The sequence below is a fragment of the Cajanus cajan genome, chromosome 3 (genome assembly GCF_000230855.2).
Source record: "Cajanus cajan strain Asha chromosome 3, NIPB_CcT2T_4, whole genome shotgun sequence".
Classification (NCBI taxonomy): Eukaryota; Viridiplantae; Streptophyta; class Magnoliopsida; order Fabales; family Fabaceae; genus Cajanus; species Cajanus cajan.
Genome location: NC_138519.1, coordinates 61687604 through 61759692, shown reverse-complemented (window position 1 = coordinate 61759692; position 72089 = coordinate 61687604). Strand labels below are relative to the sequence as shown.

Sequence of the window (72089 nt, the reverse complement as noted above, 5' to 3'; positions counted from 1 at the left end):
ATAACTTTTTAATATGCATAAAATCAATTTCTTTTGTTTATAATAGAAAACAGGGGATTATTTAAATAAGGAATTGGTGGTCAGTAAAATAGTGAATGATTTTTTTTTGTTCGTAGCTGGAGTATCCAGCGCCAATAGCAATGACTAATCTTTTCGTTACGTTGGAGGCACCTCAAAGAGTGAAATAGCTGACCCTAAGATTTAACGCGGCTGCATATACAAGGTAGGATTCGAACCCCTGACCTGACTTAAGCGTGGATCAATCCCTATCACTGAACCACACGCTTGAGGTTAATTAAGTTCTAGATTTGACTACTGTGATTGAAAAAAATTAATTATGAAAAGAGATTATTAAAGATAATCAATCAAGTTCATATACATTTTATTTTCTCCAATTTTTATTATAAGATATTTCTAATCAAATCACATGGATCACTACATATATTATTTTCTTCCATTCTTATTATAAGATATATTTCTAATCAAATCACATGGACCACTACATATAAAAAGTTATGTTAGTTAATTTTATTGGATTTATAAAACAAAATCATGATTTATCAATTTTATCCTTTTTTTACTTATCATTAAATTTTCATGACAGATATGAATATCTTACTCTATATAAAGACTTATGCACCAATACCAATAAAAAATGATAAATGATAATTGGATAATCTAAAATATGAGAGAGAAAAGTACATGCTTTCACAATCTTTAATATAGACAAAAAAAATAAAAATAAAATAAAATTAATGTTGTATAGAAATTGTAAAGTGCCTCATAAAAGGACCAACAAGGGTTAAAAGGGTTTAATTATACTTCTAATCTCTCTATAAGAAGAAATCTGCATTTTTAGTCACTTAATTTTCAATTCCATAATTTTAGTCCCTCAATTTTATAAAATTCACCATTTTTGTCCCTTCCTTGAAACTTTGTCCATTGATCATTAAAATGTAACATTGGTTTTGACTTGATATTGGTTGATGACATAATAATTATTATTTAATAATATTTAGCATAAATTATGCATCTACTTCTTGATTTTATCCCATTTTCATTTTAATGTGTTCCATACATTTTATTTTGTTTGATGTTTTAGGAAACATTTGGTAGAATATAAATTTTTTGATGTCCGAGAATCATGGTTCCTAGAAATCATAAATTTTGTGAATCATGATTCTAGGAATGATTAAATTTTTCTGATTAGTCACAACTGTTTTTGTGAATATTTATAAGTGTTAATAGGAAATCAAATATTTTTCTTGGATTAACAAGGCAAATTAAGTTAAAATTATATTTTTACTATAGTAAAATATTCTTTTTAACTCAAGAATGTCAGATTCTCACCAACCCCATAGGAATAATTTGGTGGAAAACCTGTATAAAAAGCATTCTTGAGAAACCATGTTCCTAAGGAATGTTATTTTTTAGATGATAAACCAAATGTGAGAAACTAACATTTCTAATTTAGATTCTTGAGAAAGTAAAAACATTTTGTGTACCAAATGCTCTCTTAAGTCTTAGAGTGTGTTTGGATGGAGAATTTAAATAGAGTAATCATTTGTTTGAAGAATTTCAAATTTTTTGAGGTGAAATACTTTGTTTGGATAGAGAATTTACAAAGAATTTAAAATTGAAGCATTTGTGAAATTCCTTGAGATAGTATAATTTCAAATTCTCTCAAAAAAGTAAGAATTTGAAATTTCTCATTTTTTTTCTTATTTCAGTTATATATTTTATCTTTTCTCTCATCTCTTCATGTTTTTAATTATTGAATATTCAAAAATATTTTTAATAATTAAATATTGTCTAATATTAATTTTAAAAATTATTAAATACTTAAAAATTGACTAATATTTATTTTTATAAAATTTAATTTAAAAATCTCAACATATAAATATATTTTTAAAATCAATTTTAACATGGTAGAATTAAATTATCATATCCAAATTAACAATTTAAAACTTGAATTGACTTATTCTAACAAAATATTTTAAGAATGATAGAATTAAAATCAAAGTAATTCAAATACCAAGAATTTCAAATTCTTTGAATTTGTAAAATTCTTCATCCAAACACACCATTAAGGTTTTGGCCCTAAACATAAGAAATACAATTAATATGTTTGATTTCATAAAATAAATTATGTAACCTTTTTATTGGTAACTATGGGTTGATATGAAATATCTACCGTCAATGTATTTTCTTTCCAATATAGTCTATTTTAGGCTAAAAACCTATTTTGGTCCCTTATAATAATTGTTTGTTTCAATTTAGTCCCACTTTTATTTTTGGTCTCAATTTGGTCCCTAATAAATTAATTGGTTGCAATGTCGGACTTCCGTCCAAATTATTTAGACGGAGTTAACTGTTGACCACGTGGATGCTACGTGGATGCCACGTGAAAGCTACGTAGATGCCACGTAGATGTCAAATTTTTGTCATGCATTTGGAACTAGAACGACCCGTTCTGGTTCCAGAATGTCACACATTCCGTTAATGATTATATCCATAAATTTTAGATCATGATAACAATACTTATTCATATATTTGTAATATTAAAAATTTTATATATAATTTTTTAAAGTATAAATATATATTATAGTTATTTTTTACAAGTTTTTATATCTACAATTTTGATTAAGGATGAAAATAAACTAAGTTAGATTATGTTATATTATAATTTAACAGATTTAAACCTAATTTTTGTTAAAAATACATGTTATAAATATTATATATTTATCTGTCATAGATATTTTTTAAAATATTTGGTTACATAACAATCTTAAAAACCTACTTAATAATAATTTAACACTAATAAAAACATATAAATAAATATGTTAAATCTTATAAAAATTTAATTTAATTTATTTATTATATAAAAATGTTTTTAATATGTGATGTAAATTTTTACAAGGCTTAAATATATTTTTAGTCCCTCAAATTTAGGGTAAATCTATTTTTGGTCCCTCAAATTTAAAATTGTTGTTTTTAGTCCTTGTAATTTCAAAAAATCTTAATTTAGTCCTATATTCAAATTTTGTTAAGAAATTTATCAAACATTATTGCATAAAATCTACCTATTGGTGTCCCTATTAGTAAAAATATCACATTAAATCCGATTGATATTTCATAACTGTCTTAATTAGTCACTTTCAAATATGTTATTGATGACTTAAGGGACTAAAACAAGATTTTTAAAAATTACAGGGACTAAAAACAACAGTTTTAAATTTGAGGAACCAAAAACAAATTTATCTTAAATTTGAGGAACTAAAAACATATTTAAGCCTTTTTAGAATTTTAATTTTTTTTATCAACATAAATAATAAATAGAAAGTATAAAAGTTTGCAAATATCAGATAAATGAATAACTCCTCGAAATTTATATTTTATACATACGATAATTTAAAATATATATATATATATATATATATTTATATATATATATATATATATTAGAATATAATTTTTATTTTTTAAAATATATTATTTTTTAGATAAAAAAAAATGTGTATGTGTAAATGATTTGCTTTCGATTTTTGAACCACACTGTGCACTATGTTGGTTGGCGTTTTGGAACGACCCATTCTGAATTCAGAATGGCCCGTCCTGAATCCAGAACGTCCCGTTTTGGAAGCCAGAACGGCCCGTTCTAGTATCAGAATGGCCCATTTTGTTGCACGTGTTGGTGTTAAAATAATGCATATGGAATGGGTCGTTCCAGATGCAAAATTTACACACCATGAGTGCAACCGGAACGGCCCGTTCCGGTTTCAGAATGAGACGTTCTGGTTCCAGATGCATGACAAAATTTGACGTCTACGTGGCATGTACGTAACTTCCACGTGGCATCTACGTAACTTCCACGTGGCATCCACGTGGCTAACAATTAACTTCGTCAAAATAATTTAGACGGAAGTCCGACATTGCAACTAATTAATTTATTAGGGACCAAATTGAGACCAAAAATAAAAATGAGACTAAATTAAAATAAATAATTATTATAAGGGACTAAAATAAGTTTTTAGCCTCTATTTTATATTTAAGATCTCGATTCAAACTCTGAACAACTTATTTAAGAGATACAAGTTGTTATCACTTGTGTCAACTAATGTTAATAATAAATTATGTAACTTGCCAATATATTCTCAAACCTTTTGGATCCTCACCAATAATATAACAATAAATTAATATAGTTAAAGGTATAATAAAAAAATGTAACGTTACATTAATAGTATAAAATGACAATAAAATTGAAACATGTAAGAATTGTTAAAACGTCAAACAAAATAGAACGAAGAGAGTATCACTTTTTCGAGGAAAAAATAAAATTAAAAGTGAAATTTAGTTAAATATTTCTAAATATCAACTATCATATTATTTATTTAGTGTAATAAATGTTGTAATTTTAATAATTAAAGGATAAAATTTAATATAAAAATTAAAATTAAAAATTTTATAAAATTGAAAGACTAAAATTACAAAATTAAAAATTAAGAGACAAAGTTACATGTTGCATATTTTAGGGAGGAAAAACAATGTAATTTAACCTTTAAAAAAATAACTGGTCTTTGTGCCTTTACGATTTAAAAAGTATTTTACGTTGACGTGGATTTAAAATATATACAATATTATATTGAGATAAAAATATAAGAAAATAATAAATTATATTAAAAATTTTAATGTATATTTCAAGTTTTAGGAAAAACGGAAAAGAAAATACAAGTAGATGGTATAATAGATATGTAAAAAATGTATAAAAAATAAAAAATAAAAATATAATCATAAAGATATAATATACTCGATCTATGTTTATAATTTATTTTTTCTAAACGACAATCGAAGTAGTGTTTTCAGTAATTCTATCATTATGACATTAGTATCTTTAGTTCGATATATTTAGTAATTCAAGAAGTCAATATTAGGGTGAGAGACCGTATAATAATGTCTTCTACTTTGGAAAGGTGATTTTACGTTCTTGGATATACTAATTTTTATTTAATGGCTAGCGTTTTTGTTTTCTTTTTTTATTTTATTTTTTCTTTTGCTCTCCTTCTAGTTGTATCCTATCCATCTTCCTTATTCTAACTTTCCCACTAATGCAAAGATGGTATTTTACATTGGTTATATTTTAATTTTCACATCGGTTACATTTTAACCAATATACAACGACCTTGTGGTAGACATTGATAGAGATGTAGAGGACTTGGGAGTGGTTGTAGAAGAGAGGGAGTTCGTGAAAGAGGAAGGAGAAGAAGTGACTCATGGTGTTCTAGATCTCCTTGTCTCCTTCACTAATCTCGACTTGAGCTTCTCACGGACTTCATTTCAAATGTTGAGAGCATTTATTCTTCCTCACAAGAGCATGTGAATGCACTACAAGGGCGAGCAAAGACATAGCGAAATTAAAGACACTAAAAGGTGTTGAACCCCTATAGAACCTCCTTGCAATTAAAAAGGAAAAAAGCCCTTCCCCTACTACACACTACTCTTCCCTTGCGCCCTCCTGTAGTAAAACATTCAAAGCCTCTTTAATTTTACACTTGTATTTGAAAATTGAAAACATATTACATCAGTTCTATTTTGAATCGATATAGAATGAGTTTTTTTACATGAATTATTTTAAAACTGATGTGAAAAACTCGTTTCAAATTACAAAAGAGTACTAGTGTGTCAAAGATATTTTATGATGGATATTTTAGACATTATATATTGATAGGAATGCATCATAGATTCTCACAACATTAAATGTCTGCACATTCTTTGATGGGTCAACACCCGACATAGAAAATTCACATTCTATGTCGGATGGTCAATGTCCGTCATAATAAGGGTTTGAAGGAATGAATATTAATACATTGTCACTCATATTCTATGATGGGTGTGACCATACCCATCATAAAATGTGAACCTTCTATGGTAGGTGTGACCATATCCGTTATAGAAAGCTCACATTCTATGACTAGTATGGTCACACATACCATAAAAGGTTCATATTCTATGATAGATATGGTCACACTTGTCATATAACATGTAATTTTTTTAATATGTTGTTTGATTTTAGAATTGTTTCAAACCTACACAATAGAAATACGTTCTAGATAGTTTAAATTAACATATTGTTGTCCAGTTCAATACAAACCTATATAATATACAATATCTATCATTTAAATTGAAACAATGTATAAATTAAACTTCATAAAACTAAAACTGTGAGACCCCATATCCGTTCTTTTTTTTTTCTCTTCCTCACTATCACTCTCATACTCTTTTCTCCTTCCCTCATTCACTCTCAAATTTCTTTGTTTTCTCTTTGCCTTTGGTCTTTCTCTGGAACCATTAGGTGGTGGAGCTGAGGAGTTGTGTTGGAAGCTAGCAGGGGCGCGGGTTTTCTTTCTTCTCCGTTGATTTTCTCCGTCCATCCTCAATCTTCTTCTCCATTCTCCGCGATCCCGAAGCTCGGAATTCTTCACCGAGGTAAGGGAAGCTAGTTACCTTGCTGTTTTTGGTTGAGAATGTGTCCTAGAAACTCAATTGCTGTTTGTTGGTGGTTGATCTTTGGCTGAGATTTAAGAAAAAACTAGTTTTCGGGGTTTTTCGGGGTTGGGTGAAAATTTGGTGATCTTTCCTTGTTTGTGGTTGCATGTTGAAAAAGCTGGTATTTTCGGGTTGTATGATGAAAATATGATGTTTTGGACCGATTGCATGTGCCTGGGGTGTTGATTTTTGCGGGTTTTGGGTGATTTTCAGAATTGGACTTTATAGTCTTCATGAAAGTTGTAGCCTTAGATTTTAGCTTTCCAATGGCGCTGGAATCACCCAAAAAGGAGTTTTAGAACTCCAGATATGGCTGTTTTAGTGAAGAGGGGTCAAGCTGCTAGCATTACTTATAGTTGTTGCGGTTTTTAGAATTTTTAACAAGGTAGATGAAGGATATAGGACTTGGTAACTTCATGAGAGTTGTAGGAAATCTTCTTATCTTTCATATGAGATAAGGATGAGTATGGTAGGAGTAGTATAACTCCTGATGCGCTGTTTTCTGTGAAGGTTGCCATTTCACTTTTAGTGATTTGGTTAAGTTGAAAGTTGTTTTAGGTGCTTAGGTGTATTAGTGTTGTTTGGGTGAGTAAGTTGACAAGATAGATGAGTTGTAAACAAGATGGTTGGGCCGTATTATGTGTTGAACATGTTGTGCATTGTGAAGTTGTTGATCATGCTATCTTAAGCTGATAATGATTAGTGTTATTGAGCTGAATGATGATATTGATGTGCTGCGCTGAGCGCGACCGTTGTCGCGCTGGGCGTGAGACTCCTTGGGAGTCTCTGCCTCGAGGGCGCTGGGCGCAATTTGGTTTGCGCTGGGCGCGAGACCAAGGGAGGTCTCTGCCTTGCCTGCGCTGGGCGCGGGTTGGGGCACACCGAGCGTGTGAGACTCCTTGGAGTCTCTGCTTGGCCTGCGCTGGGCACAATTGGGTATTGCGCCAGGCGCGAGAGAGCTTTGGACTCTCTGGCTAAGTCTCGCCGGGCGCAGGCACGCTTGCGTCGGGCGTGCTGGCCCTGGAGCCCTCTAGTTGTGCCACGTCGGGCGCGACCATGAGTGCGCCGGGCGCGTATGAGGATGTGAAGTTATATGCTGAATTTGATGATAATATTGTTTTATGCTGAACTAAGCCGAAATTGATGAATATGATGTGATGACTAGTTAAAATTGTTGTTTGATGATGTTGAGCTGTGTTAGGTGTATATTGCTGTAAGATGCTTAGATGTGCTGTAAAATGATAGGCTGTGCTATTAAGCTGAGTTGTGTTGGGTGATGCTAATGCTGAACTTTATTGTTTGAGTCGAGCTGAATCATATGCTGATAGTTGTTGAATTATGCTGTAATTGCTGAGCTGAGATGTAATTGATAAATATGTTGTGCTGACTAGATGTAAATGCTGAAAAATGATGTTAAGCTGTAATGGATGTATATCGCTGTGCTGAGCTGGGCTGTTATTTATGATTTAAATGCTGATATATAATATGGTTGTGCTCTAGAATGATGAGCTGAGTTGTGAGTAGTAAGATGTGTTGAATACTACTAGCTGTGCTGTGAGCTGTTTTGCTGTGCTGTTTATTGCTGAGCTGTATGCTGTGTTAGCCACTATTGTGGTGCTGTTATAGCCGCTATGTCGGTGCTGTTAGCCATTATTGTGGTGCTGTTATAGCCGCTATGTCGGTGCTGTTAGCCATTATTATGGTGCTGTTATAGCCGCTGAGCGGTGCTGATATTGCTGAATTGCTGTGGTGTATTATAAGCTGTGCGGGTGTGTTGATAACTGTAGAATGTCTTCTATTCATATATTTTATATATGCATGTTGTTTCTTTTCACTAGCTTACCCTTGTTGTTTCCATGTGGTTTGGACTGCGATGATCATACTACGTATGGGAGCAGAGCAGGGATAGGTTGGTGGCTTACGGCAGGTCTGCAGCTGGCAGATAGAGCTTGATTCTTGTGGATGATTTGGTGTTTTAGCTACTAGGTGTAGTAGCGATTGATGTATTTTGTACATTTGAATCTAGTCAGACTTGGGCCATGTATATATGTATATTCTAGACACTATATATATACACTTGTTCCTTTCTGTTCGGTTTTCAGGTGTACTGTGTAGTGTGTAGTGACCAGCCAGGTCATTACAAAAACAATGTACAAAAAAGAAATCAATCCTCAATTGTCTGAAGAAAAGAAGATCCTCATCTTTTGAGGATATCTTCCATGTCTTCATGGGCAAAAGTATGTGGATTTTTGAATACCTATATAATTAACTCAAAATAACGATAATTTAAACAATAGTCGATCATTATGTTGTTGTATAATCATTTAAAGTAATTAATTTGATTTTTAAATGTATTACCTTTCTTCAGGAGTCCTTTATGTCTTCATCACGTAATAGTCACACTCATAATTACCAATTTCATATGGGCACTATAATATTAAACATAAATAAATCATAATTAGAATATATTTTAATTGAACTCGAACTACTATTTGGTTGACAGATGTCTTACATTTGGGAAAATATATTGAAACTTTTTCCTAGCTATCGGAGGAAGCTCCACAAGATCAAACTTGCTTCCAAAGACCTACAAAAATAAATGATAAATTAGAAATAGTTAAAGAATAAAATTATTATTTGTTTTATGAAATTAAAAAGAAAAGAACTGACAAACTTTGAAAGTAGATACTTACAAGTCAATCAAGTGTTGAATAGGCAAGTCAATAGTTTTCTTGTATAATAAACACAAGAGAACTATAAGAAATTACCTCAAAATAATAACTAGTAGCTACCAATGTGGACTGCATTTTTTAACATTGTTAGAAGCTGCTAAGTTACTATAAACTTATAATAAAGTATAATACAAGTAATTACCCATTTAAATAAGGTGCTAAGTACACCTTTTTACCTTATAACCTAAACTAGTCAACCAAATAATATTTCACCTTAGTATCTTTATTCCCAACACACTTGATGACAATCATGTCAATGAAACCATAATGAAAGGCATTTTGCATGGCCACAACCACACGATGGAGATACCTATAATTGTGAAAATAAAACATAATATAGGGAGTATGTAATTGAATATATTAAATTAAGAACAATTACAAATAATACTCACCTAATCCATAACTGCATCGTTGATATGGAAAGGAGGTTAACACTAGAAACTATGACTAAGGCATCATGTTGACATATAAAGAAAGGGATAAATGTGTCCCTGCCAAAAGCCTAAAAGGCATGTCTATCTATACTTCATGCCTCCTAAGATCAGTTGATGCCAATGCCAATTGATGGATGAAAGAAAGCTCACAAGGTATTACACATGTAGTAGTAACAACTTTCCCCTTTCCACAAGCAATCTAAACATTGTATAATACACCACATTAAGATGGTAAAACAAAATTAATTAAGGACATCATTAGAATGTAGTAATTTGAAACAATGATTACCTATGGCACATAGGCCCTAGTTAGTCTACTTGGCCATAGGATAAAGGTACCTAGGGTCTATCCCAATGTTTGAACTGTTGTTGTGGGCATAGGGACTCGAGCATTGTACTCTTTAATGTCGACAACCTCCACCCATAGCTTATCATCTGCAATCAGCAGATGGTGGATGGTTGACCCCAACATGTGCACCTTGCCTATGGCCACCAACTTCTCTAATGTGCCATCAATGTATAATTGCACATTCGATTGTGCCATTCAAGTACATCCTCCTTCGATGCATCAGGGGAAACACAACTTCCCTTCTAGATGAAAAAAGAAGGAGGAGGAAGAGGAAGAGGACAATGAGAATGAGAAGATTGTTGCGTTGTGGGACCCATAGACGCAAACTCTACCTTTAGGTTTGTAAAAAATTGTGTTTTCATGTCTTAAAACATGTCTTGTCGAACCTCATCTTTAAGGCATGCCCAATCATCATCACTAAGTTGTGATCTACTGACATGCCTAGCTATAGGAGCCCCAAAGGCATGGTAGATGCCACTACTTCATCCAATTGTATGCACACGACTTGTTAAAGACATGCTTAGTTATAAGTGCAATCATCAATATGTCTTGATGCCCCTCCTCAACATAGGTCCCCTAACTAACCTTCTATTCCAAATCACTTTACGACATAATAGTTTTATTTAAATAATTTTTTTTAGTAATTGATGATGAGTAATCCATCCAAAATATGAAAAAGAGAATACTTAAAATCCCCTTACTACTTCCCGAGTGGCGTCATTTGTGTACTCCCCTGATTTACTGTGTTGAGTTGCTTTCCACTTGGCATGTTGATTGAGCCGACTCTGTTGGCTAGCCCTTGCTCCATCACCCAAAAAACTAGTAGCCTCCTTTATCATGTCTTCCTCAACTTCTCATACCCCCTACGAGACAATATATGGATGTAGACATTAAAAGCCTGTAGCTCCTATGCCCGCCTTCTCTTTTTTGTGTTTTATACATAATAAAAACATAAAATTCATTAGTGATAACAAAACATATAAGTAAATAAATAATTTATATAACTATTGAGTTGACTTAATCACCAAATAATCTGGTGAGAGTCGATACTCGCAAAACATATCCTAGCTCTCCTAATTAATATATTGATAATCATGACAAGGATTTTTTTTTTATCTTTGTTGTCATAAAAATGTACTTATTACTAATTTGACTCTTAAAACCCCTCTAACTTTGGCTAGCATAACCAACATATTTTTTCCTCAACTACTCAACATTGGGAATGTCATAAGCAAGCTACATATATAACAATTTTGTAGGTAAATGTGCAATATATAATTAAACATCATTTTATATACAAAAGTAATGTTTTATACTGTGATATTCTATCATATGTAGTTCTTCGCGCTCTCGGATACATGGTCACAACTTTTATAAGTAATGAAAGCCTTGCTTCTCCCAATCCAGGCTGCAAAACTATGAAATTGCTACTTATATGGCTCATATGTAAGCCTTGTCTCCATATGAATGTTAATGAGCTTCAGCTTGCCTTTATTTTGGCTAGTAGTAAAGTCTTTCTAATGGAAAACCCTTTGGAGAAACTAGATTGATGTAGTTCCTCCTCCAAGTTCCTTTAACAGATTTTTTCCTTCTTAGTCTCCTCCTAGCTTTCCAAAAGCTTCCAAAGGTGTTAGAAGCCTTCTTCAAACTCACATGAAAGGGTAAAAGTTCCCCTTGGTTGACGCAACACTTAAGGAGTGATAAGTCACTCTAAATCTCACCACACTCATGAAAAGATAAGAAAATGGAACAAGTTTCAAGGAGAGAAACATGCTTTGAGAGAGAGAATTAGGAAAATTGCATCTAATTCATTAAACTCCAAAGTAACTTCAGCCAATACAAGGAAATCTTATATATAGGAGTTTGGTTGGCTTATGGTGCAAGATAGACTAACCATGGTTAGCTATATTGTACTTAAGCTAACTATCCCTAGTTAACTTTCTACAAGTCTAGTTAGTTGTCTAGAAGCTTATGGAGCAAGCTAAGCTAATCCTAGTTTAAGTATAACCTAGGTTAGTTTAAGTTAACTCCAACTACCTAACCTAATTACTACAACTACTAAACTAATGATTACTTTGACTAGTTTGTTGAGATGTCACTATTAAGGCCATGTGACTTATTTAACAAGCTTGGATGGCTAGTTCATTAAGCTTGGACGTCCAAACCACTTGCTTAGGCAAGTGTATGTCCAACCTTAATGGGCTATAAAAATGTTTGGGCCATCCAAGCCCAAATAAGTCTATGACCTAGGCTAGTTACACCTCTCATAAACTTCTAATTACACCTTTAAAGAAAAATACAAGGACAAAAATTCGTATACTATTAGACCCAAAATACATGGTCAAAAATATACTATACAATCGCTACTAAGAAGAGAAAAAAATATAAAACAATCAATAGGGAGTCCTTAAGGTAGGATAGGACTCCAAATGTAGGGTACCCTACAAAATAAGGGTAAATGCCCTACAATTTTTCAAACCATCTTTATCATCCTTCACCCTTCTTGGTTCTTTTTCTTCCAAAGGGATCCTTAGGAAGTAGTTCCATCATCCCCTCCCTTTTCAAAAGGACTTATCCTCAAATCAAGTGGTTCTTCAACATAAAAAACATCAACTACAAGAAAAACATGAGGCAAATCATTAGAGATGATATATTCATATAAAATGTGTGGAAAGTCCACCCCATGAGGAATTCCTTCTATAGTCCTAACAAGGGTCCCTAGACTAGGAAGGATAGACTCTATAAGAATAAGGATAGGATCCTCACTACTATGTAGTCTATATGTAAAACTAAATCCTAAAAATGTGAAGCTACCAAAACTATAACAAACTAAGGAAGTACTCCTATATACTAAGGTATCTTATCTAAGGTACCCTATGTAGTAACCTAGGCGCCTACAAGAAAACATAGTGAGCATAAAAAGGAAACTATCTAGAAAACCTTTGATAATATTATTTGTTAGATACAAAATGGAAAAGGGTCTAATGAAGAGTCTAGAAGACTCATATAATCTAATTTTGTCTTGAAGGAAAGTAGTCAAGTTAAGTTCAAAGAAGTTTGAACTTCCCTTAAGATCAAAAATAGAAAATAAGACACCATAAGATGTATCTAATAAATAATATAAATCAAAAGTTGGGTGCTTTATTAGAACAACTAGAGTAGAAAGAGTCCTAAACAGACAATGGTTGTCTACTTTGGGCACCACCAAAGTAGTAGCATAAGAAGTAGAACTAGGTGAAGTCTACTTCTTCACTAGACCTTGAGATCCTTTATTTTCAAAAATATTTTAGTTTTGGATCTTAAGCTCTAAATCTGTGGCGGTAATAGAAGAAGAGTTAAAATCATTGTGAAGAGGAAAAGTCTTTTTGCAATCATTTTTAATAGAAAAGTGATTTTTCTTTATCACAATATTTTTAGAAGAGACACTATCCTCCTTACCTTTCTCTAAGAGTAGTGTATTTTTTTTGTCATTATGAGTTGATCCTCTAAAACTTGTGAAGGTGATAAAGGGTTCAACACATGTTTCTTTCCCACGTGAGTGAGACTTATCTTGTTAGTATAAGGTCATCATGAATAGCCTTCCTATCATATTGTCAAGGTCTTCCAAGTAAAACATGACTTGTCTCCATGGACATGATATCACATAAAACTTTGTCTTTATACTTCCCAATGGAGAAAGAGAAGTTTACTCGTTCCTTGACCTCTAATTGTCCATCCTCATTTAACCATTGTAATTTATAAGCTTTAGGATGGGAAATAAGAGTCAAGTTAAGCTTGTTAACCAACTTCTTGAGCTACAAAAGTTGTTACATGAAGCACTGTCTACAATGAGAGAGAACAAGTTTTTTCCAAAATTTTGCATCTAGAATGAAATAAGTTCCCTCTTTGGGATTGGTATTGCTCATGGGGTTGGTTAGTAAGTAACCTTCTAGCAACTAACAAGTCTCTTTTACATGGAGAGATATCTTCATTAAGGTCTATGACTATTTCTTCTTCACTAGAGGATGAAGAAGAGGGTGAAGTACTATCACTACTATAAATGTCATTGCCCCTTAAAATCATTGTTTTCTTAGTAGGGCATTGGGAGGCTATGTGTCATCTCCCTAGACATTTAAAACATTTGATACTACTTGTCTTTAACTCCATTGTAAATTTCTCCTTCGATTTTTCTTTTTCTTTTTCTTTTTCTACTGACCTTTCTACCTTAGATTGACAGGAGTACCCCTCTTTCTTGAAGTCTTTTCTAGGGTATGAAGTGTTAGATTCTTTCCTAAGACTAGACTTTCTCCTTAATTGATTTTTTACCCTTGCACAAAGTTGAACTAGTTCATTAAGGTCTCTATAGGGTAGTAGTTCAACTTTATCCTTAATTTCAAGATTATGGCCACTTTGGAACCTAACAATGGTGGTTCTTTCTTCTTCCCTAATCCCAACTTTTAACATGAGCATCTCCATTTGTTGCTACATTCCTACACACTTTGATTTCTTTGTTGGAGTCTTTGGAGCTTGTCCATTAAATCTCTCTCATAATAAGGAGGAATATGCCTTCTCCTTAAGGTACTCCTAAGTTCATTCCAATATTTAATGGAGGGCTCTCTCATAATTTGTTTTTCTCTCACCAAGGAAATCAACCAATGCATGGAACTTCCTTGAAATGCTATGGTGGCTAAAGGTACTTTTTTTCTTCACTCACATTGTAGCAAGTGAAGATTTGAAGACACGAGAGCTCATTCGCTTGAATATTGCGTGTGAAAGATTTGAGAGGTGCAAGATCTCACTTGCTCGATAATCACGTGTAAGAGTGTGAAGATGTGAGAGCTCATTCTCTTGGACATTGCGTGTAAGATTATAAATATGTAAGAGCTTTTTCGCTCGGATATCATGTGTGAAAATTTTGAGAGGTGTGAGAGATCCCTTGCTTAGTAATCGCGTGTAAGATTTGAGAGGCACGAGGGCTCGCTTGCTCGATAATCGCATGTAAGAGTGTGAAGACATGAGAGCTCGTTCGCTCAGACATTGTGTGCAAGATATTTGAGGATTGTTGGAAAATATGTATTTGTATTTGTCGGAACCTGAAAAATTGCGATCTTACCCACAAATGGTTTGGACTTCCATTTTGAAAATCTCATCGGTTAGGGAATGCTCAAAGACTAAACTAATACCTAACCAATGATTTTTGAAAAATGTTTGAAGGAGGGGCCACCGATATTTTACTCAAAATATCGGAAAAAGAAAAGATTTTGAAATTACAATAAAGGCCTTCATAGCCAGAATTGGATTCGGGAGTCAGTTACGTGTAGGTGTTAAGCACCCTACAATGCCCTAAATCGGTACCCTATGATGATATTAGCATAATAATAAGTAATATTTTAAATATCTTATCCCATTTTATTATTTAATATTATTTACATGACGAAAAATACCTATTATCTACATGATTATTTATTAGCGTATAAGAATTATAAATAAAATAAATAAAATAATAAATAAAAAAATAAAATAATAAATGAAATAATAAATAAAACAATAAATAAAATGAATAAATAAAATGAATAAATAAAAGAGAAGAATTTAGAACCTTTGAAGTAAGCCTTTTATAAGGGTTTATCTGATGAATCCAATGACTTTGAGTTTCCTGGCTTTTTACTTGACGATGAGGCATATTTCTTCACCAAGCTTCCGTCTTTGTTGGGCGATTGACTTTTCTTGCCAACAAATAGAAAATCTGTGACATATGAATATAAGGTTGATTCCCAACATATCTACACCACTATAGGTAAAGAGGTCAGCGTTCTTAAGTAGCACTTTGATGATGCCCTGGTGTATGTCATGGGGCAATTTTTTTCCGATCTTGGTCAACTAGTCGGGCTTAGGGTCGTCTTAGAGGTCTTATAACTCATTAGTTGGTGTTAGGTAACTATCTTTGTATCCAGATCAAGGATCGAGGATCAAGGTTGAAGCCTATAATAAGCGATGGGATGTTTGGTTCAACCACTTAGTCAACATTAACAATGATGATCTCCTTTCCACCTATGATTTTGAGGCTGTCAACAAAATATTGCCTTGTTGTGCATTGGTCAGCTTGAATTCTGGTTATAGTGTCATGCTTTGTTGGAAATTTCACAGCAAGGTGAAGTATGGAGATTACAGTGCCCAAGGCATTGTGGGTGGGTCGCCATATAATAGCATTATATAGAGTAGCAATATCGATTAGTAAATATTTGACATTTTACTGACCTAGCATGCTCGTCTTCCCTAAATTTAGTCAGGAGTTCCATATATCCCCATGTGGTGATAGTGTGACTAGTGAATCCTAGAAATGATTTGTGTTATAGATCAATGATACTTTGTGGTAATTGCATCTAGAGGAAAGTTTTCCAGTACAAAATGTCAATCGAGCTTCCTTGGTCCATCAGAGTTTTCTACACTTCCTAGTTGGCAACTTGGACTAAGATGACTACATGTTCATCGTGGTACGGATCATTCCCTGAAAATTTGTAGTCAATGAAAGTAATAAGGGGTAGTGATTTGGGCATTTTAACGTGTGTGATGGCCATACTACCAAGAGCCCTAAGGTGTTTTCTTTTGTGATGAGTTGGAGGGGCCACTGCCAACCAATCCATTGGTGATAGTGTATATGGAGGTTACATTACCTTTCATTACTTGGCCTTGGGTGGAGGTCATGTGTGGATGAAGGATAGTTTCACTTCGGTCTCATAATGGATGTCAAATGTTCTTACCAGAGTTTTGTAAGTTCTCCCATGGCAGCACCTATAAAGACACTCTAATATATCTTCTTGTTAGGTGAAGAATTAGGTTAGGGTTGCATGATACCTAGTGCCTCGTATATATGTTGGATATTGTTGCATGATACCTAGTGCCTCATATATATGTTTGATATTGTTGCATGATATCTCAAATATATCTTCTTGTGATTGCGTTGCGTAGGGACATTGTCATTAATTAACAGAGATATTGTTCTAGATAAGTAAAGATTATATTAAGTAATCACTATATATGTTCCAGAATACAATATTAAGAGAGATATCCATGCTGAGATTCTTACTAGTCATTAGGGATTAACCGTTTAGGATTTTATTGTGTTACGGCAGGTAGGAGACTTGTCATGAACGAGTTGTTGTAGATTGGCTTAACTACGACGGGTAGCACAAATTAAAATATTTATATATGTATATTTGAAAATTTCAAGATGGAGGGTCGTCCCACCCTCATCCTCCCTAAATCCTATCCCTTGTATTACGAAAATTTATGGACAAATGTGGTCGCAATTGCGATCACGACACAACTATAAAAGCTTTGGCCATATGTATGAAATTCCAATCTACCTATATACTCTATATTTGTGGTATCATTGGTCAATGTGTGATTTCCAACACATTTCTTATATTAAGAATTGAATATTTTAAATATAAAATTTATAGAATTGAACATCTCTAAATGGTTTGACAACTATCTCACAATAGGTAGTCTGATAAATCTAATAAAAATTAATAATTGTTAAAATAAACTCTAATATTATCTTAAAGAGTAGGTTATAAAAAAATTTAATTTTATAAAATTAACTTATATATAAAATAAAAATTACTCTTTATTTATATACTATATTTACTATATGATGCAGGTTTTTTTTTTTACTCATAAGGTAGTTTAGCTGCTTGGCACGTACCTTGATTAAACGACCCATTTAATTCAGATTCATGTCAACTGTACAATTGGGTTACCATATCAAAAGGATTGAAATGGGTGCAGAAATATGGAAAGGAACTTCATATATATTTTCATTATTAATGAATGAAAGTTTGTGCATTTGAACATGCTTGTCAAGGAAGAAGGAAACAGTGGTGGTGGAGAGGAGGTTAGTGCAGAAGAAACAAAGAAAACAAAGTAGCTAATAGGACATGACATCCAGAACGAATTGTCATGTCTTCATAATTTGGAACTATGAGCACCACAACTTTAGTCTTCTGGCCGACCACAGAGACAGTAATTGATTGACCCATTGATCGGGATTATGTACTAGTGGTGGGACTGCAGCATTGTGGATTAGAGTTCGAAATTATTGCTTAATATACACTTGTAACTCAGCAATTCTAAAAGTTACCTTTCCTCAGATTCTTGTGGGTTCGAATGGAGGTTCTGTAATGTATTTGCCATTAAACTCAAGCCAGTCATATTAGAATTTGAATATACCAGTTGGATTTATTTTATAAAATTTAAATTTAAATCTAACCTATTATTTATTAGTTTTTTTAGGTATAATTTAATCTTTTTGAAAGTTTGATTAATTCTATTAATCTATTTAAAAACTTATTTTATATTAATAATATTAAATAAATTGATAAATTTAATTTTGAATAAGTCAATAAATTTATTTTTAAATATACGTATGAGTCTTATTTTTTAATTTTTATGACAAAAAATAATTTACTTTATTATTATTGAAATTTAAAACTTAAAATAAAAATAAAAATAAAAATAAAAATAAATATAAGAGGATAACTCAACACACTCATGTCCACTCATATATATGAAAGAAGATAATCTTATTTCAAATGAAAAAAACTTTCTAAAACTATTTTCTATATTTCATTGAAAATATTTTAAATAAACAACCATAAAAATGTACGAAAAGAAAAGGTGAAAATGTGACCGCTAAATTTTTTATTTTTTGAGAACAAAGAATATAAAATATTTAGTTAAGTTAGTAAAAATGTCAAAAATATTAATAATTTAATTTTATGTATTACAAATTTATTTATTTAATTATATTATTTATAATAACATATGTATTATTTTTTTATTATAATATATAAATAAATAGACTAACTTTCAAATTAACAGACTTTTTTTTTATAAATTTAAAAATAACCTTTTAAAATAAATGAGTTTTTTTAAGCTTATTTTGTTAAATAGGAAAATACATACTAGATCATAAATTTAGGTTTAAGACATATCTTATTCCTATTTCTAGTTGCTATCATGCATGTGAATATTTTGTTTAACCAAAGAGGTAAAGTTTAGTGTAGATTAAACTCTATTCAACACCTATACAGAAAAAGAAAGTGAAACATAAATATAAGTAATGATAAAAAGTGATAAACAAAATATTAATAGAAAATTTGATATTTATCTTAAAGATTAAAGAGAATTTAATTCATTATATCTTAAGGCAAAGGAGGAATGCTGCATAAAGACATACGCTACTATGCATTAATTTAGATATGGGTTGAGATTTCTCCTACTTTTAATTGATTATTGGATAACAGTCATTACAATGTTTAATTTATTTTATAAGAAAGTAATAAAAAAATTATAATAAAAGGGACAATTAAATTATCTACCGTATCTAAAATTCTAAAATTGTCAAATATCATAATCAATATTATTTAATTTAATTATTTCCGTAACTACAGATACCATGTATTTTTGGATTAAAAAGATATCATACATTTTATTCTAATAATGACATGTTTGATATTATAAATATATATATATATATATATATATATATATATATATATATAGATATATATATTACCGTATCTAATACAGTGAAATAATTAAATTTTCCACTGATTCGTGCCCATTTAGATATTTACATAGTTGAACAAAAATGATACGTCAGGGTTTCAGGAAATGAAAAGTGAAAAAATGATAAGGCAGATACTTGGTTTAGTCTGGAAATACATCTCCAAAAAATATCCTAACAACTCAAAAGACAAACAAAATATATTTAGTTCTACATAATATGCAAATACCATATATTGAAAAATAAATGATATACCATGTAATAAAATTAACTTGTATCTATAATTAACCATAACTTGTATCTACAATTAACCATGCCCTGCATAAAAATAAACGAAAAAATGAATATGTCAAGGCAAAATCCATGTACTAAAAAATAAATAATATAACGTATGCATGATATACCATGAACTAGAGTCAATTTGTATCTACAGTCCACCATAACTTGCACCTATAATCTACCATGCCCTGAATAGAAGGAAATTAAAAAAATTGAAGATATTAAAGCAAAATCCTCTTTCAAAGAATGAAAAGACATCAAATATCACCTTCAATATGATCACTATATTCATCACTATCATCTTCATCATCTTCGTCATTACTTTCATTGTTATGTTGAGTTGACAATGGTAAATGTGAACAAGAACCAACAAATCCTAAGGTGTTGCATTAGAGCTGCTAATGCGAACAGAAAATAAAATATATTTTAAAATATATTATTGAATATTTATATATAATAATAACAATTAAAAGAAAATAAAATACAACAAGAGTAAATAAATTAGAAGCAGGACTATAATTTGGAAGTTAAGGAGGGAAACATACCTCTAATATATAATTAAAAGCATCTAAACATCCAAACTATCACAAGGCACTTCATGATACTGCATTATAAACTTAGATAATTAGAACATTATCTTTGAGTACTACATAAACAAAATAAAAGTGACCTAGTACTAAAAAGGTTAATGACATAAGAAAGAAAAAAAGTAAACACTCCTTTTAATTACTAAATTTGAAAGATGTTATTATATTAATTTTTAAAATTTACAAGATCCAGCACACGAAGGGCAGTGTTTTAACAAGAACATTTATTGCCATATCTTTTTTAAAAAATTACTTATATCTAGAAGTATAAAGAAAAGAAAAATGAATTAATATAATTTAACAACTTAAAATGAATAAGTATTCGATATTTTTGTTATTAAAATTGTGAATAAAATGATTAAATAAACTTTATCTTACGTAAATTGAAGAAAATTAAGTAGATATGTGATTTATAGCAGTAGTTTGCTGTCACCACTGCCTAGTTTTCTTTCCTATCCATTTAACATTTATTTTATAATGAAATTGAGCTCTTTTCATCTTAGAGTGTCCCACTGAAATAAAAATAATTAATGTATTTTTTTTAATTAATGATATAAGTGAGATATATAGTTACAAGGAATTATGAGTTTGGTCATAAATCATTCATCCAGTAGGTAAGGAATACATAAGTACTTTGTTAATATCTATCGGTGTATATCAAGGTGAATGGATGAAGGTAAACAACAAGAAAAAAACAAAAATTAATATATAGTTAATTGTAAATGTGTTTGTGGGTGGTATGTAGTATGTAAGAGTATATTGCTTGCTTATAATTTATTTTGACAAATTCTAGCTTCTACTGCTCAATACCCGGTTCCCTCTTTTAGGCTTTCTAGAAATACATTCAATTAAAATACAACAGAAAAAAAATCATGTTATAGCAAACAACTCAACTCACAAGACTATGCTCAATATTTAATGTAAAAATATAATTGTTAGCATCAAAGGAACAAAATGATTTACGTAAGCAACTAATAATCCAAGAGAGAAGCAAAGACAAAGAACAATAGAGACACCAATGAGCATCCAATATGCATAGAGAAATTCATGTGCCTTATTCTAAACAAATCATAGAAACAGAATTTCTAGAATCATTGCTGAGACAATCCTAAACTTCTTGCACCAAGGCCAGAATCCAGTAAAACCACCTATTATAACCACCAACTTCTGAGTGGGATCAAACGAAAACATGGCATCAATCACAGAGGAAGAGACATAGTTATACAAATACAAGATAAAGCTGTTAATGCATTTCCATGTATAAAATTAAAATAGTAATGAGAATTTTAGTAGGTTTTGCTATTTGATCATGAATGAATGTGCAACAATGGTGAACACATATCTTCTATGATTTGGCTTGCATTTGTGTAAACAGCAGAATTAAGCACTTTTCACCAAGAGCCTTATCGCATGAAAACTTAAAGCCTATTTTGACAAGCTTCTTGCATGAAAACTCAAAACATGAACCTCAATTTTCACTGTCAAAATGTGCATAAACAGTAAAAAATCGAAAAGTTTTTATTAAAAATATTATATCTAAAAATATTTAATAATATAATTAAAATAATATATATATATATATAAATAAATGATTGGATAAATCCTTTTATAATTTCATATATTAGCTTGACAGTTAGAATTATAATATATTTCATCAGATTTTTATTTTTTTATATAACTATAAGGTATAACTAGCTTCTTCCCATCATATATCATTTAAAATAAAGTGATGAACTACTGTACAATCAAGTTTTGGTATTTGTATTTTGTAGATGTATATTCTCAACATATATTTTTTTTAAAGTAAAATTCTTGTATTAGTAATAAGCTGGCAAGATTGCTATAACTGTTAATTTGTCTCACTCTCACACATGTTTTTCCCACAACAATCTATGATGTGCATTTGCAGTGGCATCCCAATTACAGAAAAATATACTTGGGATCAGACTTCTCGATCGGAATGCATAACGAAAACATATATAAACACATTGAAATTGAAAAGTAGTAGCATATATATGTAGAGGGTTCGAAATATTGCTTTTGCATAATGTGTTCTCCCTGCCCCAGCAATTTTAGAGTTTGAAGGTTTGGAGTATGCATTTTAATTTGCTATAGTAGGATAAGATTCTTCTCCCATGTTCTGTAGTCTACAGAGTAATTTTCTGTTCCAAAAACTAGAGCATTTTCTCTTAAAATCAAACAAGTATGTGTAGTGGCAGTTTCAACTTAGATCAAAATTAAACAGGTTGAGAACATGGAAGAAAGCAAGGAAATCATATCCAACCAACATCTTACCTCCAGCCAACATCTGCTTCTACATTTTTCAGATTCCAAGCATTGTCTTCTATCTTATTGAGTTGGTATTTCAAATCTACATTCAAAAGCACACAAAAAATGAAGTGTTGTGCGGTGAGAAAAATTAGGAAAAGGAGAGAAAACGAAAATCCTAACAGAAGTGTTATGGTGTTGTGCGGTGCTCTTGTGGAAAAATAGTGTTACCGGCGATGTTGCAGAGGTGATGTAGTCAATGCAATGCAAGTAGAGGTGCGGTGCGAGAAAAGGAAAAGGAGAGAAAACGAAAATCCTAACAGATGTATGCGGTGCGAGAAAAGGAGAGAAGTGTTGTGGATGTGGCACGATGATATTTTAGAGGTGATGAAGAATAGTTGAGAGAAGTGTTATGGTATTGTGCGGTGCTTTTGTGGAAAAATAGTGTTACCGACAATGTTGTGGAGGTGATGTAGTCAATGCAATGCAAGTAGTATGGTGGTGGCAAGGAGACGACAACGTGTGTAAACGGAGGATTCAAAAAAAATTTTAAAAATTTGCAGGAAATATTTTTTACAAAAAAAAAAAATTACCTGGGAATTTAAATTTAAAACAAATTTTGCAGGAAAATAAAAAAATTCTTACAAATTTTTTTAGAAATTTTTATTTACAACAAAAAATTTATATAATTAATATGTTGCAGTAAAATCTGCAAGAATTTTCTGCGAATTTAAAATTACAAAAATATTTGCAATAATTTATTAGAGATTCACATTTGTAAGAATTTTTGTAATAATTTCCTACAAATATTTTTTTGCATGAAAATCCTTAGGTAAATATATATTTTTAGTAGTGTGATTCGTGCCCATTTAGATATTGACACGTGCAGTGAAATAATTAAATTTTCCACTGATTCACGTCCATTTAGAAATTGATACGTGACAGATACAATCGGATTCCCATTGAAAAGCACATTCTTTTAACAAAATAAAATTTTGTTTTAATTAAATGACTTTTATTGATTATATTTTGATTATGTAATGTTGTTAGCTTTTGCTTTATTTATAAGCACTATATTTAACTGATTTAAAGGGATTTCAACTAAAAATCCAAATAATTATCAAGATGAAGAGATTCCAGTAGTTAAGAAGTGTTTCAAAAGATTCCTGTTATAAAAAAGAAAAGAAGAGAATTTTGTAAGAATTCATGAATTTTCAGATTTATTTGGGTTTAGGATTGGTGGACTTTAGATTCTCATGTTTGATACTTCAATCTTGGATATGGCAACTATACTTCAAATCTAGTGTAGATTTGTTTTTAATTATACTGTTAGAGGAATTGTGTCTTTATTCCTTTTCTAATTCCATAATAATAAAAACAAGATAAAGCTAACAAGAGAGTCTTTTGTTGTGTAAGCTAATAAAAATATAAAAAAGAAGAAATTAAATTCTTTTTATGTGGATGTAAATGGAACTGTAAAGGCACATGATGTGAAGGAAACATTTTGTATAAGATGTGAAGGAAATATTATATGATTGTCATGGCTTTTAAATCAAAAGTATTTAGGTAGAAAATATATATTATTTAATGTTAGTTTGCCAAGTGTGAACATGATGAACTTTGACAATGTGTCCTGTTTTACTGTATAAATAACTTTGATTTATATATATATTTTATGTTTTTATATATATTTACATTTTTATTTTTACTTTTATCTCATGAATTATAATTTTTTGTTTATTATTATCATTTTTTTTTAGTCTCTACCCTTATTTCACATCCCATACAGGCATGAGAAAATCATTTTTGTCTTATAAAAGACAGAAATGACTAAAACGGAGGAATATTTGTGCACGTGTACTCATATGTACACTCATGTGTGTTCAATTATGTATGATCTACCTGGTTGAAACATTAAATTTAATTGGAAAAGTTGATATTTATGGCTTCCACTAAATTTCTAGCCACATTTTTTTTTAACATAATGTTTATGCAAGTACACGAAGCGAAAGGGTTAAAATAAAATAATTAACTCCACTACTGAAATTTACTTATGGATGGAAAAGCATATTTAACAATGAGGTGACAGCAACAGTATAAGACAGCATAGGATATATTATATAACCTTATCATTTCAAAATTAATTTAATCACAATTTGTAAGTAAAATAGAAGTAAATTGAAGTTTGGTGTATGTTCCTTTTTTCACTAATATATTCAAGCTAGGTTTCCGTTTATATATATACTTATGAAGGGTGAGAGTTTATTGGTGCTGAACTTGACAAGATAAAACACACTTATATATCTTAATTAAAGTCAACAAAAGGCAAAAGACCACAAGTGCAAACTTTCTAGAGGGGATTACCAAACTTGACATGTTATCACCAAAAAGCGACATTTTACTTTGAATAAAGTGGCCAAAGTGCTTGGGTGGGATATGCTTAAAGTGACCAATGAGAGCTTCAATTTTAAGTGCTTTAACTCCAACAGGAAGACTTGACTTATATGTAAGATCTAGATGTTGACTTAACCAGCTGATTATCAGCATCTTCTCATGATTTTTTTTAATATTTTATAAAATATTAAATGAAGATAAATAAATTTAGTATTTTATAAAAAAATATATTTAATGTTTTATAACGAATTAAGGGTTATAAATGAAAAAAGTAAACAAATTTAACATTTTAGAAACACAAATGTTTATATTTTCATAAAGATTATAAGTATCTTTTGTAAGACACATTTTACTCCAAATGAATAGAATCATACTTAACTCAATTGTATGTTCAAGAGGGATTCAAATCACTTATCTCATTTAAATGTCTCACATTATGTCTTACCAATAAAAATTTGATAAAGAGATTGAAAATAAAAAATATTTTTTAATTTTTTTTTCATATATCTTTTACAATTACGTTGTTATCTTTTTTTTTTTTATCTTTTAATAAAGACTGTTAGTTGTCTTTTCCTTATACCCCAATAAAGATTATCTTTTCCTTAAACATTTTCCTTAAATATTGCATAATCTACATATTACACTTTGAAAAATCTCATTTAATAAGTAAAACAAGACTTGAGAGTAGATATGAGTTATTTAATTAAATTCCCAAGATAAAAACATCATAATTTGTTATGATTCTTGTAAGCCACAACATTTGTCTAGAGCTGTCAAAAGGGGTCAGTCTTGCCCACGTGAGCCGATCCACCTTGACCCACTTTAAAAATGGGCCAACGTAACCCAATCCACTTTTGATTTTTTCAAAATTTTGTTGACCCGGTCCGACCCACTACGGGTTGATGGGTCATACGATTCAGCCCACCAACCCACCAAAAAATTAAAAAAAAATTACCAACAAAATTCAAAATTTCAAATTAATTATAAATTAACATAATAGTCATAAAATTAGCATCATTAATAGTCATAAGTCATAACTCATCATACAAAATTAAATACAAACCATGATAGAAGTCTAAAATAAAAAATTTCAATGTCCCATCATACAAAATTAACTATAAACCATAATCAAATTTCCATTGCAAAAAACAAATTGGGTGGGTTGGTGGGCTGCCTGGCCCACCACAGGTTCAGTCCAGGTGGGTCGAGTGAAAGTGGGTCGCGTTTAAATATACCTACTTACTACAAAATTTTCATTTATTTTGGCATGACCCAACCTATTTTCAAGGTCGGCCAGGTTGGCCCATGAGTCACGGCCCATTTTGACGGCTCTAACTAAGGCATCTCATGTCTCCTAGTGGTGGCCGATCCTGATCTCTCACACTGCTCACAAGTGCCAAAGACTTTGTGTGGATCTTTGAAGATGGTGGGCCAGTAGAACCCACTATCCAACACCTTCCTGGTGGTCTGGTATGGTCCATAGTGCCCTTCTATAGTTGAAGCATGATAGAATTGGAGCACTGACTAAATCTCATGATCTAGAATACACCTACGAATAGCTTTGTCATTGCAAAACATCCACATGTAAAGATCATCCCAAACATAATATTCAGTATCACTTTTCAATTTATATATTTGGGACCTAGAAGCATTTGGAGGTAAAATAGAAGCAACCAAATAGTTAACAATATCAGCAAACCAAGGAGCAATATCATGTACAAGCATCAACTACTCATCAGGAAAATCATCTCTAATAAGGAGAGGATCAACAATCCTCCCCTCTGTCCTACTCAAATGTTTGCAACGAAGTTTTTTGCACCACTCTTGTCTTTGATCTGAATGTCAAACTCCTGCAAAAGTAACATCCGTGTAGGAAACATTTATATTTATCTTCCCTTATGATTAGAGAGATGAATCCTTTTGGCTCAAGTTAGAGATTTAAGTTTGGCTTATAAGGTTACTCTTAGTAGTGTGAGACTAAGTATGACTTGAGTAACGAATGGATTGTTGAAGGAAATTGGAGAAGCACAATTTTGGTGACAAGATATGAGGCTATAAGATAAGAGTTTGACTTGGGTGTAGATGGAGGGATGAAATTAGAGATATGATATGTATACCTAGTGAACTTATGCTTAGGTGCTTAATCTTTAGAGATGATCATAGAAGTAAAACCAATATCGTGGCAGATGCCTTGATTATGATGACCTCTGGTATATCATTTTGATGATTTAAGGGTTGAATTTGATTGGAGAATTTAGAGACTTATGCTTGGTGTGTGAGATTATCCTTAGGAGCATTGAATTGATTATGTTGAAAGTGACTAGTGAATTTGTAACATTGTTAAAATAAAAAAAAAAAGGCTGATTCAGTAGCCCAGAACGGGCCGTTCCCAAATTGGAACGGGCCGTTCCAAGCTACTGAATTGAACTACATATTGTAGTTGAGAACAGGCCGTTCTGGGAGGGAGAACGGACCGTTCAGGAGGGAGAACGGACCGTTCTGGAGGGAGAACGGGCCGTTCCGGAGGGAGAACGGGCCGTTCCGGATGAGTCCCGGAACGGGCCGTTCTGATTTCAGAACCGGCCGTTCTGGGCGTTAATTTTGTGCGTGATTTGGGAGTTTGGAACGGGCCATTCCGAACTCGGTACGGGCCGTTCTGGGCCAATCCAAAAGTCTATAAATAAGGGGTTGGGCGCCTTCAGGAGTTTCAGAGTTTTTAGAGAAAAGTTTTAGAGAGAAGGTCTCTGGGTCAGTGAGCTCCTTTCTCTCCCAAATTTCTCTGTTTGACTCCTTTTCTCCTCTAGATCACTAACTCCTTCTGACTTTTCTTGAAATTCAGATCAGAAAGCTTGTTTTGGGAAGACTGAAGTTCCGAGTTGAGCCTCGAGGGGAAATTCTACTTTTGTTCAGTCTTTGGCTATCTGAGCCAATCTTCAGGTAAGGGAAGCTAGAATGTTTGTTATTTAAGTTGCATGTGAGTTTAGAAACTCAATTGATGCATGAAAGTTGAGGATCCATGGCTGGATCGGAGAATTCGCTAATTGTTCAAAGTCTTGGAAAAAAAATGGGGGTTCTGGTGAATTTGATGCATCAGATGGGTGCATGTTGATTCTAGGTTTATTTAAGTTGTATGGAGTCTATGCATTGTATTTTGTGTTTGCATGTGGCTGGATTTGTTGGTGTGGATGAGAGTTTGTGAACTCTGTTATTGGAATTTAGGCCGGGCGCAGGTTGAATGCGCTAGGCGTGGATGAGTCTTGGGACTCTTAGGCTGGGATTAGGCTGGGCGAGCTCAGGCTACGCCGAGGTGAATAAGTTTATGAATGAATTGATGCTTATGCATGTTTAAAGTTAAAGTTTTAGATCATGTATGTATGATATATGATGTATGGTGAGGTGTGATTCATAAGTATGCTTTGTGATGATACGTATGAATGTTTGAATATGATATGACATGCGTATATGTTCATATGAGTATGATTGTTGATCATAATGGTGGGCAGACCATCATGATGTATGATGCATTATTGCATGTGATGTCTTATGACATGTGTATGATTGTTGATCATGATGGTGGGCAGACCATTATGATGTATGATGCATGATTGCATGTGATGCCTATGGCATGAGTCTAGCTTAGGACTTGAGGAGAGGAAAAATATTTTCGAACTGGAAGAGCTCACATAGAGTCTCTTGAGAGTGGTGCTTGGATAGACCACTGATATATGAGAGTGGTGCTCTGGGAGGCCACTGGATTTGGGAGAGTGGTGCTCAGATAGGCCACTGGGTTGGGTGAGTCTCCTCTAAGTCCTTAGCTAGTGTTGGAGCGGGGTATGAGGTCGAGGGTTATTCCCTTAACCAAGTACTCGGGAAGGTGCGTGGATCCTTGCGGATAGTCGGTGGGCGAACTCCACAATTGACTTGGTTAATGCATGCCAAGGTCGTGGTAAGCCCGTACCCAGCTGTGCTATACCTGACGGTGGATCTGGACTTCCAAGTGTGTAAGTGACATCATCCGAGTAAACTCGAGGGAGGATTATATCCTGTTTAGCTGTGACCGAGCGGGCGCTTTGGGCGTGAAAACGGTTGGGGTGGTTTCGGTAGGATGGAATGTCACTTATACAGCTCTATTATTATGGAGATCTCCTAGGTGTATGCGTGACGACGCATTAGATGATTGATATGAATTGATATCTGTCATGAGATGCATTTATTGCATGATTATTAATATGATGAAGTGTGGTGTTTGACTTCATGACTGGTGGATTATATTTTATGCATGAGTAGTATTGGATAGAGTGTATGGTGTGACTCTATGAATACGATTGTGTAGTATAGATTATTATGATTCATTTGTGAATTCTAGCTTACCCTTATGTTTCCATGTGGTGGAACTGTGATGATCATACTTGGTATGGGAGCAGATCAGGGCTAGCTTGGAGTCGAGGTGACCGCTGCGAGACGGGGAGTTTGATCCTCGTGTTAGGGTTACCATTTTGGGTAGCGATTTTTGTCTGTTTGACCGGCACTAGGGAATATTATTTTTGGGATGACTGTACATATATGGCATTTTATTTTGTATTTAAAGAATTTGGTTATTTTTATTCTTATCTATACCCGTATGTATGAGTTATCCAATTTAATATTTTCCTTAGTTCACTAGTAGTAGTGCGATTCCACTAAGTGTAGAGACCATGGCGGGTCGTTACACTTTTATGGTATCAGAGCCGGTCGAGTCTGTTAGGATGCTCTGTGGGGAGTGATCCTTCTATGTTTCTGTTGTGTCATATCTTTGATATGTGTTAATTTTGGTGAGTTGTAGTGGTAAAGTGTTAGTAAAAGAATGTTTGAATTCTTTTAGTATGATGAGGTCTCAGTTTGATCATATCGCTAGAACTATGGAGATGATGGCCATAGTGATGCAATAGTAAAGTGCTTACTTTGCTCAGATGGAGGTGGGTAGAGCTGCGGTTGAGGCAGCTAGACCGGTGGTCTCTCAGGCAGAGTTCAGGAGATGTTAGCTTCTTCAGTTCAAGGGGGATTCAGATCTTGATGTGGCATATTAGTGGTTGTGTGAGATGGAGAAGATCTTCAGTGTTTTGAGATCTTCTGAGGAAAGGAAGTTGGCCTATGCAATATGTATACTGGCAGGCGAGGCTGAGTACTGGTGGAGAGACACCAAACAAATGTTAGAGAACAGGAGTGTACCTGTTGATAGGGATTGCATTAAGAGAGCCTGTCTGTCCTAGATTATGCTATGAGGTTTGAGCATTTAGCTCGTTTCTACTCTCAGGCCATATCTGAGGCTTGGAGATGTAGAAAGTTTGCAGAGGGATTGAGGCACGAGCTGAAGAGGGTCATAGTCCCTATGTCCATAGTGGAGTTTCCTGCCTTGGTTGAGAAGGCAAAGACTGTTGAGAGTTTGGAGGGTGGTAGTAGCAGTGGTAAGGCTGCTAGAGTTCAGGAGGGGAGGCCAGTAGAGGGGACCCTATGACAGACCTGTACAGTCTCAGAGAGGAGCTGTTAGTAGGGGACCTCGACCTGTTACTTCTCAGGGCGAAGCACAGTTGGTGCGGTGCTACAGATGTGAAAGAGCACATATGGTTAGAGATTGTTCTCATCCGGGGAATGTTTGCTTCAGATGTGGTAGGCTAGGCCACATCTCTAGAGATTGTCAGACACCGCTGACTTCATCTGGGAGTGCCCCGAGGCCACCCAAACCTACAACTGCGGGGAGAGTGTTTACATTATCAGGTGCAGAGGCTTCCACTTCATCAGACTTGGTGAAGGGGAAAGGGAAGGCAGCAGGTGAGGATGTTTTATTTTTGTTCGATTCTGGTGCCACACATTCATTTATTTTTGTTGATTGTGTGGGGAGATTGGGTTGTTGGTGTCTGTAAGGCACATTGTTTTGTATGTATCTACTCTGGCTTCAATTTCTTTGATGACATTGGAGGTGTGTATGAGATTCCTAATAGGGGTGTTTTGGTAGGAGGTTCTGAGTGAACCTGATTGGGTTGCTCATGATAGATATTAACATAATCTTAGGGATGGATTGGTTATCTACCCATCACATCCTTATAGATTGTGCTCGGAGAAGATTGGTATTTCCTCAGTTGGAGGATGAGGTGTTGTTGTCAGCGGGTCAGGCTAAGTAGTTGATGAAAGATGGAGCTGAGTGCTTCATGTTGTTTGTCGTTTTGAATGATTGAGATGGAGAGGGCCATCACTGAGATTGAGATTTTCAGTGAGTTTCCTGAGGTGTTCCCAGATGATGTGCCGGGATTGTTACCTATGCGTGATGTTGTATTTAGCATTGACCTGGTATTGGGTGCAAGATCGGTATCAGTGGCTTCTTATAGGATGGTTCAAGCTAAGTTGGTAAAGCTGAAGAAACAGATCGAGGATTTGTTGGAGAAATAGTAGTGAGGTCCAATGTTTCTCCTTGGGGTGCCTTGGTACTGTTAGTAGAGAAAGATGGTGGGGCCCGTTTGTGTGATTATCGGTAATCGGCAACTGAATAAATTGACGATAAGGAATAGGTATCCGCTTTTGAGAATTGATGAGTTGATGGATCAACTGAGGGGAGCTTCGATGTTTTGATGATTGTAGACCCCTAAAATTGTCCGGGTCGGAAATAAGACTCGAAGACTCTCGAAGATCAAAGGAAAGTCAGCCGGAAGGACTCCTGGAAGACCCTGGAAGACCCTAGGACGACAATCTGTAGGTTTAGAGGTCTTAGAGTAGCAAAAAATAAGAAAGTGGAGGGAATGAAGCCCAATACGGCCTCCCAGAAGTTCAGTACGGCCGTATTGAACATTTTAAACTACAATACGGCCGCACTGAACTCAATACGGCCGTATTGAAGTTTCTGAACTTCAATACGGCTGCATTGAATTCAATACGGCTGCATTGAATTCAATACGGCTGCACTGAACTTCAATACGGCTGCACTGAACTTCAATACGGCCGTATTGAGGTTTTTTGAACTTCAATACGGCCGTATTGAATTCAATACGGCCGTATTGTAGTTCAAAACTTCAATACGGACCGTATTGACCCCCAGAGGCCGTATTGCGCCTCATCCCTATAAATATGACGTCAATTGGACGTCATTTGACACTTTCACACTGAGTTTGAACCCTCTTCTTGAGTATTCTGGGTTTTTTTGAGCAGTGCTCTGCCTAGAAATCACTCGGAGAGTTGATCCGACGAAGTTCTTGAGTCACGAGCCATTTGCTTGAGTCTCGAACCTAGTCGAAGGGAAATCCTCCGGATTTCCATAGTTAAAATTTTATAGGAGGGAGCGAGCGGTCTTGTAGAGGGAGGGAACGCCAAAACGCTTCCCAATTTCTGTCAAGATATATAAGAAAGCACGCTTCAAAGGTTTATCTCTTTAAAGTCCCTTCTTTTACCGCTTTCTGTGTGTACATATTTAAACTGTCATCATGTAGATAGTTAATTTATAATTGCTTAGAATAAATAGGGGTAATTTAGTAATTTTGCACTATTATTTTTAAATAATCTGTCATAGGGAACCCGAAAGGGGCGCTGTGGGGTGCTAACACCTTCCCCACGCGTAACCGACTCCCTTACCCGACTCTGGTTGTAATGGCCGAAGTCGATTTTTGAATCGATTGCCTTAAACCTCTTTTTCCAATGTTTTGAGTAAAACATTGGTGGCGACTCCATGAACCCTTCCTTTTTATGAAAACCGCTAATCCATGGAGGGTCCCGCTTGGGATTAACATGGATTAGTGAGCCTTTTAATAAAATTGCTCGTTTGACAAGGTCTCAGTTTGAGAATAAGTCATTCTAGCAATCCATATTTTTAAACAAATAAAAGAGTCCAACCATCCTTCGCGAATGCCGAAAGCCCGTTTCGGGCCGGTGGCGACAATGATATATTGGTGTATTCTAGATCTTTGGAGGATCACTATGAGCATTTGAGGTTGGTTTTACAGGTACTGAGAGAGAGGTAGTTGTATGCCAAGCTGTCCTAGGGTGAGTTTTGACTGTTTGAGGTGAGATTTAGGGCATGTGATATCGATAGAGGGGATTACAGGAGATCCAGCCAAGGTGGAGGCTGTGATCCAGTGGGAGCGTCAGAGGACTGTTACGGGGATTAGGAGTTTTGTTGGGTTAACGGGTTACTATCAGAGATTTATAGAAGAGTTTCTCTCGAATAGTAATGCCTTTGACTTAACTGACTTGGAAAGATCAGCTTTTAGTTTGGATGGACGCTTGTGAGCAGAGTTTTCAGGAATTGAAGGAGTGATTGACTACTTCTCCAGTTTTGGTGTTACCTGACACTGGTGAGTATTTTGATATGTTTTTGTGATGCTTTTCACCAGAGGTTGGGCTGTGTGTTGATGCAGGAAGGGAGAATAGTAGTGTATGCTTCGAGGCAACATAAGACTCATAGAAGAATTATCCTACTCATGATTTGGAGCTTGCAGCTATGGTGTTTGCCTTGAAGTCGTGGAGACACTATCTGTATGATGCGAGATTCAATGTATTTAGTGATAAAAAGGAGTTTGAATATGAGGCAGAGGAGGTGGATGGAATTCCTAAAGGACTTTGATTTTAAGTTGATGTATCATCCTGGGAAGGCGAGTGAGGTAGTGGATGTATTGAGTAGGAAATCCATTCATGTGTCAGCTATGTTGATTAAGGAGTTGGAGCTGATTGAGTAGTTTAGAGATTTGAGACTAGAAATGGAGGTTGTCCAAGATCACATTAGTTGCGGTATGATCACCATAACTAATGAGTTCTTGAGACAGGTGGGAACTAAGCAATTACAAGATCTAGAATTGTTGAGGATTTTGGGATTGCTTGGTATTAAGAGGGCAGCTGTTTTTGAGCTTAGTGCTTTGAGCTTAGTGCTGATGGAGATTCTCGAGTGGAAGTGTGATAGTGTCACTAAGGACTTTGTGGTTGGGTTGCCTAGGACAGCTAGGAACAGTGACTCTATCTGGGTGATTGTTGATAGGTTGACAAGTGTGCGCACTTTCTTTCTATCAAGAGGTGGTCCTTGGAGAGGCTTGCACAGTTGTATATCAGAGAGATAGTACGGTTGCATGGAGTGTCTTACAGTATTATCTCTAACAGAGATCCAAGGTTTACTTTCAGGTTGGCATACTCTGCATCAAGTTTTGGGGACGAGGTTGAGGTTGAGCTCTGCTTATCATCCACAGATAGATGGTCAGTCGGAGAGGACAATTCAGTCAATGGAGGATCTCTTGAGAGCTTATGTGTTGGATCATCTGGGTAGCTGGGAAGAGGTGTTACCATTGGTAAAGTTTATTTATAATATCAGTTATCACTTAATTATTGGCATGACACTTTTTGAGGCTTTATATGGCAGGAGGTGTAGGACTCCATTATGTTGGTATCAAGAGGGTGAGCCAGTAGTGGTTGGTCCAGAGTTAGTTCTTCAGACTACTGAGATGGTGAGATAAATTCAGCAAAGGTTGAGGGCTACCCAGAGTTGATGAAAGTCCTATATCGATAGGAGGAGGAGACCTCTAGAATTTGATGAGGGAGAACATGTGTTTCACATTTCACAGTTTAGGAAGTACATCCCAGATCGGAGTCAAGTGGTAGAGATGGATGAGGTGCAAGTTAGAGAGAACTTGACCTATGAGAAGAAACCGGTAGTTGTGGTTGATCACAAGTTGAAGAAGCTTTGTGGCAAATCCATCAGCTTGGTGAGAATTGTTTGGGATGCAGCTACTGGTGAGGTTACCTGGGAGGTGGAGAGTCAATTCAAGGAACAGTATCCATTCCTCTCTTCAGGTAGACCTATTTTCGGGGACGAAAATTCCTATTTGTTGGGGAGTATTGTAACATTGTTAAAAAAAAAAAAAAAGGCTGATTCAGTAGCCCAGAACGGGCCGTTCCCAAATTGGAACGGGCCGTTCCAAGCTACTGAATTGAACTACATATTGTAGTTGAGAACGGGCCGTTCTGGGAAGGAGAACGGACCGTTTTGGAGGGAAAACGGGCCGTTCTGGAGGGAGCACGGACCGTTCTGGAGGGAGGACGGACCGTTCTGGAGGGAGCACGGACCGTTCTAGAGGGAGAACGGGCCGTTCCGGAGGGAGAATGGGCCGTTCCGGATGAGTCCCGGAACGGGCCGTTCTGGTTTCAGAACCGGCCGTTCTGGGCGTTAATTTTGTGCGTGATTTGGGAGTTCGGAACGGGCCGTTCCGAACTCGGTACGGGCCGTTCTGGGCCAATCCGAAAGTCTATAAATAGGGGGTTGGGGGCCTTCAGGAGTTTCAGAGTTTTTAGAGAGAAGTTTTAGAGAGAAGGTCTCTGGGTCAGTGAGCTCCTTTCTCTCCCAAATTTCTCTATTTGACTCCTTTTCTCCTCTAGATCACTAACTCCTTCTGACTTTTCTTGAAATTCAGATCAGAAAGCTTGTTTTGGGAAGACTAAAGTTCCGAGTTGAGCCTCGAGGGGAAATTCTACTTTTGTTCAGTCTTTGGCTATCTGAGCCAATCTTCAGGTAAGGGAAGCTAGAATGTTTGTTATTTAAGTTGCATGTGAGTTTAGAAACTCAATTGATGCATGAAAGTTGAGGATCCATGGCTGGATCGGAGAATTCGCTAATTGTTCAAAGTCTTGGAAAAAAAATGGGGGTTCTGGTGAATTTGATGCATCAGATGGGTGCATGTTGATTCTAGGTTTATTTAAGTTGTATGGAGTCTATGCATTGTATTTTGTGTTTGCATGTGGCTGGATTTGTTGGTGTGGATGAGAGTTTGTGAACTCTGTTATTGGAATTTAGGCCGGGCGCAGGTTGAATGCGCTAGGCGTGGATGAGTCTTAGGACTCTCAGGCTGGGATTAGGCTGGGCGAGCTCAGGCTACGCCGAGGTGAATAAGTTTATGAATGAATTGATGCTTATGCATGTTTAAAGTTAAAGTTTTAGATCATGTATGTATGATATATGATGTATGGTGAGGTGTGATTCATATGTATGCTTTGTGATGATACGTATGAATGTTTGAATATGATATGACATGCGTATATGTTCATATGAGTATGATTGTTGATCATAATGGTGGGCAGACCATTATGATGTATGATGCATTATTGCATGTGATGTCTTATGACATGTGTATGATTGTTGATCATGATGGTGGGCAGACCATTATGATGTATGATGCATGATTGCATGTGATGCCTATGGCATGAGTCTAGCTTAGGACTTGAGGAGAGGAAAAATATTTTCAAACTGGAAGAGCTCACATAGAGTCTCTTGAGAGTGGTGCTTGGATAGACCACTGATATATGAGAGTGGTGCTCTGGGAGGCCACTGGATTTGGGAGAGTGGTGCTCAGATAGGCCACTGGGTTGGGTGAGTCTCCTCTAAGTCCTTAGCTAGTGTTGGAGCGGGGTATGAGGTCGAGGGTTATTCCCTTAACCAAGTACTCGGGAAGGTGCGTGGATCCTTGCGGATAGTCGGTGGGCGAACTCCACAATTGACTTGGTTAATGCATGCCAAGGTCGTGGTAAGCCCGTACCCAGCTGTGCTATACCTGACGGTGGATCTGGACTTCCAAGTGTGTAAGTGACATCATCCGAGTAAACCCGAGGGAGGATTATATCCTGTTTAGCTGTGACCGAGCGGGCGCTTTGGGCGTGAAAACGGTTGGGGTGGTTTCGGTAGGATGGAATGTCACTTATACAGCTCTATTGTTATGGAGATCTCCTAGGTGTATGCGTGACGACGCATTAGATGATTGATATGAATTGATATCTGTCATGAGATGCATTTATTGCATGATTATTAATATGATGAAGTGTGGTGTTTGACTTCATGACTGGTGGATTATATTTTATGCATGAGTAGTATTGGATAGAGTGTATGGTGTGACTCTATGAATACGATTGTGTAGTATAGATTATTATGATTCATTTGTGAATTCTAGCTTACCCTTATGTTTCCATGTGGTAGAACTGCGATGATCATACTTGGTATGGGAGCAGATCAGGCCTAGCTTGAAGTCGAGGTGACCGCTGCGAGACGGGGAGTTTGACCGGCACTAGGGAATATTATTTTTGGGATGATTGTACATATATGGCATTTTATTTTGTATTTAAAGAATTTGGTTATTTTTATTCTTATCTATACCCGTATGTATGAGTTATCCAATTTAATATTTTCCTTAGTTCACTAGTAGTAGTGCGATTCCACTAAGTGTAGAGACCATGGCGGGTCGTTACAGAATTAATGGATGATCTTAGAAAAAGAACGTAAGGGTACTCTTAGCATTCATTTAAGAGCTACTACGATGTATCAGAGTAGCGCAGCGGAAGTGTAGTGGCCTAAGATGAAGAGAGGAGTAAAGCAATTGTATACTTGTGGTTAGCATACTAGAAATCTTTAAGAATTTTGTAGCACTTAGACGCTCCATTTTGGAAGTGAGATGGTGAGTGGATAGACCTTAGTGGTAGGTTTGTCTAAGACGCTTAAGTGATTGATTTTATTTGTGTTTCAGTGGATAGACTCGCCAAGTTTATATGTCTTACCCTTAGAAATCCTTTGATAAAATTGATAGAGTTGTATATCAGTAACGTAGTGAGGTTACATAAGGAATAGAAAGTAAGAAGAGAGAAGTCTACCATTACAAAAATTTTGGGGACGAAATTTCTTAAAGGAGGGGAGTATTGTAACAACCCATTTTTCGTGTGCCAAAGGCCTAACTCGTGGCCCAGAACGGGCCGTTTCAATTTTGAAACGGGCCGTTCTGGAATAGTGAGTATGGCCAAAATTTTAGAAGCAGAACGGGCCGTTCTGGTTTGGAGAACGGGCCGTTCTGGAATTAGAACAGGCCGTTCTGCTGGGTTTGAGAACGGGCCGTTCTGGTTTGGGAACGGGCCGTTTTAGTTGAAAAATTTACGTAGGTTTGGAGGGCCCAGAACGGGCCGTTCCGATTTTGGAACGGGCCGTAGTGGTAGGTGGGCGAAAAATCCTATAAATAGGCCTCAAATCCTCTCATTTCTACACACCTCTCATTCTCACTCTCTTTTCTCTTCTGTTCTCTCTTTCGTTCCTCTTCTTCTCTCTGAAGACCAAGGGGAACTCAGAGGATGAAGTTCTGCTCCAGTTTTAGTTCCGATCCTTATTTAAGGAAAAAGGGGAGGAGGTTCTACCCGAGTTCCTATTTATCCAGGTACGGGGGAAAAGGAGATTATTTATTTGTAGAGTTACATGAGGGAATTGGGTAGAGGAAGAGCCCTTAGGGTTATGAATAATTTTATAATTATTTATGTTTGGAGAATTAATTATCTTATGTGATTCTATATATATTTAGGATTACGAATATATGTTTAACTTGTAAAAATGATGCTCTGAGAGAGAACGAAATTATAGAAAAGTGCCTGTAAGTTAGGTTGTGAAAAATTGGATGATTTCTGTTTGAGAAATTGAGGATCCCATTAGATTCTGTATGTGTTGAGGATTATAGATATGCTAATAATTTGTAAGAATGATGATCTGAGAGGGTGAACGAAATTGTAGAAAAGTGCCTGTGAGTTGGGTTTTGGAATAATTGGAGATTTTATCGTTTGTATTAAAATTATATTAAATTGCTAATTTATTGATTATTATTACATTTATGAATGTTATATTAAATTGATAATTCTATTGATTTAATATTGTATTAAACTGGGGAATTAACTGAGTTTTATATTATTGTTATAATGAGTATTCATGGTGAATTGCGTGAGGATGTGTAAACCCTTATTTTGTTAGACTTATCTGTTGAGTATGTGATATGAAATTGTGTATGTGATATGAAATCATGATATGAGATGAGATGTTGTATGGACATGATTAAGGTTGTGATTGTGATGTGTTTCCTCACACTAGTGACTAGGGATGGCACGACCCCTGGGTAAGTGGTGCTACAGGGAGGGCGTGACCCTAGTATGGTGTGGGATGAGTAAGATAGTTAACACACACCACTTATGTCGATTATGGCAGCCCTGACATAGGGTTAATTGCAAGAGATTGTATGGATTGTAATGTGATTGTGGTTCCTCACATTCATGCTTCAGGGACGAGCGTACTCATGAGTGATCAGGGATGATACGAACCCTGGGTAGGTGATGCTTCAGGGACGAGCGTACTCCTGAATGATCAGGGATGATACGAACCCTGGGTAGGTGATGCTTCAGGGACGAGCGTACTCCTAGATGATCAGGGATGATACGAACCCTGGTATGGTGTGGGTTGAGTGAGGCAATTAACCCGTATCACTTGTGTCAGATGTGGCGAGGTCTTGGCATAGTGTTAATTGTAAGATTGGCTTGAATTATGGACGTGAAAATGATATTGTTAAACGTAAAATGGTGTGGAGGGTGATGGATTGATAAATTATGATACATGCTTATATATATGAATTATGATGAGATTTCATTATGATGTGGTGGTATGTACTTTGCATATAGATATTTCCTTTTCTCACCGTATAAATTTTGGATGTTTTAGGTGAGGAAGATCCGGCTACGAGTAGAATGCCAACAGTTGAATTGTGGGTATGCTCTGATATTGTGACATCGGGGCAGAGGATTTTTAGGACATAGATTTGATATGGATTTGGAATTGTAAATATGATTTTGAAAACAATTTGTAAACTTTCAAGTTTTATTTTCAATTATTATGTTGGTTATTGATAAATGAATATGAAGGTTTTATGTGAACCCTTTTACCAACGTTAAAAACTTTATTCTTTAAGTTTATTTATATGATTAATATTTATGTGTTGGGGTAGTAAGGGTGTCACACTTATAAACCAAACTATTCCCAAGGACTAATCCCCAAAGCTTTTACACTAGGGGGCCTTCTCTGGTGGTGTATTCCATATCAATCCCTTAAAAACATTTATGCACATGATGCATGTCAATCAAGACTCCATGCTTTTCTCGTATCACATTTTCATATCTCATTCCCATATCATGTTATCATGTCTCATCATCATGTCTTATCATCATAACACATCATCATATCACATTACCATGTCTCATTATCATATCACATCATCATATTATCACATCATATTCACAATTTTCACAGAAAACTCTAATTCATATAAAAACATATTCATTTTTAAAATTAACCACATACTCATGCATCACATCCAACAAGGAACACAACAAAGCAATCCGAAGGCAAAACATAAAACATTCATATTTTGCCCGTTTTCTCATAGGGTTTCCTGTAGGAACCCACAGAGCACTCTAATTCATATAAAAACATATTCATTTTCAAAATTAACCACATACTCATGCATCACATCCAACAAGGAACACAACAAAGCAATCAAAAGGCAAAACAAAAAGCATTCATATTTTGCCCGTTTTCTCGTAAGGTTTCCCATAGGAACCCACAGAAATCTCAAATCATACAATAACAATTTTAAAATTGAAATTAATCATTTATTCAAGAAATTTATACAATTAATTACATACAAGATGAACAATAGATGAAACATATACAATTGGGGAAAACCCCTCATACATGAGCATACAACAAACACAGGATTGGAGCCCAATCCCACTACCCATCATACGTTCCCACACCCAGAGTAAGGTTTCTCACTCCCCCTTACCTGAATGAGCAGAAGATGAATGGTCTTGGTGTGATCTAAGATCGTTCCTGAGTACTCTTCCTTAGAGCTCTTTGTTTCTTCTCTTTTTTGCCCTAACTCTTTAGAACGCAAATGAGGCAAATAAGGTTAACGCTACCCGACTCATTTCTTAAAATTAATCCATTGGGTTGGGTCAACCCAACCCATTTTCCTTCTCTTCTAACCTACTTCATTTTTTCCTCAAAATAATTAAATAAAATAAATACATGTATATTATAAAATATTTTTCCTCTGTAATAATAATATATTTCTGACCCTAAAATATAATAATATAATATCAATAACAAAATATCATATAAAATCAACTTCTCTTAAAACATATAAATATTTATTTAAAAATGCTAGTAAAAATACTTATTTAATACGTACAAAATAATATTCTTCTATAATTATTAAAATAATTATGACAAAATACCATATAATAATAATAATAATAATAACCTTTTTGAAAACTAGGGTGTTACAACAAGGACAACACAAGATCCCCATTCAAGCTATATGGCTTAATAGGGGTTTTGTGTACAAAAACTTGTAAAAGAAACATAAATCCTAATTTTGAATTGATCAAAATAAGTTAAGCTTCCCTTAATTCTTTTGTCAATTTTAAGCTATCTTGAAAGCAGGAGATTTAAGAGAAGGAGATGCAAAAGGACCCTCAACTATTCCCTTTGCTATTAGCCTATAAGTTGCTTCAGTTAAGTGTGCTCCATCCCAATTTATATGTTTTGAAGGGTCAAAGCAAACCGTTGAAGCAAGGCTTCCGCAAAATATATGTACATCAACGTTGTAAGGTTCACTTTTACCACAACATGCTTTAAAAGTGTCAATCTTACCAAAAGAAAACCCTGCATCATTAATGTACATAAATAAAGCATAAGAAACAAACAAGTCAGAATAAAATTGCTTATCCAATATAAGAAATTAAAAAACAAAAGGTACCATATTGTTGTGGTGCTTCAAATAAACGTTTGGCATCACCATAATAATCAAATATATTATCTTAACATGGTTGTTCTTTTGTCTTAGTGTCTCCAGGGTTTGATTGAGTCTCCAATTATAGTATTTAATGAAAACATTATAAGCCGCTAAGCACCCAAATTGATCATAGTCATCTTTGTTACTATTATTCACTACTATTAAGACAACAAAATTACACCCAATTGCGAAATAAGTGCATTGATATCATTTCCACCTATTTATCCCACGAAAAATAATGACTTTTTGAAGTAGTTATCACACTCTGTCATAAAATGGAATAACATTTGTAAGCCATATTTGGAAAAAAATCATGTATATAGAAGAAACATTACTAAAGGAATTTTGGTAAAACCTTGTTTATTTTTGCAAAGGGAAGGTTTTAACTTCTTAAACCAATCAAGTTGAACACTCAACGAGATATTCGTCGATGGTGGAATGAGTATTTTTTGTATGAAATAGTCCATATCAAGTGCAGTTGCACCGACAAATGCAAATTTTACTCCTTGTCGAACGTCTTGACCTTTGCTGAGATTGAGATATGATGGCAACATTGGCAAACCATATGCCTCAGCTACAATTGAAACAACCATAGGTTAGTATTTTTTTCAACCACCAGTACACTATTCATGTTCCCTTCCTATTAAGGAAATTCGATTAAGATATGTAAACAACTAATGGCTATTTGAAGTATGTTGAGCCGTAAGGGCTATTATCATCCATAGATGGGTAACAAGTAGCAGCATTTTCGGTGTCACTTATGGAGTCACTAAAATTGAATATAGCTTCATATGGGAGAGGATTGGAATTTGAAATAACATTTCCAAGAAAACCACATGTAAAGGTGATGCAAAAGATAATGACTATCTTCATGATGTTACTATAACCCAAGAAAGGTTTAATGGACATTTGTGTGTGATCATGGGTACAAGAATATCAATTATAATTAAGCATTATATATTGTCACATAAACCACCATTTTGTCTCGCAATGTTACTGTCATGTTAATTTGACATCGCTTAACTATTATATTTCTTAAAAAAGAGAGTTGCAAGTTGTATTCTCATACATTTAACTAATACATATACATCCTTGAATATAGGTTTGTTACTCCTTAACATTACTTGTGTTGTTATTTTAGTCATTCTATGATAATATGGTTCATTCCTTTGACTTCTTTTAACAAGGTTCATCAACAACAATTAAAGGCTGTAACGATTTTCTTATATGCTTGAACCAAACTGTCTTTATTTCTCAAAAAATTATTTTCCTCATCGTAATAACTCTATTGTGGATAAAAAAAATTTATTACATAAATTACTCAACTTAAATTGTTTCAACATAATTTTTTAAAAAAAAAAATAACATCTGAAAGAAGTAGGATACAAATATTTAACAATTGAATGAATATAGATAAGTTGGAAAATAATTATATTTTTAATTTTAAAACAAATGCTTCATTTAGAAACTTTACAAAGTTATATTAACCATGCAAAAATAGTCTTCTATTTGACGTTTAATTAATGTCAAACTTAAATATTTTATATTATTTTTTTAATCCGAACTTTTAACTATATCTATCAACAAAGATCATAAAGTTGATTAACTTTTTCCCTCTTGAATTATTGAGTAGAGAATTAAATGAATATATCAAAGTAAAACTCATAAAATATTATTATGGTTTAAATATGTTTGTTGTCCCTATATCATACTATTTTTTAATTTAATTTTGGTGTTGTAATTTTTTCTTTTTCTTTTGATCACTCTTATTTTATTTTACTATTTATGATATATCTATTATTTTTCATTTAACACCCTTTTATATTTTGTTCATTTAGAATTAGTCCCTTTGAAAAAAATTGATAGTGACTAAGCAAATTGATTATATATTGAATGGACAATGAGCAAAGAACTGAGAATATTATTAGAATTAAAACCAAATAAGGATGCAAATATAAAAAATATAATATTACAGTTACCAAAAGTATATTTAAGTTTATCTTTATTTGAGTAGTTGGAACCGTTACATTAAAATATTTGTCGGAAGTGATACATCAAAAATATCAAAGTTAATTTTATTATGCACACATCAAACTTAATTTAATGAAATACTTATACTCTTAAAATAACTATATTAAAACTAGAAATATAGCAAAAAAAAAAATGAAATATTATAAATGAGGAATATGTCATATTCTTATAAAAAAATAATATATATTTAATTATCGACACTATTTATATGCAACTCTTTAAATATTTTATGTACTTATATTATTATTTTAAATTATAAATTAAGTTTTACTTTTGATAATTTATATATAATAAATTATATTAAAATATAAAATAAATAATTTATACAATAATTAGGAATGAAAGATTAAGTGACAACATAATATTATGTACACATTTTTTTACAATAAAAATAAGGAAAATTCTATGGCACCTAATGTAATTGAGGTGATATCGGAGCAGTTCAATATTTTTTTTACTATGATTACTTGTTGTTATTTTTATTTTAATTTAGTATTTTTAATAATTTATCCTTATAAAAACTTTTATATCTTTATATTATTTATTTATATATATATATATATATATATATTAGATATTTTATCTTACAATAGCATCTATTATAATTAAATAGTTTAATATTAATAATTTGTTAATATATTTTAGTTTTTTTTTTTTGAATTTATAGTATAAATTAGTTTTTCAATTGTATTATTTATTATTTCTTCTTTTATTTTAATGTTTTTCCAGTATTATTACAATCTTTTACTTTTAATTCTTGTAATTCTGTCACATTTTAGTATAAACAAAATTTGTTATGTAAATTGTATTTTTTTTATTATTTTTAATTAGCCTTTTTATTAATTCATATGATACCAATTTTTAATTTGAAATTTTTGTTGTTTGGATTTTATATTTTAAATTTAGTAGTCCATGTAACTTAAGGTACAAAAACCCTTCAATTTCTAAGTGTAACACCCCGTTTTTCACAAATTATATGAAAGTATTTTAGAAATTTTTTGTGATATTTAGTAGCCCAGAATGGACTGTTCCTAAACTAGAACGGGTCGTTCCAAACTACTAAAAAGGCCTATAACCCTAGTTGAGAGCGGGTCGTTCTGGTTTAAGAACGAGTCGTTCCAGACATGGCCATTATGAGTAAAACTCAACTCCAAAATAAGCCGTTCTGGTTTAAGAATGGGTCGTTCTAGACGCCAATTTTACACATGATGAATGAGTCCAGAACGGGTTGTTCCGGATCCGAAATAGGCCGTTCTGGCCATTCCTGATGTCTATAAATAACACGCTCTGGCACTCCCAAAAAGATATTTTTCACTTCTCACTTCTTTTTCTTCTACATTCTTTGAAGACCAAGGAAAACCTAGAGGAAGAGACCAACAAGATCCTGGTAAAGGGGGAGTGAGAAACCTCGCTCTGGGTGTGGGAATGTATGTTAGGTAGTGTAATTGGCCCCCAATCCTATGTGTGTTGTATGCTCATGTATGAGGGGTTTTTCCCAATTATGTCTGTTTCATCTATTGCTCTTCTTATATGTAAATAATTTTATGATTTGAGATATCTATGGGTTCCTATGGGACACCCTAAGGGAATGCATTGGTGATTGTAAGATGAGATTATTTGAAGAGGCAATTATAAGAGTAAATTATATTATTTTAAATGTTTATTGTATAAATTAGAGTGCTTTGTGGGTTCCTTAGAGAACCCTATTGTGACACCCTTACTACCCCAACACATATTTAAATAAATCTTGTAATTAACTAAAGAATAAAATATTCAACAAGTAAAAAGGGTTCACATAAAACCTTTATAAATAACCAAAATAATTAAAAATGAAATTTAGAAAGTAAAACTTGAGAGTTTACAAATTGTTTTCAAAAGAGAAGGTATAACTCTTAATACATATAAAAATTTATCCTAGAATCCTCTGCCCCGATGTCACAATATCAGAGCACACCGATAACTCAATGGTTGACATTCTAGATGCCACTCAAAGCCGGATCTTCCTCACCTAAAACATCCACAAATTATACAGTGAGAAAAGAAAACATCTATATGGAAAGCACACAAGGAAAAACACAACATAATCCATCATAACTCCTTACTGAATGAAATATTCACAAGCATTTATATATATATATCATAATTTATCAATCATTCATCATCTTCACATCTCAATTACATCAATCCATCACAATCCACACAAATCTTACAATTAACACTATGCCAAGGCCACGCCACAACTGACATAAGTGATATGGGTTAATTGCCTCACTCATCCCACACCACGCCAGGGTCACGCCCTCCCTGTAGCATCACTTACCCAGGGGCCGTGCCATCCCTGGTCATTGATGTGAGGAATCACAATCACATCACAATCCACAAAATCTCTTGCAATTAACCCTATGCAAGGGCTGCCATATTTGACATAAGTGATACGTGTCAATTGTCTCACTCATCCCACACCATGCCAGGGTCATGCCCTCCCTGTAGCATCACTTACCCAAGGGCCATGCCATCCCTTGTCATTGATGTGAGGAACCACAATCATAATCACATCCATACAACATCTCATCTCATAGCTCAATACCATACACACATCAAACAAGTCCAAAATAATGGGTTTCATACACATCAAGCAATTCACATCTAAATCATCAATTTTTATCAAGTAATATAACAATAACATTCATAAATTAATATAATACTCAACGGAATTACCAATTTAATATAATTTCAACATAACGATAAAACCCCCAATTGTTCCAAAACCTAGCTCACAGGCACTTTTCTACAGTTTCGTTCTCCCTCTTAGATCATCATTCTTACAAATTAAATATATATTTCTAATCCTCAACACATACAGAATCTAACGGGATCATCGATTTCTCAAATAGAAATAATTATAAAATTACTCATAATCCTAAGGGACTCTTCCTCTACCCAATTTCCTCATGTAACTCTACATATAAATAATCCCCTTTTTCCTCGTACCTGGATGAGCAAAAGACAAATGGTCTTGTGTGATCTAAGATCGTTCCTGAGTACTCTTCCTTAGAGCTCTTTGTTTCTCCTCTTTTTTTTCTCTAACCCTTCAGAACGCAAATGAGGCAGATAGGGTTAATACAATCTGACTCCTTTCTTAAAATTAATCCATTGGGCTGGGTCAACCCAACCCATTTTCCTTCTCTTCTAACCCACTTCTCTTTTTCCTCAAAATAATTAAATAAAATAAATACATGTATATTATAAAATATTTTTCCTCTATAATAATAATATATTTCTAACCCAAAATATAATAATATAATTTCAATAACAAAATATCATATAAAATCAACATTCTCTTAAAACATATAAATATTTATTTAAAAATGCTAATAAAAATACTTATTTAATACGTGCAAAATGATTGTCCAAAATAATAATTATTTAAAACGTATAAAATAATATTCCTCTATAATTATTAAAATAATTATGACCAAATACCATCTAATAATAATAATAATAATAACCTTTTTGAAAATTGGGGTGTTACACCTATGAGAAACAAACAAAATATGAATGTTTTCTGTTTTGTTTTCTGATTGTTCTACTGTGTTCCTTGTTGGATGAGATGTACGAATATGTGTTTAATTTCGCAAATAGACAAGTTTTGATATGAATTAAAGTTCCACGTGGAGACTATGTGAAAAGTGAATATGGAACATGAGATATGAGGATATATGATAATGAGACATGATAATGTGATATGAGAATGCAGAGAGTCTAGCTTGATTTACATGCATCGTTTGCATAAATGTTTTTAAGGGTACGATATGGAATACACCGCCAGGGAAGGCCCCCTTGTGTAAAAGCTTAGGGATTAGTTCTTGGGGATAGCTCGGTTTGGAAGTCTTAGTCTCGCCCATTGCGTGCATGGGATGTATCTTGCGCGACTTAGCTATCCCGACTAGACCCTGGTAGTATGTCCTTCTAGAGAGGGTGTGACCCGACATGTACTCCTAGACTACTCTCGTGTGTTGCTAGCGGCAATACACCATGTGATGTGTTACTGGCGCCACATGCATGATAATATGTAGCCCGTGTCCATTACATGTGCATTTTAATGTTACATGTTAAAGTGATTTTTATGCCTTTGATGAGTCGAATGTGATATTGTTGTTAATCTATCTATACTATGTACATATACAGGTCTTGTTTGTGCTTGGCTATCTGATCTGTATTCCTTCACTGTGAGCCAGAGTGAGATGTTTCTCACTCCTTTTTCTTTTGTGTTGTTTTCCTTTAATTGTTATACAGGTGATCATTAGCATGAGGCTAAGGATGTTGGTGATGAAGCTTAGGCTTCAATGTTGGGCTTTGCTCTAATAGGACTTGTGACATTGGGGCATAGATAGGATTAGATTAGGATGTTGTTCTTATTATTTTGGAAATCTTAGCATTATTTCTTTGTAATTTCTACTAATTTTGTTATTTGTTTAAGTCATGGATGTGGTACTCTCTATCTGAACATGTTTGATATTTTAAATTATGAAAGACTATGTTCTTCAAATTTTGTTATCTATGTGTTATGGTTTGCGGGGTAGAGGGTGTCACACTAAGTACAATAGCAGTTCCCTAAAAATAAATAGTACTAATTTTTTCAATTTTTTTACAAATGTTTAATGAAAAAATTTCATTGGAAATAAAACTTTAACTTGTACCCACCATGTATTGTGTAATTGATATGTGAATGGTTAATTTTTTTTATCATATATTATTCATTATTTTTGTGCGTGTTTTCTTCTTTTGTAAATATTGAGTACATCAAGTTAGTGACATTTGGAATTTCAAGACCAATGCTCTACAATGTTGCACATTATAAATAGATTAAAAAAAATTATGATTAGAACTACATACATTGTCACTGCGTTTTCAATAGTCTGTTTTAATTTCTTGAGAAAATTTTGAAAACATTTTTTCATTTTTAGGTTTTCACTTGTTTTTGAAAATATTTTCAATAAAATTTTTTCTAACAATCTACTCAAACATGTTTTCAATACCATTTTTTGTTTTCTTTAAAAATGAAAACAAATCAAAATAAACAGACCCTTAATATTGTATACCCTAAAAAAATCATATAAGTTACACACATGCACACACCTCCTCACCGTTAATTGTTTAGGAGACACACCTTACCTTTACATTATTCTTGTGACCATTAACTCTAGGAAATGAATATGATGACTAGGTCATGTGTGACTATTTGACTATAATAGGGTAGTTTTTCAAACATATTATCCAAGTTATTTTGATAGGATTCTTCACTTTGAGGTATTGAAGAGAAAAGATCACTAGTGAACCCAAACAATATTTTTATCATATCATTTATTTTTATTTAAATATATTTTAGTCCCTTAAATTTAAGATAATTTTTTTTTGTGTCTCAAATTTAAAACTATTATTTTTAGTTCCTGTAATTTTTTAAAATCTTGTTTTAGTCCCTTTAGATCACCAATAATATATCTAAAAGTGACAAATTAAGACGATTATGTAATATCAATTATATTTAATGTGATGTTTTCGCTAACAAGAGCATGAGGTAAATTTTATGCAATAATGTTTAATAAATTTCTTAAAAAAATTGAATATAAAAAATTAAAATAATTTTTTTTAAAATTATAGGAATTACAAATAAAAATTTTAAATTTTGATGGACCAAAAATAAATTTATCCTAAATTTAATTAAAAGAATAAAATCATATTTAAATCTTTATTTTTTTAAACTTGTTTAAAAAAAAAAAACAACACCAACTTGTACAGTTGGTGCCTACATAAATGTTTATACAACTATTAGCAAAACATGTTCTAAAGCAATTGGTTGCAATGACATGAATTTTTAATTTTTTTATTATCATAGTAACTGATTGCGAGTGTCACATCCCGAATTTTACACATTATAATAATAATATTTTAGAAATTATTTTAATATTTTAAATATGTTTATTAAAGGATTTTGATATTATTTAACTACTTATATGAACATTATTTTATTATAAAGCATAATTTGTAATTATTATTTTGATTAGTGATATATCGATAACTTTTATCATTTTTATTTTATTAATAATTATACTTATGATATTTGATTAAAAAGAAGAGGTGTATTTTAATTATATTATGTTATATTAATTATTTTATGGAAGGGGAAGGAAGGACGTGATGGGCATTTCATTAATTAGTATTGTTATTATTATTATTATTATTATTATTATTATTATTATTTTATTATTTTAATAAGGGAGTTATCAGGAGTAAGAGAAGTTACCTTATATTTCATGTCTCCTTACTTCCTTATTTATTTCCTATTTCCTTTCTGTGCTATCTGAAGATCAAGGAGAACCAAGAAAAGGAGACTAACCAGATCCTGCCTGCGCTTCATCTTTTACTCATCCAGGAAAGGGGAGAGTGAGAAACCTCACTCGAATGTGTGGGAATAACTGTTTGATAGCAGGATTGACCCTCAATCCCTTGCCTGATGTATGTCTATAAGAATAGGCACTTTATGAAAGTTTTCTACTTTTTGATTATTCTATTGCGTTCTTTATGTGATTCTGAGTATGGTTATGTGTTTAATTTCAATAATCAATATGTTTGGTAGTGGGATTGGCCCCAGTCCCTTGCCTGATGCATGCTCTTAGAAATAGGGACTTTTCGAATGTTTTTTGTTTTCGTGTTTGAGTTTTCTGTTGTGTTCCCTAATGATTACTAAGCATGAATGTATGTTTAATTTTGAGTTTGGATATGTTTTGATATGGATTCAAGTGCTTTATGGATTCCTAAACACTATGAGAAACATACAAATTTCAAATATTTTCTATTTTGGCTTCTGAGTTTTCTGTTGTGTTCCTTGATGTTTGTTGAGTGTGAATATGTGTTTAATTGCAAAAACATATATGTTTTGTTATGAATTAGAGTGCTTTGGGGGTTCCTGTGGGAAACCCTATGAAGTGAAATCAGGGATATGATCATTGGATGAATTTTGAGGCATTATACGTAAAATTGATTATCGATTCATGTTTTGGGAATATTTGGAGTGTTTTGACCGATTGAAATATTATATTAACTGGCTGGTTGAAAAACGATGTGTGAAATCATGAAGTTGGGTTTATGACCTTTATGCTTCAAATGCTATGAATTGCGAATTGAATATGTATAATATTGCATAATTTCTTGGTATAGTTTAATTGTGTGCTATTATGATATATATGCCTATGAGAACTTGGTTGTATGAAACAATGTGAATCACTACTACAACACACGCATTTTACATCAGTTCTTTAACACTATCTACATCGGTTCTAAAACCGATGTAGAATAGAGTGACGTAATAAATTCAAACCATTTTACATCGATTTTAAAACCGATGTAATTTTGTACACCAATTTACATCAGTTCTTTCCACAACCGATGTAAAATGATGTACAAATTTACATCGGTTCCTTGTATAACTGATGTAAATTTTGACACCAATTTACATCGTTTCTTTCCACAACCGATGTAAAATGATGTACAAAAATAATAATTAAAATCAAGTAATTAATGCAATTCCAAATTGTGGATGATTGGCTGCCCAGCTTTCCTATCAACAATCATTAATGCAATTCCAAATTGTGGATGATTTTCCAAAAGCCGGATAACCTAAACAAAAAAGCATCACATTCTCACAACATAGTAACACCAGCTCTACACTGACAGTGATATCAAGATGCTTGGTTGAGTACATGGAAAGTGATAATGCAAACAATTTGAAATGAAAGCCACTTAGCAGTTTACACTTGAGTAGTTTAGTTTTATATACCAAAATTAAAAGCGAAAAACAAATTAAAATATAACCATGGTTTTAAATTGGTTAATTGCGACCAATGATGCATGTAAGTTGAAATAAGGGGAATATTATTGATTGATTAACTGTACGGCGATTCCTCTTTTTATATAGGAAATTACATGAAGTAATTGACTAGTAAGTAAATTGGTCATCCTAAAATAGGGAAAGACTATCTGAGGTGCTTAGTCAAGATTTTTATTGTTTTCATATTCCTGAAAAAGAATAATTTAAGGCCTGTTTGTTTAAGCTTAGGAAAAAAAATTTAATTAATAACTTCAAAATTTTTATGCTAATTGGATAATTTTTGGGAAATAAACAGGAATAATAATTTAAAAAAAAAATAGTTTAGTGTTTCTTAGAAACCTGGAAATAATAGCTCTAAAAAGGAATCTATATCATATAAGTGTTATTGTTTTTAAAATTTATCTCAGTGCATCCCTGTCACATTAAAATTTCAGAACATGTGCCTAATCTAAGCTTCTAGCTCTTATTAGATTTACATGTTATCAGACTTGGTGTGATGTAGTTATAGTAGGATTGGTTCAAATTCTCATAAAAAATGTTATGAAAATATGATTTAATATTATATTTCATAACATAATGTATCATTTTTTTTCTTTATATTTTTTATTCATGCTGGCTTATAGTTATTTCTGAGATCATCAGCTGTAAAATGCATGATTTTGCTTTGACAGCTGTAAAAATGTATCTTTTGTTTTTTCAATCAAATTTTCTTTCTCTCTTTAATTGGATAATCACCCTACTAGAGGTTGAAAAAATCAATCTACTAATATAAAGACAACAAAGAATCACACAATGCTTTTATCTATTCAGCATATAGTTTATTTAGTCTACGGTATTTCCTCTAGGGCATCCATATTCCCATGTAAATTTAAAAGAAGTGCTGATTATATGTGAAAGAAGAAATGCTCTTTCTAAAACAAAAGTAATAGTCAAATAAGTCAACAAAATATTGAAGGAAAAGTGAAAGCACATGTATAAGGTAAAGTTTGGTCAGATAAAATAACACAGGAACATATGATTTCAGTCACAACGATTCTTAATAAGCATTGAAAGTACAAATGAATAAACCTTTTCACCGCATGTGATTTAAGAGCCACTCCAAGATTTTGCTTGACAGCAGCCCCCTTTCGAAAATCTGATGTATTGATCTATTAAGACATGATCCATAAACTTTAATATTTTTGCAAATTCATAATCAAAATTATAGATATATAAAAACAAAGAAAGGAAAAGTTTTAATAGGAAACAACTAGAAGATATTTATTAAAGGCTGCTCAAGGGAGTGCGGGGATACATCCTACATCTATTTCTCAAATACTTCCTATTGGAAACTAAGCCAGTATAAGTGCTACACAAATAATTGCAACAGTACTATTATTATGTCTTTAGGAAAGGAAATTGCTGGGTTATCAAGAAAATAAGTGAAGACTTCATATGCCTCTAATTATTGGTCCTCTAATTTGTGAAGGTAATCAGTGGTGTTAGGTGGAGATTTACATTGGCACATGGAAACATTTTTTGCTTTGGTAGTTACAAACAAAGATAAGGTGGCATTGGCAATGCTGAAAATCAACTTGATTTCCAAAATGAGTGTGGCAAAGGATTAAAGCTGGGCGTTTGAAAGGTTTAGTTACGTTGCAAATTTAAAATTACCGGTTACAAATATTATCTCAGCATCCAAGGAACAAAAGTGTTCGATCACAATGCAAACAATGACAGGAAATGCAAAAACTAATACCAAAATCTGTACAAGACAACACAGGAATTCAACATAATAAAAGAAATTTTAGCACTCAGAAATTTTGCAATCATTGAAAACGAATAAGCCTAGTCCTAAAAATTAGTTAGGATTGAAAACGAATTAACCCTGACCAGCATTTTCTTTCACCAATATGTAGCTCAAACGAGTGGTGGAAACAAAAGGAAGGTGAAATTGCATCACTTCCTTAAACTATAAAACTTCACTGATTTTGATTTAGTGAGTCCACTAAGTTAACAATGAACTTATTGAATATTCGAATCTATTCAATATCTTGGTTATTAGGTATGCTTTAATCAGTGAGCTCAACAACTAAATCTGATGGTAAAAAATGGTAATAAAATGGTATTCAATATCTCTTTAATTAAAACAAAATGTTAAAAAATACTGCTTAAAACCATCCCCAAGGACTGATGGTAATAAAATGGTAAAAAAATGGCTGATTGAAAAATTAAATGTTAAAAAAAGAGAGTCATTGGTTATAATCAATAATCCTAATATTCTTTTCATTTCATAAAATTCCAAATGAAAAATGATGATGTCTCTAAGTAGGTTGTTGGTTAGGAGTGTTCTTCAATTCATATCAGTCATTGATCTCTTTTGTTTTCTACCATACACTCTAGCTAGTACTTCATTGTCAATACTCAATAGAACTGTAACTCAAATGTGAAATGAGAATACAACAAACAAACACATGGAATTCCTTGGTCATCTCAAACACCAACTGAAATTTTCAGCCCCTTGTTATATTTTTCTATTTACCACGACAAATTCCAATTGTAGGCATGACTTCTTGATTCAGCACACAAAAATAGAATTAATCTTTAATCTTAAACACAGATGGCAAGTTAAAGCAGTGTTGTACTCATCAATTTTACTATAGAAAAACCAACCAAAAACTCAAATAGACTATTAAAAAGAAAAAGGAAATCAATGAGAACTGAGACTCACATCAAGCATAACAATTTGATTAGTATCTGAGTTCTCAATGAGTGGCGCATTGGAAAGGCTTCGGTTCCCAGTGCTGGAAATGAATTGTGGTTGTCCGGAACCAAAACCTGTGATAGTCATGTTTTCTCTCTCTCTCTTTCTCTCTTTTTTTTCTTTTACCTTTCTGCACACAAAAAACGAAAGCAAATATTTGAGTGAAGCAAAATCATACAAGTGGGATCTAATAAAAAACGAATCTTTAGTTTGAGTAAGACGTTGTGAAACAACCCAGTTCTAGATTCGTTTAAAAAAAATGAATCTTTGTTAAGAATAACTAATTGAGATGAAGAAGGTGCAAAACTGAAGTTATAAACTACATTAGTGAAACAGAAGAAATATGAAGGATTTAAGATTTAGAACGAAAGAATGGAAAAGAGAGTTTGCACATGCATACGAATGAGGTGGAGAAATGAACGCTGGCTAGCGCCGCACCGCACCACTCTTTCCCTTTCTCTTTCTCTTGTTTGGTTGGGAACAAAGCCAACTTCCACTTTGACTATGGATGTAGAAAGATTAAGAGGATAACTAAAAACACTTACACAATGAAGACAAACTATATAGAAAAGATAATACAAAATATGCTTAAAGATTAAGAGAATTTCACACATGTTCTCTCTCAGATAAAGTTTTCTAAGTGAATATGCTTAAACAAGTGTCAAAGTTTAATTTGCACAATCAAGAGAAAAGGTATTATATGTAACTTAATTAACACATTTAAAATTCTTAAGAGCCACTAAAATCTATCATAACTTGTGATAAATTTAATAATGACTTGATGTAGATGAACAAGAAACACATAGAGCAAGTCTAAAGGGTTTCTTTCCTATATGTAATTATATATAGACTATTATTACTATGGTCCATAACTAAAAAAGTAGCAGCATTACTTTAAAGAGATAATTGCACGGACCTATAATCGAATTTGTAAAGAATCAAGGAATACCAATCAAAATGATGTAACTTTGCTCTGAAAGTGGAAGCAGAAAAATAAAAGGAAACATGAAAGAAAGAAATATATTTCTAAAAACAAAGAAAAAAAGAAAGAAAATAATACCAAATGAAACACCAGAGGAAATGCGCCTCTGAAACATAATCTGTCGCCAACGGATCCTTGAAGTTGCTGATAGACTAGACAAAAATAGAAACGCTTGTGCCTCAATTTTCTCCCATGACACTGAGTTTGTAAATTCTCTATGAGCTAAAATTAACTTATGCCATAAGTTAATTTGTAGAAGTTCTCTTATTAACTTCCCAAAATCTTATGTTCACCTTATATGCATAAACTAGCTTTATCTTATGGAGAGACTTATTTCAATTTTTCTTGTTATTTTTTTTCCTACAAGTGCTTCTGAATAAGTTTATTCAAACAAACTCTAAATCCCAATGTGAGACATACAAGCACGAAATAATAACATGATTTAAAAAATATAAAAGAAAAAACATATAAAAGATAATGGAAAGAGGCACCAACTTTTCCCAACTGTTTGATCTGATGAATGCGGGTCTTTTGACTGAGAACTCTTTCCACCATTTGCAACCTTTCCTCCTTTAATAAAGTCACCATGAAAATAAATTAAAAAAAAATAGTCCAGTAAAAAGGAACATAACTAAAAATAATAATGAACAATTGATTTAAAGATTGTAATGGAGATATGCTCAAATGCAATGTTACCAAACAGATAAAAAGACAATAAGAACTTTGGGAATTACACTGACCTTTTTCACCAGATTTTAGTGAAGTAAGTGAACTACTTATTCCAGATTCAAATGCACCTGTAATAGACAACCAAGCAATAATTTCAGTAAGGTTATTGAACAACTTGTTGTAAACAAGATCAGTAGATTGAGTGACTACCGCATCACATAGAAGCTCTAGTACTTGCATACTCCACTGACAAGCAGTACAAAGCTAATAGAATAAAGAAGCTAACCTTCTTTAGAAAACTGAACCTTCCTTCCCTTTGATGATTTTGTTGCACTGTCATCTTTCCCTTTTAGAGATCCTACCAAGAAAAAATAGAAGAAAAAAAAATGAACAATCAAATGCTTAAATCAAAACTGGTTTAGAATATTGCCACCCACCACAAACACACATGTTATGTTATCAAAGGAAAGGACAAGGATAATATACCAAAAACAAACGCATTTCAACAAAAAGGGTGGGGGCACAAACACCTTTCAATAAAAATAAATAAATAAATCAGGTGCAACATCTCATATCTGACTGTCGCCACCGGCCCGAAACAGGCCTCGGCGGTCGCGAAGACGGTCGAGCTCGCTTTTATTTTAGTTTTGAAAATGTATTGGATTATTAGAACAACTTGTTCTCAAACTGAGACCTTGTCGATCTTATCCAATTTATTTATTAAATGTCTCACCAATCCATGTTAATCCCAAGCGGGACCCTCCATGGATTAGTGGTTTTCGCAAAAGGAGGGTTCTTTGGAGTCGCCACCAATGTTTTACTCAAAACATTGGAAAAAGGGATAAGGCAATCGATTCAAAAATCGACTTCGGCCATTACAACCAGAGTCGGGTAAGGGAGTCGGTTACGCGTGGGGAAGGTGTTAGCACCCCACAGCGCCCCTTTCGGGTTCCCTATGACAGATTATTTCTAAAATAATAGCGTAAAATTACTAAATTACCCCTATTTATTCTAAGCAATTATAAATTAACTATCTACATGATGACAGTTTAAATATGCACACAGAAAGCAGTAAAAGGAAGGATTTAAGAAGAAACCTTTGAAGCGTGCTTTTATATATTTCGTAAAACTGGGAAGCTTTTTGGCGTTCCCTCGCTCTACAAGCTCGCTCGCTCCTTCCTAAAAAATTTTAACTATGGAAATCCGGAGGATTTCCCTTCGACTAGGTTCGATCCTCAAGCAAAATGGCTCGGGGCTCAAGAACTTCGTCGGATCAACTCTCCGAGTGATTTCTAGGGCAGAACACTGCTCAAAAACCCCAGAATACTCAAGGAGAGGGTTGAAACTATGTTCCAAAGTGTCCTATGACGTCCAATTGACGTCATATTTATAGGGAACAGGCGCAATACGGGCTATGGAATCAATACGGCCGTATTGAAATTTTTGAAGCTTCAATACGGCCGTATTAAGTTCAGTACGGCCGTATTGGGTTTCATTCCCTCCACTTCCTTATTTTAAGCTATTCTAAGACCTCTAGACCTACAGAGAACACTCCTAGGGCCTTCCAGGAGTCCTTCTGGTTGATCTTCCTTCAGTCTTCGAGAGTCTTCAAGCTTTATTTCCGACCCGGACAATTTTAGGGGTCTACAGCTGCCCCCCCTTTACTTAGTCAAACGGCCTTTTGGTGTACCGATTGACAAGTAAAGGAGTTGACCCAATTGTCCGGGTAATGTGCCAACCTTCTGACTTGTAATGTCTTCTGGTGGAAAATTGTTGAGTAGCCTCTCCAGGTTGATGCATACCTCGGCGTTTCTGACAACCTTGGTAGTTGAGTACCGCCTCTCCAGGCCCTGCCTCTTAACATTCGGCAGTTGAGTATTGCCTCTCCAGGCCCTGCCTCTTAACATTCAGCAGTTGAGTATTGCCTCTCCAGGCCCTGCCTCTTAACATTCAGCAGTTGAGTATTGCCTCTCCAGGCCCTGCCTCTTAACATTCAGCAGTTGAGTATTGCCTCTCCAGGCCCTGCCTCTTAACATTCAGCAGTTGAGTATTGCCTCTCCAGGCCTTGCCTCTTAACATTCAGCAGTTCCTGCCTCTTAACATTCGGCAGTTGAGTATCGCCTCTCCAGGCCCTGCCTCTCAACATGAGGTAGTTGAGTATCGCCTCTCCAGGCCCTGCCTCTCAACATGAGGTAGTTGAGTATCGCCTCTCCAGGCCCTGCCTCTTAACATTCAGCAGTTGAGTATTGCCTCTCCAGGCCCTGCCTCTCAACATGAGGTAGTTGAGTATCGCCTCTCCAGGCCCTGCCTCTCAACATGAGGTAGTTGAGTATCGCCTCTCCAGGCCCTGCCTCTCAACATGAGGCAGTTGAGTATAGTTTGTCTCCACAGTCCACAATGCTGCTTCGACGGTTTGTTTTTCTGATTTTGTGCCGCTGAGGGCTGGATAACGCAGGGATCCGTCTAGGGGATGTGCAGTCATTCATAGGTTCCTGTGCCCCAACTTGCATTGCATTGTTGGTACCCATGGGGAATTTTTTGACTCCTTGAGGTGTAGACACAGATGCTCTCTCTTTGAGCGATGCCTTATGTTTGGCTGACGTCCTTTTGACGTAGGTGGAGTATCCCGGTTGTCCTTATTCGGGTATCTCTTTTGGATTTTCTGATTTTTGCTGCCTCTGTGTAGGCTGTTATCCACTGGGGATTTTGTCATTCATTTCTTGACTGGCCTCTTCTGTTAGGCAAATAACCTTGATGTTTGGTGCTTGGCTGGATGCCGCATTCCGCTTGGGGAATATTTATTGATATTTTTTGATTTTTTTCTTTTTGTAGGAATGCCTCTTGAGTAGGCGACTGGGGATTTGGGGATCTTATGTATCCCAGAGTATTATTTAGGAAGCCTCTACAGGCTTAGATTCACTCAACGCCTGAGTTGGAGAGCTATCTTCACTGAGGAAGTTTAAGTCCTTTGACTTGGATATTCTACTTGGGAGATCGTACTTCCATTGGGGATTTTGACGATCTTGCTTTGGTAACTCTCGCTGGGGATTTGTTCTATGAGCTTGAGTTGAAATATCTCTGGGGAGTATTATTTCAGCAAGCCTCTCCAGGCTCAGTTATTCTGAAAGAGTATTATTTCGGCAAGCCTCTCCAGGCTTAGTTATTCTGAAAGAGGCGATTGATTTTCCAAATCTTTTGCCTTTTTGTCATTTTTGGCTTTTTTGTATTTTTTGCCTTTTCTGTTGATTTGCGGCTTTTTCTGTTGACCGCTGCCATACACAAGCAATTTTTCTATTTTTTTCTATTTTATGCAATTGCCTCATGATAAGGTCTTTGAATGTGCAACTAATGTGTGTGTGATGCACAAATGCAAGTTTGATTATTTTATTAATGCTTTTTAGAAAAATGAATGGCTCTCCCTATCCTCCTCTTCTTGAAGGAATTTCTGTCGTCGACGTGAGGGAATATTTTTGTGAGCCTTTTATGCAGGAGATTATGGATTTTATAGGAATCCCTCCAATTTTCTTTATTGACCAATTATTAAAGGAATTTCGTACAATTTTTATGAAATACCAATTTAGAGGCATAATCACATGGTCAAGAGAGAAGAGAAATGAATAGATATTTTATTGATATTCACAAGTGTTTTTACAGAAAGATATACAGAAGGAAATTTCTGAAGAATGGCTGGCCAGGGTAGGCTATATACATTGGGGATTAACAATTATATCTGTAATTGTTGCTCTTTACGTTCCCCTAATTGCTTCGGCCTGAGCCAGGAGTGTAGATGCTGCAAGACGCTTGCTTCTAGAAGATAATCACTTGAACCGCCTTTCGGTTTTCGATTCAAGCGATCGTTGCTTGCTTTGCTTTTACATCTTATTCTTTTGCCCCTAACTTTTGCCTAGGACGTATCCTAGCGGGGATGATTTTGCCTTTGTTTTGCCTAGTACCCTTGTACTGGCAGGCTTTTTATTTTGCCCTAACTTTTGCCTAGGATGCCCTTTTTTGGGTTTTCATCCTAGCGGGCCTATGCAAGCAACGTCTTCAAGCATAGTACTTCTTTACCACGTCAGTGTTGACTAGGTATCAAAGTTCTTCTCCATCCATGTTTGTGAGGATCAATGCTCCTCCTGAGAAAGCTCATTTTACCACGTACGGTCCTTCGTGATTTAGGGCCCACTTTCCGATTTTATCCTTTTGAGTTGGTAGTAATTTCTTTATTACCAACTCTCCCTCATGGTAGACTCGAGGGTGGACTTTCTTGTCAAAAGCCTTTTTGATCTTCCTCTGATAGGCTTGACCATGGCATATGGCGTTCAGCCGTTTCTCTTGGATAAGGTTCAACCGGTCGTATCGGCTTTGAACCCTTTCTGCCTCGGAAAGTTTTGCTTCCATGATTACCCTTATATAAGGTTTTTCGACTTCGACGGGTAGAACTGCCTCCATCTCATAGATGAGGGAGAATGGAGTAGCTCCTGCAGACGTGCGTACTGAAGTCCTATAGCTATGAAGAGCAAAGGGTAACATCTCATGCCAGTCTTTAAATGAGACAACCATCTTTTGCACTATTTTCTTGATGTTCTTATTGGTTGCCTCGACTGCCCCATTCATCTTTGGCCGATATGGGGAAGAGTTGTGGTGTTGGATCTTGAATTCTTGGCACAGTTCTTCCACCATTTTATTATTCTGATTAGATCCATTTTCGGTGATGATTTATTTCTCCATGCTTCCACTAGATTATTCTAAAATCTTTTGGGACAAGAGAGAAAAGAAGGGAAAGATATTTTTGTTTTGAAGTTTGTGTTTTAGAGGGGATTTATTTTTCAAAAATGGTTTTTGTAAGAATGGTTAGCCGAGGTAGGCTTATGTGTTTAGGCTTGTTTGATTAAACACTTATGAAGTTAAGAAAATCTTTGTTTATTGACGTTGTGATTTTGACAACTTGGATAGCTTCTCTTGAACCTTTCTTTTTGAATTCGGTTCGTGGTACCATCATGGATTTCTTTTGTTTTTTTTTTTTTTATTGTCCTTATTTTTGCCTAAAACACCCTTTTGTGGCGTTTTAGCGGACTTTTGTTTTTGTTCATTTTTGCAACCCTAACTTTTGCCTAGGTCACCCTTTCATGGGATTCCTAGCGGGTCTTTTGCTCTTATTTTTGCAGGATTTCTTCTCTTTTTTTTATCCATGATGGAACTTGTCGAGGCCAAGGGAAGGTGCTCCAAGTTGTCACACACACTTCCACATAAAAATGATGCGGGTTTATTATTATTAAGATGATTTTAACCTCATTTATGCTTATTCAAACAGGGTTAAAATAATGTGGTCTAGAATTTTATTGCAAGCAAGAAAAGAAGCAATAAAGAATTAATGAAGAATGATTTTATTATAATCATAGAGGAAACATGTGCCCTATCGAGGCTCGGGGGTCGGGCTGTCCCCGAGGAGTAATCTCTAATAGTCATCAGGTTTACACATCCCTATCGGAAGGAGGAGAACACTTGATGACGACGACCGGCCTTGACGCTTGTGAACCGGCCTTCCTAAAGATCTGGCTTAAAGAACGTCGAGAAGGATCTTGGTTCCTCTTCGTCCTTTGATCTTTATTAGGGTTGTATCCTAACCCTTGTTTCCCCGGATTGTCCTTGATAATGGGTAGCTCCGGGATTCCTTGGGAGTACTTGCCTAATCCTTGTCCTGGCAAGTATTCGTTCTTGATGAGCATATGGGCTACCTTCTTCATTTCTCGGGGAAACGTCTCAACATTGGCAATTTCCAATGCTTGGAAGGCGGTTTCCAAAGCTTCCTCTGCTGCATCCACATAAGGTATGTTGGATGGCTTGCTGATGAGTATGTCATCTTCAGCTTGTACGATCACCAGTTTGACATCCACTATGAACTTGACTTTCTGGTGGAGCGTAGAGGGTACAGCTTTCGCATCATGAATCCAAGGTCGGCCAAGGAGACAGCTGTATGCCGGAGTAATGTCCATCACTTGAAATTCGACGTTGAAGATGGTGGGTCCAATTTGGATTGGAAGATTGATCTCTCCCACCACTTCTCTTTTAGAACCGTCGAAAGCTCGAACGATCATGTTGCTCGGGTGCATTTGGACTCCCTTGATTGCCACTTGCTCGAGCGCTCTTTTTGGCATTACGTTCAAGGAAGATCCATTATCTACCAAGACTTTAGCGATGTGATACTCCTTGCACTTTATAGAGATGTGCAAGGGCTTGTTGTGGTTTGATCCCTCGGCGGGGATTTCTTCATCGATGAAGGTGAGGTGATCATTAGCCTTGATGTGACTAACAATCCCCTCAAACTCGTCTTGGGAGATAGTGTGCGACACGTATGCCTCGTTCAAGACTTTCAACAGAGCTTGCCGATGCGGTTCGGAGCATAGGATCAACGACAACAGCGTAATCTTTGCTGGCGTCCTATGAAGTTGATCCACGATGGAGTACTCGCTCTGTCGGATAAATTTTAACAGCTTGTCAGTCTCCTCCTCGGATTCTTTTTCCTCGGTTTTCTTTTCTTCTTTTTCTTTATTCTTGGGGGCTTTGTTATGAAGATCATCGGGAGTGTAGATCCTACCACTCCTAGTCATGCCCCCAAGTCCAGCGATGTTGGAGATATCGCTGTCGGCAGAAGAGTGGATGTCGTATATCCACGGCACAGCCTTATTTGATTTGTAAGGGAAAGGCCTTGGAACTGTGATCCTTAATGGTGTTGGACCTTCCCCTTTGTTTGTCTTGATTACCAACAACGGAGTTGACGTGTGCTCGCTTGGCGCGGTTGTTGGCTTACACTTGATAACGAACGGCGTGTGATCCATTCTTTGAATATACGCATCGATTATTTCTTTCTTTTTATTAATGTTTATTAATGGATTACTAGGAGAGATGTATGAATGACTCCTAGATCTCTCCATGATCTATATGCATGATATGAGATGATGAGGTTGAATATGCATGCATAGTGTTTATTCAACTAAGCATTATCATGTTTTTAGGATGTTCCTAAGATGATGCATGATATTGCTTGGTTTGGATAAATAACCCTTTTTTCCTTTTTTTTTTCTTTGGGTATTTTGTATCTTTTTTGTATTTATTTTTTGGGTGAAAAGGGAAACTACCTATATGAATGTGATGAAGGTAAATGTTAACACCATGTAATGGAAGATTCTTATTCCCATTTATTCTTATTTTAAAAAAGGGAATGTTGTATGTTTAAATAATGCAATGTATGCTCATACAATGTCACATAATCAATGCACAAACAATTCACTCATCCACGAACAGTCACGAGCGAATCACGAGGTAGGGGTCTCCTGCAGAAAAGTGCATATTCAAGGTGGTTCTAACTGTTCTCACCGGTTTGAGGCCCCCAAGGTGCCCCCATTATAGGGACCCAATTCCTCTCATCGTAGGTCGATGGAAAGCTCCAACGCACCGTCGGACTCAAGTTCATGGTTATCACCTTGAGTGATGTTTTCCGACAACGGTCTACGGGCACCTATAGACCCATTCGACAACCGGCCGTACTAACATCCACTCCCTATGGTTAATCACTCATGCCCCCGGGTATAGAGGGAACTGTTGTGTGCAAAGGTTTGTGTACAATTTGTATTTCAAACAATTGCGTAAATTTAAAAATACAACAGTTATTAAAGCCAAATAGATAAACATGTTATCATACAAGTGAGGGGTAATAAAGTAATTTTAACTATTATTTGTTAAAAATAGTCTGTCACTAAATGGGACTGACTCTCGAGGCTTCCCCAGTGGAGTCGCCATCTGTCGCCACCGGCCCGAAACAGGCCTCGGCGGTCGCGAAGACGGTCGAGCTCGCTTTTATTTTAGTTTTGAAAATGTATTGGATTATTAGAACAACTTGTTCTCAAACTGAGACCTTGTCGATCTTATCCAATTTATTTATTAAATGTCTCACCAATCCATGTTAATCCCAAGCGGGACCCTCCATGGATTAGTGGTTTTCGCAAAAGGAGGGTTCTTTGGAGTCGCCACCAATGTTTTACTCAAAACATTGGAAAAAGGGATAAGGCAATCGATTCAAAAATCGACTTCGGCCATTACAACCAGAGTCGGGTAAGGGAGTCGGTTACGCGTGGGGAAGGTGTTAGCACCCCACAGCGCCCCTTTCGGGTTCCCTATGACAGATTATTTCTAAAATAATAGCGTAAAATTACTAAATTACCCCTATTTATTCTAAGCAATTATAAATTAACTATCTACATGATGACAGTTTAAATATGCACACAGAAAGCAGTAAAAGGAAGGATTTAAGAAGAAACCTTTGAAGCGTGCTTTTATATATTTCGTAAAACTGGGAAGCTTTTTGGCGTTCCCTCGCTCTACAAGCTCGCTCGCTCCTTCCTAAAAAATTTTAACTATGGAAATCCGGAGGATTTCCCTTCGACTAGGTTCGATCCTCAAGCAAAATGGCTCGGGGCTCAAGAACTTCGTCGGATCAACTCTCCGAGTGATTTCTAGGGCAGAACACTGCTCAAAAACCCCAGAATACTCAAGGAGAGGGTTGAAACTATGTTCCAAAGTGTCCTATGACGTCCAATTGACGTCATATTTATAGGGAACAGGCGCAATACGGGCTATGGAATCAATACGGCCGTATTGAAATTTTTGAACTTCAATACGGCCGTATTGAGTTCAATACGGCCGTATTGAAATTCAGAAATTTCAATACGGCCGTATTGAGTTCACTGCTGTAGACCCCTAAAATTGTCCGGGTCGGAAATAAAGCTTGAAGACTCTCGAAGACTGAAGGAAGATCAGCCAGAAGGACTCCTGGAAGGCCCTAGGAGGGTTCTCTGTAGGTCTAGAGGTCTTAGAATAGCTCAAAATAAGGAAGTGGAGGGAATGAAGCCCAATACGGCCGTACTGAACTTAATACGGCCGTATTGAAGCTTCAATACGGCCGCCGTGAACTCAATACGGTGTATTGAAGTTTTTGAAACTTCAATACGGCCGTACTGAAATCAATACGGCTGTATTGAAGCTTCAATACAGCCGTATTGAACTTAATACGGCCGTATTGAAATTTCTGAATTTCAATACGGCCGTATTGAACTCAATACGGCCGTATTGAAGTTCAAAAATTTCAATACGGCCGTATTGCTTCTGTAGGCCGTATTGCGCCTATTCCCTATAAATATGACGTCAATTGGACGTCATTCCACACTTTCACACTCAGTTTTGACTCCCTCCTTGAGTATTCTGGGGTTTTTGAGCAGTGTTCTGCCCTAGAAATCTCTCTGGGAGTCGATCCGACGAAGTTCCAGAATTCCGAGCACTTAGCTTGGAGATTCGAACCTAGTCGAAGGGAAATCCTCCGGATTTCCATAGTCAAAAGTTTTTAAGGAGCGAGCGAGCTTGTAGAGCGAGAGAACGCCAAAAAGCTTCCCAGTCTTACTCAATATATAAAAGCACGCTTCAAGAGGTTTCTTCTTAAATCCTTCCTTTTACTGCTTTCTGTGTGCATATTTAAACTATCACCATGTAGATAGTTAATTTATAATCGCTTATAATAAATAGGGGTAATTTAGTAATTTTACGCTATTATTTTAGAAATAATCTGTCATAGGGAACCCGAAAGGGGCGCTGTGGGGTGCTAACACCTTCCCCACGCGTAACCGACTCCCTTACCCGACTCTGGTTGTAATGGCCAAAGTTGATTTATAAAATCAATTGCCTTATCCCTTTTTCCAATGTTTTGAGTAAAACATTGGTGGCGACTCCACGAACCCTCCTTTTGCGAAAACCACTAATCCATGGAGGGTCCCGCTTGGGATTAATATGGATTAGTGAGACTTTTAATAAATAAATTGGATAAGATCGACAAGGTCTCAGTTTGAGAACAAGTCGTTCTAATAATCCAATACATTTTCAAAACCAAAATAAAAAGCGAGCTCGACCGTCTTCGCGACCGCCGAGGCCCGTTTGGGCCGGGTGGCGACAACTGCGGCTGTATTGAAGCTTCAATACGGCCGTATTGATTTCAGTACGGCCGTATTGGGTTTCATTCCCTCCACTTCCTTATTTTAAGCTATTCTAAGACCTCTAGACCTACAGAGAACCCTCCTAGGGCCTTCCAGGAGTCCTTCTGGCTGATCTTCCTTCAGTCTTCGAGAGTCTTCAAGCTTTATTTCCGACCCGGACAATTTTAGGGGTCTACACTAACAACAGAGAAAAACCCAACATCAACAACAACCCCATAGGTCAAAGGACTCAAAACCCAACCCTGTATTTGTGCATGCTTACCCAATTGACTAATCTCACAGAAAATTCATACCCAACAAGAGAAAATCAAATACCCAAAAGCAAACAAGGGGAAAAATCGAAACTTTACATGCAGGGCAAGACAGAAAACGAACACATACCCCCTTTGCTTAACAGCGAAGCGCCCTTTCCCCCTTTCTCTGACATCGCAAAAACCCACTTCACCCTACAAAATTTAAAGCACAGAACAATGCAGTTAGCGGGAATTTGAGGACAATGAGATTTTGAAGGCGAAGGCGAGAAAGACATTTTCACTTTCAGAGTTCGAAGAGTGGTGCGGTGTTGAGTTTGCTTAGTAGCAAAGCTCACTTTCAGAGTTTGAATAATGGCGCTTGCTTGGCCCTAAACACCTTGCTCTTGAGAAGCTTCTCGAACCTCGGGAGCAGCCTGGTGAGCCTGGGCGCGTCCGGATCTGGAGCCGCGGCGATGCAGAGCGCGAACGCAGCCTGCGAGCTCGGCCCCTGCTCCGTGAAGAGCGCCTCGACGAGCGGCTTGAGGAAGGAGGAGGAGGGAGGTGGCGGGGGTGGAGTGGTGGAGGCGGCAGAAAAGGGTGAGGGAGGGGGCGGAGAGGGTGACGATGAGGAGGGAAGGGGTGTGGGGTTGGGAGATGAGGAAGGGTGTGGGGAGAGGTGGGGAAGGGGGTGTGAAGGGTATCGTGGGGCACGTATTAGGGTTTTAATTTCTACATCGGTCAATATTAAAACCGATGTAGAATTACTCATATTTACATCGTTTCTTTTCCAAACCGATGTAAATATGTTTACATTTTCTTTTTATTTACAAGTTTCCACCGCGTTTATAATTTACATCGGTTCTAGTATAACCGATGTAAATATAGCGATGTTAAAGAGTGTTTTTCTAGTAGTGAATATGATGAGACAATGTGAAAAGTGAATATGAGACACGAGATATGATGATATGTGACAATGAGACATGATATATGAGAAACTGTGACAAGTGAAATGATGAGTCAATGAAGTGTGCATGTGTAACATGCATCATGTGCATCTAAGTGACGGGTACGATGTGGAGTACATCTTTAGGAAAGGCCTTCCTTGTGTAACAGCTTGGGGGAATCCTTGGGGATAGTGCGGTTTGGATGTCTCAATCCACCCGTTTGTGAGCACGAGACATAACTTGCACAACTTCGTTATCCCGACCAAACCCTAGCTATACATCCTTCTAGTTGAGAGTGTATGGGCAACTCCCTACATGTACTCCTAGACTACCTTAGGTGTGTTGTTTCGGCAGCACACTAATGATATGTGATATGTGACTGGCGTCACATGCATGGTTCTATGAGTCAAGTCCATAACATCATTGCATTATGAATGACTGCGTATGTGGTACTGTTGTATGTGTAACTTGAATTTGTACTTGATTAATGTGTAGCTTGTCTGTGTTTGTTATGATTTATGTGTGTTGCCTAATTATTATTTCTACACCTTAACCTGAGTGAGATGTTTCTCACTCCCTTATTTTCTCTATGTATGTCTTTTATTGTGTTGTAGGTGACCATCGACATGAGGATGTTGGTTACAAAGTTTAGGCTTTAGTTGGACGTGCTATGATAGGACATGTATCGGGGTGTAATTAGGACTAGCCTAGGATGTTGTTTCCATTAAAGTATTTTGAAAACCTTAGTTTTTTTTTTGGGTAATTTCTACATTAGAGTTGTGGTTTATGAGTTATGAATGCGAATCTTCTACCTTATGATATTTGAGACACTTATTTTATCCATGAAAGATATTATCAATTATGAAATATTTTATTTAATTGAAAAATTATAATTTACATTTATTGTATATTAATGTTAGGGTTGGAATTTCTCAAGGACTAGGATTTTAATCTTAGTTGTTATTTGGTAAAGCCAATGTGGTGGTCGATGCTTTAAGTAGGAAACCTCTACATTTATCTTCCCTTATGATTAGAGAGATGGATCTTTTGTCTCAAATTAGGGATTTAAGTTTGACTTGTAAGATTACTCCCAGTACTGTAAAATTAGGTATGACTAGAGTAACGAGTGGATTGTTGAAGGAAATTGGAGAAGCATAATTAGTTGATTCATTTTGGTGACAAGACATGAGGCTAGGACAAGGTAGTGGATAGGACTTTTCCTTGGGTATAGATGGAGTGATAAGACTTTGAGACCGAGTATGTGTACCTAGTGAACTTATGCTTAGGCACTTGATCTTGGGAAAAGGTCATAGAAGTAAAGCTAATATTGTGGCAGATACCTTGAGTAGGATGATCATTCATCTATCCTTTTTGATGATTTAAGGGTTAGATTTGATTAAAGAGTTTAAAGACTTAAGCTTGGTGTGTGAGCTTACCCTTAGGAGCATTGAATTGAGAATGTTGAAAGTGACTAGTGAATTAATGGATGAGATTAGAGAAGCCCAGGAGTTAGATCCTTTCTTAGTGAACCAAGTGGAGAGGATTGGTAGGGGGTATAGATAGCCCTTTTCGAGTGGGAGTTGATGGTGTTTTTGGGTTCAAGGGTAGAATCTATGTGCCTAGTAATCCCAAATTAAGGAAGATGATCTTAGAAGAAGGACATAGGAGTACTCTTAGTATTCATTTGGGAGCTAGTAAGATGTATCAAGACCTTAGGAAGATGTTTTGGTGGCCTAAGGTGAAGAGAGAGGTAGAGGAATTTGTGTACTAATGTTTAATATGCAGAAGTCTAAGTTATAACACCAGAAACCTTCAGGACTTTTGCAGCATTTAGACATTCCAGTTTGGAAGTGAGATGGTGTATCGATAGACCTTGTTGTAGGTTTTCTTTAGATTCTTAAGAAATTTGATTCTTTTTGGTTTATAACGGATAGAGTTGGCAAGATTAATAGAGTGTACATAAATAAGGTAGTGAGGTTACATGGGATTTTCTACTAGTATAGTTTCTAATGGGAAATATTTAGGAAAGTGATATTTGGGAGTAGAGAGCAAGATGCATGAAGTTCATCCATTCTCATTTTTGATAAATTTCGGGGACGAAATTTCTAAAACAGGGGGGAGAGTTGTAACATCCCGGTTTTCATACCTTATATTAATAATATTTTAGAAATTATTTCAATATGTTAATGTATTTATTTTGGGATTTTTTGTACTATTTAAGTATTCATATGAGCATTATTATGTTATAAAGCATGATTTGTAATTATTATTTTGGTATTTAATGTAATTATTTTATAGTTTTGATATTATTTAAAAATTTATATGAGCACTATTTTATTTATGAGACATGATTTATAATTATTATTTTGTTTAGTGATATATAGATAACTTTTATGACAGATGCAGGAAAGTCTTGTCGAGCGGATTTCTCTGCTTTAGGCGCGACATTTAATTCGTCGGGTGCGCACAGGGCATGCCGGGCATGATGCTCTGCTTTTGGTGCAACATTTAGTGCCCCGGGCGCGAGTTGGGGCGCATTGGGCGTGATCCTTATGATGTTTTACATGTTTTGTGTCTTGTTTGAAGGTGCAAATTGTGTGAGAATTGCCTTATTATTGTGTTAACGTAAGTGATGCGTTTCATGAGCATGATGCGGACAAGAATCTCCAAATGATGATCTTATGAATATGACTATGAGAAATGTGAAATGTGAACAAGTGACATGAGACATGATGTGAATTACGTACTATTGTGAATACTATGACTATGAGAATGTGAAACATGGTGAAATGAGATAAGACACGAAATTCCATGACAAGTAAAGTGATGAGTCCATGAAGTGTGAATGTGTTAGCTTGGGGGAGTCCTAGGGGATAGTGCGGTTTGGATGTCTCAATTTCGCTCATTTGTGAGCACGAGACATAACTTACATAGATTCGCTATCCTGACCAGACCTGAGCAGTACATCCTTCTAGTTGAGAGTGTATGGGTAGCTCCCTACACACACTCCTAGAGTACCTTAGGTGTGTTGTTTAGGCAGCACACCAATGATATGTGATATGTGACTAGCGCCACATGCATGCATTTATAAGTCGAGTCCATGGCATCATTGCATGATAAATGAATGTACATGTAATACTGATTATGTATGTGTATTGTTTATATGTGATTTGTGTTTGTGACTTGTATTATGTTTGTTGTGTGTGTGCTTTCTAACATTTATTTTTGCACCTAAACCTGAGTGAGATGTTTCTCACTCCTCTGTTGCTCTTTGCATGTGTTTAAATTGTGTTACAGGTGATCATCAACATTAGGATGTTGGTGATGAGACTTAAGCATCAATTGGGTGTGTTGTGATAGGATATGTGACATTGGGGCATAACTAGGCTTAGTTTAGGATTTCATTATTGTTATTTTGTTTAGGAAAAACCCATGTTTCATTTTCTTGTAAATTCCACATTTAACCATGATTTACGTTTACGAATGTGAATTCTCTACTCTTATATTAGCTAGTGGAACCATTGTTTAAATTCAAATATTTTTCTTTACTCCAAGAATATGTTTTTATAATTATTGTATATGTGTGTGGGGGTAGAGGGTGTCACATTATACATCAATGCTCCTCCACTAGTTGCATCAATCATGCTCATATCCATCAATACCAATCCCTCATATAAATATTGTAGCAATAATTGCTCACTAATTTGGTGATGAGGACAAGTGGAACACAACTTGTTGAATCCCTCCTACTACTCATGCAAAGTCTCACTATTTTGTTGCCTTATTCCACAAATCTCTTTTCTAATTGTTGTAACTCTAGAGGCAGGGAAAAAATTTCAAGGAAAAAATCTCTTCCTCTTATGCCATGTAGTGATGGTTGCTAGTAAAAAGTAAAGATAACCCTTAGTAGCAGCATCCAAAAAGAAAGGAAATGCCTTCATTTTGACATGATCTTCTAGCACTCCTTTCATGGTGGAGCACACAACATGGAACTCCTTTAAATGCTTATGAGGATCTTCACCTACAAGTCCATGAAACTTAGGCAACAAATGGATTAGCCTGGATTTAAACTCGTAATTAAATTAACTGTTAGGTGCATGATACCCAAAAAATGAGGAATATGATGTCAAGTGTACATGTGTTACACTTATTTATAAATAAAACTAATGGGAATTTTAATTTGAGTAATTAAAGGTCCAACGCACTAAATCAACTAATTACATTACTAAACAGATCCTAACATACAATCTTAAAATAAAAAGAAATTGTTGTGTAGGGTTGCAACTTTGCAACACAATTTTGGATCACTTAACGTCTATATTGGACTTTTCTCCTAAAATAGAAGTTGTATAAATATCTCTTATCTTTGCAAGGATACCAAGAACACCTAAATTGGATGTCAGGAACTCTAGATATAACTTGCACAAGAATCAACGTTAAAACAAGAAAAATTACAAAAATTTGAAAATGACTTTCTAGAACAATTTGAAGCTAATATATCACAATATGATACTAATAAAAGTCAAATAAACTAAAAATAATACATAGAAAGATATACATAAATTGGTCTATCACATATACAAGTAAAACAACACAATACAAAAAATTGAAGCTAGTCAAGATTACAATCAACACTTTAAAACATTCAACATGCCAAGTAAAGTCTATGCAAAGGTGGGTGGAAGTTGTAATTGTTTTTCTCTAATTTCTATAGACTATTATTGAGTTTAAGAATGGAGTTATAACTCCAACAATGTCTTTATGAGGATGCTACATGTTAGATATT

General features: G+C 34.9%; 2 protein-coding genes, 2 long non-coding RNA genes and 1 other non-coding gene across 5 annotated transcripts; 2 read left to right on the top strand and 3 right to left on the bottom strand.

Annotated features, from left to right (window-relative positions):
• Positions 1–19665: 19665 nt before the first annotated feature.
• Positions 19666–23320, bottom strand: LOC114915943 (uncharacterized). Its single transcript, XR_003804211.2, has 6 exons — positions 22974–23320; positions 22770–22845; positions 20433–20491; positions 20156–20282; positions 20013–20075; positions 19666–19926 (listed from the first exon to the last, which is right to left on the bottom strand). It is a non-coding gene; the product is annotated as an uncharacterized LOC114915943 (long non-coding RNA).
• Positions 23321–27866: 4546 nt separating this feature from the next.
• Positions 27867–29740, top strand: LOC145956581 (uncharacterized). Its single transcript, XR_014432822.1, has 2 exons — positions 27867–28073; positions 29561–29740. It is a non-coding gene; the product is annotated as an uncharacterized LOC145956581 (long non-coding RNA).
• Positions 29741–41404: 11664 nt separating this feature from the next.
• On the bottom strand, positions 41405–42369 carry LOC109802996 (GDSL esterase/lipase At5g45910-like). Its single transcript, XM_083071960.1, has 2 exons — positions 42132–42369; positions 41405–41646 (listed from the first exon to the last, which is right to left on the bottom strand). The coding sequence occupies exons 1-2, from the start codon at positions 42367–42369 to the stop codon at positions 41405–41407; spliced, it is 480 nt and encodes a 159-aa protein (XP_082928086.1).
• Positions 42370–52581: 10212 nt separating this feature from the next.
• Positions 52582–66781, bottom strand: LOC109794841 (uncharacterized). Its single transcript, XM_083072142.1, has 4 exons — positions 66508–66781; positions 56376–56447; positions 56161–56217; positions 52582–55990 (listed from the first exon to the last, which is right to left on the bottom strand). The coding sequence occupies exons 1-4, from the start codon at positions 66653–66655 to the stop codon at positions 55863–55865; spliced, it is 405 nt and encodes a 134-aa protein (XP_082928268.1). The 5' UTR covers positions 66656–66781; the 3' UTR covers positions 52582–55862.
• A 4224-nt stretch (positions 66782–71005) lies between these two features.
• LOC114915527 (small nucleolar RNA R71) lies at positions 71006–71112 on the top strand. Its single transcript, XR_003803591.1, has one exon. It is a non-coding gene; the product is annotated as a small nucleolar RNA R71 (small nucleolar RNA).
• The last annotated feature ends 977 nt before the right edge of the window (positions 71113–72089 follow it).

What these genes read in the sequence shown, in the direction of transcription:
- LOC109802996 (XM_083071960.1), bottom strand. Translation starts at nt 42,369, where the DNA reads ATGGTTGTTTCAATTGTAGCTGAGGCATATGGTTTGCCAATGTTGCCA. An exon ending in CCTTTGCAAAAATAAACAAG is followed by an intron (nt 41,647 to 42,131) that starts GTTTTACCAAAA and finishes TTAATGATGCAG; the next exon opens with GGTTTTCTTTTGGTAAGATT.
- LOC109794841 (XM_083072142.1), bottom strand. Translation starts at nt 66,655, where the DNA reads ATGTCTTTCTCGCCTTCGCCTTCAAAATCTCATTGTCCTCAAATTCCC. An exon ending in TTCGCTGTTAAGCAAAGGGG is followed by an intron (nt 56,448 to 66,507) that starts GTATGTGTTCGT and finishes TTTTCTTGGTAG; the next exon opens with GATCTCTAAAAGGGAAAGAT. An exon ending in ACTAAAATCTGGTGAAAAAG is followed by an intron (nt 55,991 to 56,160) that starts GTCAGTGTAATT and finishes ACTTTATTAAAG; the next exon opens with GAGGAAAGGTTGCAAATGGT.